Raw genomic sequence first — 72089 nt, forward strand, 5'->3', positions numbered from 1 at the left:
CTCGTGTTTATTAATTCGCATTAGGTACAGATCTGAATCAGCTACTTTCACAAAAAATTCTACTACTGGGCAATTTGAGAGCATTGATCCTGTTAAACACAATTACCTATTCATTCTATTTGAAATTTAGACTTGTATTAGGTGAGGCATTTACTGAAACCATTACAATGCCATTACTTAAATTATCCTAGCAAATTGGGTGAAATAACACTGCGGTTAGGGGAAGGTTCGGATTTCTTTTCTTGTATAGCAAAGCCGATCGTAAAAAATTCGTAACCGTAACTGACGATCAATAAACAACCTCTTTAGCATAGAGTGAATGAATGAGTAGGGTAAGTAAAAAGAAATGTGGTAGGTGTCTACTTACGATATGTTAGGCCATCACATACGTCCACGCTTTACTTCCATTTCGAGCACAAAAAATAGACACACGTGTCCCTAACGCGGAAATAAAGGGACGCCCTTTAGAGATTATCCTAAATATATTAATAAGAAACAATCACTACATTCTAAAATAAAAATGCAACCCCTAATGGGTATACGTTTGCGCACATGCGCGCCCCATTCGACACCGAGCAAAAGGAATAAATAAGCGAAGATTCTGTAATAACGTAATAATTATTCGCATTCGTATATACCGGGCGTTCATGTCATTATTACATTTTGTAAGTCGTCCTAGGTCCCAGAAAATAACGTCTGAAGACTTGGGGTTGGAATATGGCCTTAAACATGGAAAGATTTCAGTTCCCTGACATCTGTCTCATTTTCGAATTTTCAGAGAATACGTGCAAAAGTTCATTTTTCCATCCTCACCGGATGAAACTACGGCAGCTTAAAGGAAAGGAATTTGATTTAAAAAAAATTCAAAATTGTAACGAGTATACCTAGACGCATAGGAAAATCCGTTAGTACCATTCTTATGTATTGCGGTTGTTGTTAATCTTTGGGGGATGTTTGGATCTTCTTGAAAACTAAAAAAGACTTTGGATAGTAGGTCCCAATTTGGGTCTTCACGTCAACTACTCGCACAATCGAAGTCTTCGTTTTTATCGATTCTCCTTTCCTAGCTTTTCTGGTAGCTTCTTTCCTCAACAAAGTGATCTTCCAACCGTCTTAACTCCTTTTTTGTTATGTCTTCCATTATTTTTAACGCCTTTTTATCCTTGGAAGTTCGCAAGTTATCTTTACCTCAAAATCTTCTTTGATTCACTATCTCATTTAAGCGTCTTAAATTTTCTGTTTCTTCTTCCATTTTTCCAACATGGAAATTTTTTTCTGTTTGCATCAATTCATTAGTTTCCATCATTTTTCCACACGCTATCAACCCAAGAGGGGTCTCGGCTATGATGGGAGACTCCTGTGATTCGGTGGGGGTGGAGGTATTAAATACCCCCTCTTAAAAACACAGGGACCAGGGGGTCCTACCCCGCTAATTTTCCAAAATTAAGTTGAAGGTTTAGAGCGTTTTGATACGAGAATTTCACTTCTTGAGAACTTGGGGAAAAATTACAAAATACCCCTTTTTTTCTGACATAAATAATAAACAATTTTTAACATTTTGCTGTAGTAGGCGTTGACAAAATGTCAAAATAATGCATTTATGACTTAGATCATATGATTGATGGTTTCTTTAAATGACATAGGTGATAAAGAATCATATTATGTTGATAGTTTCTCAAAAACGCCAATTGTACAGGGTGGCCAACTAAGAATGGGAGGTACTGTATCTGAGAATCTATCCATCGTAGAGGCTTTCGGTAAAAAAATTTATTACTAAAACGGCCACGCGCAGAACTTGGAAAATATTTTTAAGTTTCTGAAATGGCCGCTAGGGGGCGTAACTGCAATCTGGAATCTAAAAAAGTGATTTTTCTGTGAATTCCGCTATATTAACCTAACAAAAAAAATGTCCGGTCTTTGAAGTTGACGATAATCTGAACAATTTTTGTTTGACAATTTTCAAAAATGTTCACATATCACCGCTTGAGGGCTTTTTTCGACATTCCGACAGAAATGGTTAATTTTCCCAAAAAAATTAAATGCATTGGTATGATTTTTTTTCCATGAAAAAGTAGCTAAATGATGCCTAAACAAACTCGTGAAAACAGCATCTCGATATCTTGAGATATATATTTTTATACCGTGATGGCCAGCATTTCGAGCATTTACGGCGGCATTAAAAGCTTTCTTTTTTAAATCGATCCACCTTAGGGCCACAAATTATATAATAAAAATAATTCCGGAAAAATTATCTTAAAAAAATAAAATTTTGAGGGTATAAAATTTTCTTTGACCTAAATTTTAGGTTAGGAACAAGATATCGAGATGCGGTTTTCGCGAGCTTGTTTAGGCATTATTCAGCTACTTTTTCATAAAAAAAATCGAACCAACGCATTTAATTTTTTTGAAATTAATCATTTCTGTCCGAATGTCGAAAAAAGCCCTCAAGCGGCGATATGTGAAACTAACAAAACTTCAAATAGTATAATATTTGTAGCCGAAGAATAACTCTTTTCAATTAACTCGAGTTTGTTAAAATCGGCTCAGTCGTTTCCAAGATACAGGGTGTTCTTTACGGAAACCTTTGAATACCCCCCACCACTTCATTTTTAGAGATACAGGAAAAATTGTCAAACAAAAAAGGTTCAGATTATCGTCGTCTTCAAAGACCGGACATTTTTTTGTTAGGTTAATATAGCGGAATTCACAGAAAAATCACTTTTTTAGATTTCATATTGCAGTTACCCCCCTAGCAGCCATTTCAGAAACTTAAAAATATTTTCCAGGTTTTTCTCGTGGCCGTTTTAGTAATAAATTTTTTTACCGCAAGCCTCTACGATGGACAGGTTCCCTCCCAGATACAGTACCTAGCATTCTTATTTGGCCACCCTGTACAGCTTAAAAAGTTCCTATGAGGATGTATTATTTGTTTTTTGATATCTTTTCAAACAGGGTTCAGAACAAAATAAAAACTAATATGATTAATTTCGGTTTTTAGGGAAATTTTTCAAAAGAAAAAAAAATCCTCCTATGTATTGGTTTTGTCCGTCTGTCTGTTCCTCATCTAATTCGAGAACGAAAACAGACAGCGATGTCAAATCTTCGCCAATCGATTTCAATTCGAGCCGTTCTTAGGGTGTAGCGAGTGAAGCGGCAGCTCGAGGCTTCGCGCTATGTCATTCTTGCATGCTCCCCTCCCTTTCGCCGCATCATTCAAAATGCTGAAAATGACGACTTTGCAAGTATAATTTTGCATACATTTTCAGGGGAGGACCCTCGGACCCCTCTCCCCCGGGGGTTTTTCCTCCCCCCCCCGGCACCATTGTTAAAAAAGGCCCTGCAAAAATGTTTCGCTCCAGGCCTCGAATTTGCTAAGGAAGGTCCAGGACGAGTCATTGTCATACTGGCATAAAGGGTTGAGGGTCTCAAGCGCATATGGTCCAGGACGAAATTGTTATCTTGCCTCTTCGCCCCTTTCTTTAACACGAGCTTGTTGCAGTTGCAGTTTCTCAAAAACTGCTCATAGTGTTAGCCAACGGGTGAAAAAAGTTTAACTGCACCCCAGGTTTGATCACTCTGTAGGTATATAGGGTACTTTAAGCCTTATCAAAAACCATCAATGACATTGTAATTGTGAATTGAGTTTACTAATACAATATCGAATTCAGCGGTGCACATATTCATCAAATTAATTATTTTTGAATTGTAAATGGGCTCTAGAAATGTATGTTTTAAAATTTTTAAATCTTCTAAATCTAAAACATATTTTCAAACGTATTTGGAGGGCTTTCGGGCGTCTTTTTGGTCCCTTCCAGAGTTTCCGGGTTTTTTTTTTAAACCTATAAGGCGCGGGCGAAAGTACTGATCCGCCATCTGTTGGTGCTTTAGTTTCACTGTGGTAATTTTTAGGTTGGCAACAAAACGACAGTTTGGCCAACACCAAGCCACAAAAATTCAAGTGAAACGTCAAATTTACATTCCCAAATCATCTCGAATTGACGTCGTTGATTGACTGAAAAATATGATTAAGAAGAAATTGATTATGCTTTTAATGTGCCAAAATTGTTAAGCTTTTTTAAAAACGTGCAAAGTGCGTAAAGTGATAAAAAAACATCATGGGACTTTTCAGTGCCGCATCGCCATTTGATAGTGACGTCGGTGAGTCACTTTTTTGTTCTAATTAAATTTGTTTATTACGCTATCAGTTTTAAATTCAATTGAAGTATTCACATGACTTTTAATGAGCGTGATTCACTGGAGGAGTATTAACCTTTTGCTCATTAGAAAAGGCGACAAGTGAAAACAACACTTCAGAGCAGTGGGGTCTCATTCTGGACGTCTGCGATAGGGCGAGTAAAACTTCGGAGGATTCGAGAAATTGCTTGCGGTCGATAATAAGGAGACTAAACAACGTCGATCCACACATTGCGGTCCAGGCGGCAACGGTAGCTACCACTCGGAATTCTCTTTTGTGATTGTTTACCTTTTGCAGTTGCTCGACGCCTGTGTTAGTAACTGCGGTAAAACCTTTCACATAGAAATCGCATCCAGAGAGTTCGAAAATGAATACGTCAAACTGATTAAGAAGGCCCATCCGAAAGTTCAACAGAAATTGAAGGAGTCACTAAAGAAATGGGCGGAAGGCGAATTTAAATCTGACCCTCAGCTGAACTTGATACCGTCACTTTTATTCAAATTGAAAAGCTCCGGTATAGACTTTACCGTCGAAACGGTACGTATTAATTCGCACGAACGGGCCTCGATGGTAACGTTTTAGCCCGCGAAGAAAACCATGACACTTAGCAAAGACCCGAATGTCGTCCAAACCCAAGACGAGGAAGATCAAATCGCGAAGGCGATCGAATTGTCACTGAAGGAAACTTCGGGTTCGCCCAGAAGTTCGTCTTTAGGCGGAACCTCTCTGTATCCGACCAATTTAAATCTTGCGTCGAGTGTTATCGCGACGACACCTGTGAAGGAACCGCGGAAAGTGAGGGCGCTTTACGATTTTGAGGCCGCCGAGGATAACGAGTTGACATTTACAGCCGGCGAAATAAGTAAGTTAAAAACAATTGTTTTTGAAACCCTAATCAAAATTCTGATTTGTCCGACGTATTTTGTAGTTGTAGTAAGTGACGATTCGGACACGAATTGGTGGAAAGGTAGTAACCACCGCGGCGAGGGTTTGTTTCCTGCAAACTTCGTGACCGCCGATCTGTCAGCCGAGCCGGAGCAGTTGCGTAAGTCTCTCAAGCTTTTGAAGCGTGTTACTTTTAACGTCGTTGTAGTTAGTGACAAATTAAAAAAAGTGCAATTCAAGGAGAGCGCGGCCGAAGTATTAGAGGATAAAGAGCCGGAAGATGTCGAGATAAACGAGGAGAAAATCGATCGATTGCTTCATTTACTGCACGAAGCGGATCCTACGAATCCCTCGCAGGACAGTGACGAGATGCTCAAGCTGGAACGTAAAATTTGTCGATTTGGTAATTTTTTCGAGCGTAATTTGATTGTTTCAGGCGAGGTGAACGGTATGGGTCCCTTAATCGACGCAGAATTGGAAACTGTAGATAGAAAACACGCCCAGTTAACAAAACTAAGTTCCGACTTAGTGGAGGCGTTAAGTTTGTATCATATGCTAATGCGTGAACCTCAAATGCCTCCCGTTAACAAAATGCACTACGATTATCAACCTACCGGGGCTCATCCATCTGTGGTAAGCCTTTACCTATCGTTCACAGCTCACGGTAACGTGTCCATTTTAAGATATACAATGGGGCCATGCCGATAAACCGGGGACCCCCACAATATATGCCACCGTACGCAATGCCACCAAATGCCCAACCCATACACATGCCGCCACCACCCGGCATGTTGCCGCAACAGCAACAAATTCCACCCGGTATGATTCAGTCACGCATGAACTTTCCACCACAGCAACCTCAGCTTAGGTACCCCCGGACACTCTTCAGTTTGCCTTTACAGTTACGGACCTCACAGTATGCCATCGGGATATGCCCCGGCCCCTCCTCAATCGACGCAATTGCCCCATCAAGCCCCACAGAGCGGCGTCTACCCCACCTCCTCCAACTCTCACATAATGTAGTTTCTGCTTCAGAAATGCAAAAAGTTTAAATTATTTAAAGTCAACGATGAGGCTAAGTATGTGAATATTTCTATGTTAAACAATTTTAGATGTAGCTGTGCGATAATAACGAGACACTTGACTTTGTTGCATTTGCTATAGATGACACACCTGATATACAGTACCTAATGTGTGTTATTAAATTAAATATTCTAAAAATTTGCTATAAAACAGAATTGAGAGGTTTCGGTTTGTATTTTATTACTGTACAGCTTTGATTCCTATGTTTAAAAAAAAAGATCTTTGTGTAAATTTATAATAAATATTTAGTTTTTGCACGGCGTCCCTTACTTAATTAACCTTATTTGATTTGTTTCCCCTTTCGCGTTGTGGTTGATAAAAATTATCTCTTGATTAGAGTATCGTGGGTAAACACATGTGACTGGTTCATTTGTTTTTCATTGCGAAATTCGTGAGAAAATCTTAATCATGTCTATTGTTTATATGTTGTTATTCTTTTTTTTTCGTAATCTAGGTAGCTTTAGTTCAGAGATTATTGTTACAAAATAATTGTTTAATTTGCCTTCTTATATATCTTTATTTCCTTCTCTTTTTTTGTTCATGCTTCCTCTATTATCGTCTATATTTTTAAGGTTTCTTGCCTATGCGTTAATTATTAAGGAGTGAGATGCCCAAGGGGGGAGGTCAGCATTTACTCAAGCCAAGACGGCAAAATGGGAATACTAATTAATCGGCTTTTCTATTAAAAAAGGAAATGTTCTATAAGACGGAACAGGAGGTGGCTAAACTTCCTCGCAATACATAATAATAATGATTTTTTGGCAAGATAACATACTTTACAGATAAGTAATGAAAGGGGCTTAGGTACAGCATCGCCTATGTATCGCATAAGCATTACATGAGCTTTTTGACTCCAATATAACGAAAATGTTCATTTTTAAAATGGTTACAATTTTTATGTATAATCATGCTTTATAGTATAATTAATTAGTCAATTGTGACCTATTTGTTTTTTAATTGTTCGATTATTATCTGTGAATTTGTGTCTGCGCTCTAAAATATAACAAAAAAAACTAAACGTCCGTGCTATCTAGCGGTCAATCATAAAAGTAGCAATAAATAAAGTTATAAAATTCAATGGTTATAATTCAACAGCGCCCCTATAAAGAGTTAGGCAACACATCATACTTCCATGAACAATTTAAAAAAAAACACGACAACCTTGTGTGAGAGTTTTCACTTTTTCATTATCTATTTTTAGTGTTTGAGAGCCTTCAAAACGTTACGAAAAGAAGCCTTTTGAGTTTTGAGTCTTTTAGAACATTAAAAGGTCTTTATTGGTTTTAAAGTTAAAAGGTGTATAAGAGGTTTATTGATCTTTAACAATTTAAATTTTCATGAGCCTCCAAATGTTTTTTCTATCTCCTATCTATATCATTTACTTTCTAATTCTTGGCAAATTATCTTCAAGTGTTTTCAATGATTGCCATAGCCTTTTAATGGCCTTTAAGGCGCTGCAAAGTGTTTGAGAGTCCTTAAAAGATTTTGAAGAACGTTTCGTTCTTGAAACTTGAAGAGCATTTAATAATTATTTACATAATAGTCAGGAAAATTACACATTACTCGCGAGGAAATATTGAAGTAGAGCCTCGTACTGTAATTTCTGAGTTTTCAAGATATTTAGTTCGTTTTTTTTTTGCATTCGGTGGCTAATATTTTTGGCACCTCAACTAAGAAAAACCTTCACGATTAATGTGCAGTCTGCGCAATGTCAACTTACTTATTTATAGAGATATTTTTTGAAATTTTAACTTCAGATATTTGTTGTAAAGGCAAACATATCGCATATTTTAAGCATCAGGTGTGTGCATGCGCGAACGCGAAGTTTCTCATATATAAGTATGCCACAACTTATTTTCCTTTGTACAGGGTGTTTCATTAACCCTAGTTTACTGGCCACTAAAACTTTCAAGTTTCCGGGCGTGGGGTGGAACGAACCCCATTCTAACTGTCGCCACCTGCGCGCCGTATTTCCATGCATAACCTCAGAAAAAAAACTTATGGACATTGAAAGTGGCTGTGAGGTGCGATTCACCCCAGACCTGTAAATTAGGGTTAATAAGAAAAAGTGTTTTCACGAGAAATTTTGGTGTAGTCGATTTTTGGTAAAAAAGGAAGGTTATACACTGCCTTTTTTTGAGCCCCGAAAAAAAAATTGTGTCAGATCGACCCGGAAACAAAATTTTTCTTATAGAATGTGGCCTGTAGAATCCATAATTTCAAAGAGTTCCAAGATCGGACTACTAGATCAAAAGTTACAGCCCTTTGAATTTTTTGTCAAAATTGGCCCATAACTTTTGATTGAGACGTCTTATCGAAAAAGTACGAATCGATTTGGATTCTACGCACCCAAAGAAAAAGTTTTTTCCCGAGAAATTTTGGTGCAGTCGATTTTGGTAAAAAAGGAAGGTAATACACTGCCTTTTTTTTACCCAGAAAAAAAATTGTCTCAGATCGACCGGGAAAAAAACATTTTCTTATAGAATGTGGCCTGTAGAATCCATAATTTCAAACAGTTCCTAGATCGGACTACTAGATCAAAAGTTGCAGCCCTTTGAATTTTTTGTCGAAATTTGTTTTTTAAAGTCCATAACTTTTGATTGAGACGTCTAATCGAAACAGTACGAATCGTTTTGGATTCTACGCACCCAAATTAATAAGAAAAAGTTTTTTCCCGAGAAATTTTGGTGCAGTCGATTTTTGGTAAAAAAGGAAGGTAATACACTGCCTTTTTTTGGCTCGAACAAGAAATTGTCTCTGATCGACCGGAAAAAAAATATTGTCTTATAGAATGTGGCCTGTAGAATCCATAATTTCAAACAGTTCCAAGATCGGGCTACTAGATCAAAAGTTACAGCCCTTTGAATTTTTTGTCGAAATTGGTTTTTTAAAGCCCATAACTTCTGTTTGAGACTTCTAATCGAAAAAGTACGAATCGTTTTGGATTCTACGCACCCAAATTAATAAGAAAAAGTTTTTTCCCGAGAAATTTTGGTGCAGTCGATTTTGGTAAAAAAGGAAGGTAATACACTGCCTTTTTTTTTGCTCAGAAAAAAAAATTGTCTCAAATCGACCAGAAAAAATATTTTCTTATAGAATGGGGCCTGTCGAATCCATAATTTCAAACAGTTCCAAGATCGGACTACTGGATCAAAAGTTACAGCCCTTTGAATTTTTTGTCGAAATTGGTTTCTAGTCTATAACTTTTGATTGAGAAGTCTGATCGAAAAAGTACGAATTGATTTGGATTCTACGCACCCAAATTAATATAGGTTACAGGCCATATCTATGGAACCGATAATTGCACAACTTCGGGAAACAAAGTTTGTTAACAAAAGAGGCCAAGAGAAATCGCTGGAAATTATTTCCGAGTTTCTAGATTTGCCGCTAGAGGGCGTACGATTCATGGTTAACCTTTTAAAGTATACCTTAGGTTAAATAGAAAAATGACTGTTTATTATACACAACAATCATACATAAAAAAATACATGCATTGCAATCTTGTATCTATATTGCACATATTGCTCTAGCTCGTAAAATATGAGGGGTGGGGGAAGAGGAACATCTCTATAAGGAATTGAATGTAACTTCGGTTTAGGCATAATAGGTCTCGTTGGAAAGAGCTCTCTTCGTGGAATCTGATTTTACTTGAATAGAGTCTTTAGTAAATGTGATGAGTGGTAGAGGGCGCGATGTGACATTAACATGAACTTTGTAAGTTTTTTTTACCATTTCAAATGGAACGATATAATTATTTATTAATTATCAATTATACTGAAAAAATGAGAATATCAATAAAAACCACATTTTGATATCTGTTTCCTAAGCAGAGATATTGCGAAAATACGAATATTCACAAATTTTAATTGCAATATTTAGACTCATTCAAGTTGGGTTTGAAATAACAGAAACACAGTACCACGTAAAAAAACTGTCACAGTCTCTAGTATCCTTTCATTAAACATTTTCGTGCGAATTATCACCACGCCGTTTGTTATCATGGCCTGCTTCTGTTTTTGATTTCATGTTTATTTAAATTTGTGTTCATTAAAGTAAAGAGGATGTTTTTCATACTTAATGATATAACATGAATAACGAATGATAACAATTATAACCATAAAAAGATTTATCTGACAGATCTGCTAACGCTTTTATTTCAAGGCCTCCTATGACAATTATACATATAACGGTCAGCATTTTAGAAAATCTTAAAACAAAAACCATACACAGATAGGTATATGGAATATAATATTGATCGATGTTTTCCACATTCGAAAGTGCAAAAAAATAAAGCAGGTTTCATTTGAAAAAATCCTGACCATTAATTTTAAAACGCCCTATAGAATGGCGATCAAAATCTAACACATTCGCGTGTAGCATCAGTCTTGTTGATTTTGGAAGACTTTTTGAACTTCAAGTCAACGGATCCATAGGTACAGGGCGTTAAAAAAGCAGTCAAATTTTGAAAAATATTGAATAACTTGAAAACCTTAGATGCTAGGTATAGGGAAATGTGGTATAAGACGACGTAGATTTAGAAAATACAGGGCGTTCTATTTAAAATAAGATCATGATAATATTTTCTTTCGATAGATCATGAAAAATTAAATGGTATGCGTGAAACATCCTGTATCACGAGTTTGGGATAAGTGTAAAAAGGAGGCAGGTGGAAGATATGACCAAATATGATAATTTTTTTCAAACGCGAAGTTCAAGTGATAAACAACGTAAATAAATTAAACTCGTGCCAAATTTACCTCATTAAACAACAATTAGCTAAATTTACTCTATTTACACCATCTCTTTGTATTGGTGAATCAACACAATACGATTTAATAATGCGGTATATTTATGTTTAATTCTACAATAAGTTAATCTATATCTAATTTTTTGAAAGATCCTTGAATATCGTAAGAATTGTAACTATTTTTATCCTTCACCCTCGACCTGTCGTTGGTGTTGGCAAGATCCTCCAAAAACCAATCTCTATAACCTTCAATTATTATTTTCCAATTACCTGAAAATCGGCAATTGTTCGCACGCTCACCTTAAAACACTCGATCTATTTACCTATAATATCATCGATAGATTCGTCGTTTCCGCCATATTCAGTTGGAAAGTATCTCCTGGGAATAACTGAAAACACCTCTTCGAAGTTTTCTCCATAGAAACTTGTCTGAAACTGTCCTGTCAGCGTTTCCAAAAAAAAATGGAGAAGATTAACCTACCCTTGATCCTAACTTCTTACTTATAAAGGGCTTGGCTAAGCCGAATAGCGTCTGTACATATCCCGGACAGTTGACAAAGTAGAGGGCCTTAATTCTACAAGGATAAGAAAGGAAGATATTGTAAAATATTTTCTTCAAAGTAAACGGGGTTAGTTGCTTCAGTAGGCTCAGCGAGAAACCCTTAAAATCGACTATCACATAATGTCCGATTACCATGCAGGTATCGTTCTCGTTCATGAACACGTCCATGACCATCATCGCAACCTTCATCACGTCATAAAAGTCTACCTTGTCAAACTCGAAAACGTCCCATTTCACTATGACGCACTCCTTGTCGGGGGTGCCAAACGGAATAATCGCGCTGAAAGCTCAATTTGGGGCGATTTTCTTACGGCGGAACGTGCGCACTTACCCCTTTCGCAATATCTCCTGTATTTCCGGTAGAAGTGGATCTCGATTGGAGAACATTTCAGGCGCTGCCGTTTCCAGCTTTACGAAGTTGGTAAATTTCTTCTTTACAGTTTGATTGCAAAATTTGCACCCCCTTACGTAGTTCAGTAGCCAAAGACCTTCTGCATGGTTTTCCGTTGGTATGACGAGAGATTAGTTTGTTTGGAACTTACCCGGCCGACATTGCACCCGGTACTCCGTTTGTATCCATTCTCGAAAATTCCGAAGAAACTCTTCCCGGTGACCGGGCGTTTCGTTCAGCTCGTCTCTCGCTTTCTTCTCAATTTCTTTTGTGAAAGGACGCGCGTACATATCGTAGGTACCTACAAGTTGACTGAGTGTGTTTTACTATGAAAGCCTAATCTTTGACTGTTATCGATGCTTACGTTCCAAATTGACCTCAGTGGTACACAAAGAAACACACACGCTAAACAAATACAAATAATTAATAGGTACTGGTCAGCGCAAAATTGCGCATAATTTTCTTGCCTTCTACTTCAAAGATGTAAAAGATTAGGGAAATACCTACATACTGTGTTTTGATGACGAAACGACCGATACAACAAATCCCCTTATCTGTTGCTACCAGAAACTTTGACCCGCACGACAAAGTCATATGTAGTGAGTACGTAATTTCCAGTGGCTTTGTTTAGTACCTACTAAGTGCCTACTTAAAACTAAATTTAGTAATTATACGAGTGTATTTATCCTGCAAATGGCTGGAAAATCCTACCGCATAATCGTTTGACATGGATTTAATTTTATAACTAAGTATAGTAGATAGGATCAGGGGCGTTGTGTAGACTCGCGTCCCTAAATTTAGGGGGCCTCTTGAGCTGATTCTAAAAAACTGTCCGTCTGTCTATACAATGATAAAACTTAAAACTGCATGCTATATATTATTGAATTTTATTCCCGAGTCCTTGACGATGCACAACAGTTATGAAATTGTGCACAAAAATAAAAACAAAAATACATAAATATTTTTTATTAATTTTTACTAATTAGCGAGAATGGTCTTTTGGAGGCCACAAAAGAAATACTTACATAAAAGTATGCAGATAAACTTTCCAACGATTTTCCTTTATAATATAAGAGATGGCTACATGCCTCGGTGAAAGGTTCGCCCGCAAAAGCGAAAACCCGGCCGTCAGAAGACGCGTTGGAACCAAAGAGCGTTGGCAATCAAACGTGTAAATTTTCCGAAAAAAAAACTGTCGATGTGCACGGCTGAATTTTTCAAATATTTCCTAATTTTTAAAATTCGTTATACTTAATCCGATTTTTCTCATATTTTTAATTATTAGTTGTACTGACTTTTGTGATTTTCAATTTGTGCTTATTTATTTTAAAATTTAATGTGCATCAGATTTTTCTAAATCTAAATTTTTTAAATGTGAATTTTTTTGAATATTTAATTTTATTTTTTTTTATTATAGGCATATTCGACCTCTCCAAGTTTTCAAATCAGTTTTTTAGAAATACTCATTATTTTATGAATTTTTTTAATTACCTAAATTCTCAAACCTCCGAATTTTGCTAATTCTTAGAATTTCGCTAACTTCTTGCTGAAATTTTTTTCTGATTGCTTTAAATTCTCCCAATTGAAAGTTCTGGTTCTTAAATTTTTTCATTTTTTGGATTTTTTTTAGCTCTTAAAGTATGTCTTAGTGTCCCGAAATGTATAGATTTATTTAGTTTTTTTCATTTTCTTCTGTTTTAAGTCTTTATGAAGACTGTTTTAATTTTTTATAAATATTCCGAATGTCTTAATGTCCCGAAAATGGTTTTATTTTACCAATTTATGCCGAATGTTTTTATTGTCTTCGGATTTTTGTAATGCTTTAAATCATTTTCATTTCTTTAATTTTTCGAATTTTTCTGAAATCTTCCTCATTTTTTTGTGCAATTGTTGCAATATTATCCTATTGGCACGTAAATTTAATTACGTCCTTTGTTTATTTACAAATTAACAATAAATTTATAGCAGTTTTGAAATGAATATAACAGTAAAATATTATGTACACTCACGAATAATACTGAAAATTCGTTTTGCTTATATAACAAGCGCCAGAACGTTCCCGAACAAACACGTCATATTTCTCGGAAAGATTACGTCACATCCGTTCTTTATCGCCGATGACTAATCTTTCATGGCGCCTCGATATCTATCGAGAGTTCGAGAATATTCGCTACACTGTCCCTCTCTTAAAACTGTTGCGTCTCGCAACACGGACGACGGTTGTTGGGGAGACCCAGTTCTACACACAATTCTCGTGGGATACTCTCCATTTTCATTGTCCGGCAAGGCATCACAGTGGATTTTTTTTTATTTTCAAAAATTTTTTCAAAATATGACATTTAGCGAAGGTCAATCAAAAGTTTTATTTTTTCGATAATGTACCTAAAAAAATGATGTGATTGTGGAAGAGGTTTAACTGTGCCTCAGTCCAAAACTTAGCCCCCTGCGCGATTTAGTTTCTCTCGACAAAAAAATTCGAAAAACTGTCAAATTTTGAGGGGTGTAACAGCGAAATCGTTAAAGTTAGGGGTATATCATGTTACATAAAAAATAAGTACCTACTTTTCAAGTATGTACTCTTCAAATCAATAATAAAATATGAGGTGTTCTATTTAAAAAAATGCAAGTTTGATACGCCACTGGAATACAGCACGCCTCTGGTGATCAAAAATATTTTAGAAACATGCCGGCGGTAATTGTGTACAAAAGACTTTGTTCTGTATTTTTTATGGTAACGGAGTTATAATCCGAGGGATCTTAGATGCTACACCCTGTACATTTTTTGGACAGTTCTTGTGTATGAGGAATGGATAATGCATTAAATGGCAAATAATTGAAAAATCGTTCCGTTTAATCCCATCGGGCATGGTGTCTAATAAAACTGAAATGGGCTCATTGAAGCACCCATATGTACAGGGTGGTTTAAAATCGTGGTTCTCCATTGGGATCTCCGCAACGGTGAGAGATACAGTGTAGCTCCTTTTTCTGACTCTGAAAATAACTGAGATACCTATCACCGAAAAACTGAAAATGTTCTCATTTTCTCTGAATCTGTCATAAGATTTCTGATGGGCGCTTATATGATTTTTACGGAATAAAATAGAGGACAAAAAGAAAAATTATTACGTGTCACATTATACTTTTACATAAATTTACAACAAAATTTCTAATTCAAATATTTTACATACAAATACAAAACATCCATGGATAATCAACCTGGCTATGATGGCGATGCATTCATTAATGTCAATGAATAATTAATGTCTTTCTTTGTTCTCTATCTCATTCCGTAAAATCCAATATGGCGTCCGTAAGAAGTATGAAGGGAAATTCTGATAACAGATTCATATTTTCTGAAAAAAAAGTCCTAACGGGAACCGTCCATTTCCTACGGTTTAAGCTAGGAAAAATGGAAACGAAATTTGACATTTTCAATTTTTTGGTAATATCTTAGTTATTTTCGAAGATTTTTCAAAATTTTCAAATGCGTTTTTTTAGTCACAAAAAGGGGCATCTTTCCTCCGTTTAACCTACACTGTATCTCTCAGTGTTACGGAGATTTCAATAGTGAGCCACGAATTTGAACACCCTGTACTGATTTTCAAAAATTTATTCGCATAATATGCCAGATTGAGCTCGGTGAACACCTTGTATACCGTATTTGCCCTATAAATACAGGGTGTAACGATATTAAGTATGTCAACAAAAAATGAGAAGGAACTAGAACAAGCATATTTTTTCCAAATGAACCGAAGGGAAACAATGGAGTTAGGCCCTCAGAAGTCGGATGCATTTTTTAGATTTTTTACGCTTCACTAGTCAGCTTCTTCAGAATCCCACGATAGTATCCCATTACTTCCCCCTTACAATGCCCTTATCCATTTATGCACATGATTTTTAAGCACGGCCGATCTTGGGGTATTTGGTATCTCCATAACGGCGCACCCCGCTTAGCAGCGCCCCCTAGGTTTGTTCCATACAGGTTTCTCCTTGTCCATCGCGCGATCCTAACTATGCCCGGGCTTCAAGAATACTAAGCTCGATTTCTCGGTGCAATGCTTCGAACATGATCTTTGTTCGAACTGTCAGTTGTTTTACTTTGACCCTATCAGGCTAGGGCACCACGAGGCTAAATGCGGTCCTGATCACCCCGCCTGACTAGCAATGATGATTGATACAAGTGAAGAATATAGCAAGGCAACAAGGGCGATCACAAGCGCATTTTTGGAAAAAATACACTTTCTATCCCACTCCCTATGGAGAGTACTCCAGAACCTAACGGATAATCGCGCTCGAGACCTAACTATCCTTTACCGCGCCTGGGCTCTCTCTCCACTAACCAGGTCCTACGATCCTGACAGCTATATTTTCAAATAATAGTATGATTCGAAAAATTGAATGTTGCAATTAAGAATAAGATGCGAGTACGTTATTGCCTAACGTGCAGTGGTGTACGGTAAGTTGCCTAACACGCGGCGCACAGTAGTCCATTATTTGCTTTGGATCCGTACGTTGAAAAGCACAATCCCTAATGGTTACCATACATGATCATGTTTCCCGTCAAGTTTACAGAGGGCTTGAAACGGGGTCCAGTAAACTGCATGATAAGCTACTTCCATTTCCATCCATTCCATCCATTTTAAATCGAGCCGTAAGAAAATGATTTTTAATTTTCAGTCTCTCATAATTTTTTAATGCATTTTTTAAGAATTAAAAAAATTGATTTATTCATTGGTTATATCGTGTGCTCCTCATACAGTGTGTCCCAGGTAGAACGCACCATAGGGCGAACGGCAATGTATTTTTTCGCGAAGGATCCACGACGCATTAGAAATTAGCGTTCAGCCAATCTCTTTTTAGCATGAAGCAAGCGCAATAACGTACGTTGAACGCTAACTTCAAATACATATCAAAGGCCTCGTGGATCCTTCGCGAAAAAATACATTAATTCTGTTTTCCTATGGTGCATTCAATATGGGACACCCGGTATATGAAAAAATTAATTGATATTGAGTAAATTGTAACATCGGTGTTTACACGTTTTTATCCCGTGTAGGGGCGGGAAAGAATACCCCTACTGCAGAGGGCACTGCATGTCGTAAGAGGCGACTAATCAAAGGCGGACCGTCTGCCATCAGGACGATTAATAAAGTCATTTCGACGTTATTGTGGTTTTTTACGATTTCTTAGACCCTAGAGCAGGTTTTGTCCGGCCCACTAACATAATTCATAGTTAATACTTCATATCATACGGTCCACTCCACCAAGTTACATTAAAAATTCGAATTAATTAATATGATTAATGATTATTAAAGTCACTAGATATAGAAAGTACCGCAATCATCCGCCATTTTTGGGCAAATTTGCTGCCAACTTAAAAAAATTGACAAATCAAATTTGAATAGCTGCCATTTTTTATAACCTAACTTCATAGTACTGTCATGTTTTATAAAAATATATACAGATATCTCCAAACAGGTGGAACAATCCCTAACATTAAAGTTACTAGAATCTGGTAACTTCCGCCATTTTTGGGCAAAAATCATGCGTTCTCTCTCTACACACGAGCCCAAGGGATTGCGGTACTTTCTATATTTAGTGACTTTAATGATTATGTTACATGTGCGGCATCTAGCGGACGCGATCCGAAGCTTCCAAGACGTCTGAAATCCTCTTTGAAGATGTATTTCTTGTTTCAGAGATATAGACGGGTATTTGCCAGAATTTATTATATGTACAGGGTGGGACAATAAAACGACACGTGTTTTGGGATTAAGTAACAGTTTTAGGCCATATATTGCAACAAATCAATGAAAATTTGGATACAAGCTGAATATATCCATGTCAATTTTTGAAAATAGGTGGGGCGGGGGGGGGGGGTGAACACACGTTCTACCCTTCATGGTACTTTAATGAAAGGTCTCAACGAGAGGAATTAATTTCTACCAACCATAGCCTCCTACGCGACTCCTTATAGTGATCGGATATAAATAATTCCTTTTATCTCAAGAACAGATTGTCGAAGGATGGTATTCACAAAGGGTGATTGGGACGTCTGGAAGAAATATATCTATTGGCGAATATCTCGAAAACGCTTTGTCGGCGGAAAATGTGTTTTATCTGCACAAGAGTTGTGCATAATTTATACTGGTTAAAATAAGATGTTTTACTATTCTAATTTCTAATGGACGTTGTTGTTTTAAGAAAATCGGTACTAAACTTCATTAGGGACTTAAATAGTTATTAATTAGAACTCGACAATTCCCATTTGTCAACGTCGTGCAAAGTAAACACAATTCTTGGAGTAATTCAATATTAATTAGGCCCGTTCGGTTGACTAATTCTAAGCAAGTGCTCTCTTTATACGTTGGCACGTTTAAACTTGACGTTGATATGTTTTTTGTTGACTTTCCGCGCCTTTCCTTTCAAACAGAAATAATTTCCGTGGGTACCGAAACCATTCATTTCGGCCGTAACCTTCCCACATGTTAAAATAATAAAATCTTTCCTATCGGATTGCAAAACACTGGTTGGTGATAAGTCTGTAAGTGTACGTTGATCTTCGATGGTGTCTCGGTTACGAATAACAATTGATAACCGAATTGTACGTTGAACTTCTCACAATGTATAAACGTGCCTATACAAAGGAATTGCAAGAAAAGGCCAAAAGAAAACTTAACGAAACACCGAAGCGCAAAGAAGACGATGTGAACCACATAGTCAATTGGATTTCAAAGCAACCGCATTTCAATGCCCGAACAGGTGAGAAGAAGCGCAACTTATCATTTCCTCATTCAATTTGTAGACGAACTGTGGGTCACAAACTTTTTGCGCGGTTGCAAATTCAGCACGCAGAAGACGAAAGAGAAGTTGAAATATTTGTACAAGACGAGACCACATGCTCCCGAGTATTTCTCAAGGCGCGACCCCTTTCTACCGGAAACACAAGAAATTCTCAACCAAAAGTAAGCCCCGCTCCACCACCCACGTTCTTCATATAGTGTTTTTCTAGCGTATTTCTCCCGTACGCCTCCGCAAACGATGAGTTGATCATCGTGAAATGGGGCAACGTAAATCCTGACAAAGTATCCATAGTTGACGTATTCAGGGTGGCGTTCATGATTTTGGACATCTCCATCGCAGACAGCGACACAATTTTAATCACGGGGATCCACATCGTAATCGACCTGAAAGATATTCCAATCGCTTGCATGAAACAAATGACGCCCGCGTTCCTAAAGAAGCTCGCTTACATAATCTGCAAGGGTTACGCGTTGAGACTCAACGGAATATACTTCATCAACTGCTTCCCCTACTTCCAGACGGTGTTCGGCATTTTCAAGCCGTTCCTCGACAAGAAAATGCTATCGAAGGTTCACCATTGGCGAATTGACGAATTACTTACTCTCAGTTTTAGATGAAGTTCTACAACGAAAACGAGGAGCGACAAATTTTGAATGACATCCCGAAGGCGGCACTTCCGCGGGAGTACGGAGGCAGCGGCGAAAGCATCGTCGAAATCGGACGTAAGTGTTACTACCCCGTCTCTAAACCGATGCTGAGTATTTTCCTCGGCAGCTCGCTGGAAGTCTATTATCGAGAGCTTTAGGGATTGGTTCATCGAGGACCAAAGGTTTAAGTTCGACGGTCCGCTTCAGTTCGGCGGCTGCCTGTTCGACATGGAAGGTTCTTTCAGACAGCTCGAATTAGATTAATTCTCTCGGAGGGTCGCCCGCCAAAAATCCCCACTCCCTTGGGCTATATACTATAGTTAGAATTATATTTATAAATAGGCAAAGTCGCATTAAAATCTAATTAAAGACTACACTCGGAAAAATTAGGTGACTTACCACAAATGACCCTGTTTATGTTCGAAGTGTAAGAAGGTGAGTCAACCTTCTGTGAGTGACCGATAGCCGTTGAGAGGAAAATTTATTAAACAAAACCTTGTGGTATGAGAAATAGTTAAAGGCAGACCTTTTTAATGGAGCACCCTATATAGTGATCAATCAGTATACACTGTGTCCAAGATTAGGATGTCAATCATAGGGATCTCCGAAACCATACGATGGTCTAATTAGGGAAACTGTTTGAGCTCCAGAAGACACTGTCCAGAGATTTTCCATCCAACGTTTCGTTTCGGAGAAATCATAATCAAGTAAAACGGCACACAAAAAAATTGGGAACTGTTGGTTTCAACAGAATGGTGCACCCGCGCACAATGCCTTATCGTGCGAGAATACATATCGGACAAATACAGGGGGTTCAATAACTAACATTAAAAAATGAGGAACTTTTTTTCCATATTTTTATAATTGTCTTTTTAACCTCAAAGATTAGGATAGCATGGTATAAAGTAGTATATTGTCGAACTATAGGCTATTTAATAGTTTTTTATTGTAACAATGCTATTAAGTACGATTTGAAAAATTTGTCAGTTACCTATGGCTCGTCGTCATTTCTTTCTGGATTGTTTTTTTCGTCACCGCAGATTTCAAAAATTATTGAAAATCCGAGCTGGCACGTTCAAATTCCTCAATTGTTAACATTCTCACAAAATTTCTTATGCTTAAGATAAATAATCATAGCGAATATTTCAGAAATCCCGATAGACATCGAGGCGCCATGAAACATTACTCATCGGCGATGAAGAACGAAGGCGGATGTGACGTGATCTCAGGACCGGCGGACGCCGTTTTAAAAGGGGCGACCGCATTTCGTAACATGTAAGCTCTATTTCACCCATATAAATAATTAATAATAAACAATCCGGCAGCGTCGTCCTATCGTGAGACATCCATTACACATTTACAAAATGTACAACTCGGCATGAAACGAATACCTGAAAATGGATTATTCTGAATACGGTTGCGGATATGGAGCTTTCGTTATAGCAAGCAAGTGCTTTTCGGGCATTGCGCCGACGTACTCCATTGGGGGTAAGTACCAAATTCACGAGATTTTTACCCATTATCGTCGTGTATAATACAAAACTCAGAAATTATAGAAATCATTACAAAACTTCTGAAAATTCAACCGGTATTTAATTTAGACGTTCAAAATAGCGGGCTTAGCTTCTCGCGTCGTTTCCATGAGAACAATATTGTTTTCTGTTCTGAATTTCATTTTATATCGAGCTCCGCGTCCCATTTTTAATTTGGCGTTTGAAACATTAAACTTTTATTGGGAACCGCTGATTTTTAGTTTAATGGGGGCTATTGTCCTATTGTTTTAAATGTCGCAGTGGGAATTCCCGCTACTTAAAGACCTAATGAGAAATGTTAAATTATTGGTGAAACGATCTATATCCTCGTTGTTCATTTAGAACAGGATTTATACGCCAGCCCAAATTTAGGAACGTTAGCATAAGGTAACAAGGAAGAATTCAAGTCAAGGATACAATTAATTAAAAACAAAAATAAGGAAAACGCTGCCAAACGCGGAACAATAATCACATTAGGAAACAAACCAGCAAACGATGCAAAACAATCGTAAGCATTCTTGACTAGGTCGACGCATCAACACTTCCTATTTTATTAGAATAGTAGGTTAAGAAACAATTGCGGTGATATAAATAGCGTAGGAGCATAGTAAATAAACATTATCAAATCGTTCTTGATCTGTAGTGCATTCGCAGTTCGGAACTAAGCGGTAATCCCCAGACGAATTTACATTGTGTAAGTGTGCTGGGTGTGCCGTTACTTACCCTAACTGTACACTCGTAGTGAAGAGAAACTTGAATCGATATTTCAACAATATTGTTTTCAGTTCTGAACTTCATTTTATATCGCACTCCGCGTCCCATTTTTAATAATAATTGAATGTACAATGATTCACTTTGTCTACCCTTGTCGTTAAAGTAATCACTTTATCTACCCCTACGATTAAAGAAACACTCATTCGAACCTATAAAATAAAATTCGTTATTTTAAAACCAAATAAGTTTTTAAAAATGTTTTCGCGAGAAACAGTGGATCCTCTCCCCAGGCGGGCGCACAGGAAGCTATATAAAGCGCCCTTGAATACTTGCGAAAATTTTAGAAAGATTTTTGTTTGCTATATAAGCAAATGGAGAGAGTTCCAACTTCGACACGCGTGTTATGTTATAAATTGTAAGTGATAAATATTAATTACTGTTATAAATTACTTGATTTTAATTAAATAAAAGCAAGTAATTAAATTTACGTTAATTTCGTGGAGGGATGTATTTCTTTTCATTTCCGTTTAGGGATGTATCACCTTGGCTTGGGGTGGGAATTGGTCTACTTGTTATGATTGCATAGAAAACTCAATATCAAATGCCCATTTTGGGACATTTAGGAACGTACCTAGCACCCAAATGGAACATTTTGAATTTTTGATTTATTTAGAAAAATTGTTTACTTTTAATTCCCAATATCATTCATTGATTCATTAATGTACAATCAGTGTCAAAAATAATGTACACAGGTGGTAACCCCAAAGGTGACGTTACCTTTTTCAGAAACCGTGTGATTTTGACTGTACATAGCAATTTAAAATACAGCATGACGTTTGAATCCCGTGGCGAGGGTGAGATTTTACCCTGGCCCGTCGTGGACGTCGTATTTTTTTTATTTTACCGACAAGTACCACAACTGGGAGACGTGCCTGTCTCACCCCCGGTACAACAAGACATTTTCCAAGAACCTGTCAACGAGAAATCAATTGTTTTTCTAACCCCCTAACGCGACGGCGGCGGAGGCGATGAATGCTCTTCACTGATATCTTCCATTGTGTACCTTTTCCTAGATCCTCACTGACAATAGTGACCCTCGTCATCGTCGGCCGTCCAAAAACAATATGTTTCGTTGCAGTATTTTTAAAGTCCTGTTCCGTGAAACGGATTGTCGAATATCGAACCGCAACGTCCTCCGCACACGTATTGAATCCTAATCGCGAAAATTAACCACAATAACACTGACCTTCGCGGAAATTGGTCAATGCCAAATGAATTCGTCTGATATTAATATGTAACGTTACACGAATTTATTTACATTCAAGTATTTAACAATATATAGTTCGCGAACGTACCTAGGTAACTTATTTAGAATCAGAACATTTATTTATATCGCGCTATAACTTAAACATCACTACTAACAATAAACATTTTTCGAATATTTCGTTTCCTGTTCCGCGCGACACGATGACGCCATTTTGTTCCAATATATGGGTAAATCCGTCGTCACATTTTTTTTTGGCTCAGATGTCGATGTAAATATGTTGTTGTCGGCTCGATTTGTATCAAATAAAGAAATGTCTGAGAATTTACGAATGGTCGGATTTTAAGAAAGTGAAGAATCTATCGAACCCGTAGAAGAGAAAGAAACTGAAGAAAAATTTCGAGGAGGAATCGGAAGAAATTGTAGAGAATCCTCAAGATCCCGAAGAATGTGAATTGTCGGAAGAACTCAAAAAAACGAAGAAATCGAAGAATCGAACAAATCTTGAAGAATCTCAAAAGAAGAATTCGAAAAAAAACGATAAGATTCGAAAATTGAAGACATTGTCAAATCCGAAGAATTCTAGGAAAGAAACAATCCGAAGAATTTCAAACCATTTGAAGATTCAAAAGAGACGAATTGAAAGAATTTAAAGAAAGATCGGAAAAGTCTTAAAAATCGAAGAATCTGACGAATCTACAGATCTGGAAACTAAAGAAGCTGAGAAATCTCAAACGTAGAATGCGATCGAGCCGAATAACTGAAGAAATTGATGAATTGGACGAATTCAAAGAAATTGGGAATTACGTAGAGCTTTTAATAAAATGGATCTGTGTTTTAATAATTCGAAGAGCGGAATCCAAAAAACATTTTGAAGAATTTGAAAAGAAATTAATTGTTGGAGGCGCATGAAAATTTATGAAAGAAGAGACGGCAAAATTCGGGGAATTTTAAGAATTTAAAAAACCTTGTGAATCTGACAAATTTAAACAATTTCAAGATCGGAAGGTTCGAATAACTGGGGAAATCATGGGGAACCTGAGGAATTTGAAAAATGCAAAAAGTTCTAAGAAATGGGAGAATTTAAAGAATGAAGAATTTGAATAAATTCAAGGAAACCAAAGGGTATGAAGAATTTAAAAAAAAACAGAACAATCCGAAAGATACATCGAATCCAAGTATTCCCTAAAATTTGAAAAATCTCAAAACTTCGGAGCACACGAAGGTAGCGGAAGAATTGAAAAAATCGAGACAAAAGAAAAGTGCCACGAATTCGCATTATTCGAGGCGTATGAAGAGTTAAAAAAGAAGAAATGGTATAGTTACCGAAGAATTTAAACAATTTGAATCGGGGGAATCTGCTAGAATTGATAGAATTGATATAATTTATTTATATGCAACGTTAAAAGCAGCGATTTAATCCGAAGAAAAGAAATATTTTGGAAAATTTGAGTACACCGAAAAATCGGATAAATTCGAAGCAGGAAAGGGTCTAATAATTATCTAAGGGATCTTAGGGAAAATTCGAAGAAATGTGAACAATTTCAAAAGAATGGCGCATCTAAGAACGATTAAAAAATGGACCAATCACGACAATCCTAAATGTTCAAGGAAACGTAAACAAAAGGATTAAAAAAAATTCTTCTTTTCTTTCAATTGGTCCAACGAAATTTACAGTTTGTCAAAAACAGGTACGAATGAAAATTTTCATTTGTTTTATATTAAAAAATTCCACTGGAAAAGTTGAAGGCCCTTTGGCATTTAATTGGGATTCTGTGCATAATTGGGGCCCTAATTAGGGCATACGGTGCTGTGCGCATTTTGAAATGGCAACGGCATCGTACCTACTACCGTTTTGGTACTTCAAAACGACCGCTCGTCATCAAATTACTAGGAAGTAAACGTCAAGGACCTTAATCTAAATCGATACATTTACATGACTTTATTATTGCGACGCAATTTAATTTAATATAGAAAGACGTAAACGACCTACGGGCAACCAGTCAAGTTTTGGCGGGAAAGCATTTCTTTAATCGTCCACAACCTTTTTACTACTCGACGCGTTTTGTCAATATTTAGAGAGAGATGAATATAATGCAGTTGTTCAATTCATCATCGCGACTCGCCCCGTCCTCCTTCCGCCAGCGTCGCGCGTCTATTTCCCTCTCCGTCGCGTTACTACTACCTGCTGCAGTACAGTACTCCGGGAAGGAACGCGACGCGATTGGCCGACCGGTTCAAAACAAACGACGCTACACCCAAACCGAAACTGTTTTAGTTCGGCTTTTAAGCGCGTTAGAAGCGTACGTTTTACGCCTTGCACGTGTGATCGAGGCGTTTTTTTTAATAGATTGACACATTTCCGAGTGAATTACTTAAACGAAGTGGAGAATTTGGTTGGTGATTGTGAGGGATTTTAGTGAAAATTGTGAAAGTGCGTTTCGAGTAGAAGGACGCAGGCAGACAGGCCCGTTGGGAATGAGATGAGCAGTTTTCGTTTGGACGCTTGTTGTTGTTATTGAGTAAGTAGGGAAAATTATTGTCAACTTTTAACCTTCCACATTTTTCCAAAGATAAGTCGATTGACGCACTTTGTTTTTTTTTTAATTCATTCAACTGTTTTTACCACAGCACTCTGGGCGAAATTCGATAAGGTTGGTTCACAACGTTCTTTATTTACAAACGCACGCAGTTCTCGCAGAAATTTGTGCGTGTCGCAAGGGGCGAAAGGGGGGGAGGGTGAGATAAAATAGCTTGCACGAGAGATAGTTAATGAAATTCCACCACGGCCGCATGCAAACTGTTGCCAATTTTCGGTCGCGTGCGTCGCGAACATCTGATGTATCTAAATAAAGGCATTTTGACTCCTCGTGATCGATACTGAGAGTATGACCCGATCACCAGCCAGAACAACGCGTTTTTGCGTTCTTTCTCAAAATATAAACAACGAGGGAACGACTTGATCTTTAGTTTCTTCCTTGCACGGTCGCGTACCTGTTTATCTTGTGCTCTATTGTTACACCCCCTCCTTTCTAAAATAAACTTTATTCTGATGAACAGCTGCATTTCGGCGTTGTCGACTTTTAGGGTAAATATTCCACTTACCCTAATCAATGGGACTAATTACATTGAAAAATGTACAGTATACGTTTTTTAACCCCGCTGTCTCACTATTGTATATACCTATATACGTAAAAATCAAATTTAAAGTGAATCGTTAATGACTCAAATGCAATTTTCGTAATGATAATACTCCATTTTTGGGGCACTTCCCATAGCTCGAGTTTTTATTGGCGACACAAGAGACCGGGATGCTCTAAGAAACTGTTGGGAGTCCGAAGTCGATTACCCCTCGGCGACGTGCGTTTTGCAAGTTCGACCCTAAGAAAAAAAAATAAAACACTCGGACCAAAAACTATAGAAGAAAAAAAAATCACCACGTTAGTATAACACGCTCGGGGATGGCGCCCAGATGTCGCCGATCCCACATCATGCAATCTCGTCCCTATAGTTGTTAATTACACGGCCCCGGTAGGTTAGTAGAGGATACACTCCTCGTCTTTCTACAAGCGTTCTTCTACGGGCTCTCATTTGCTGCCTGCCAGCCGGCCCTTGCAGTCTTGGACACAGTCACAAACACCTTAGGAGAGATTCCTATAAGTTTTATAGTCTCTTGGAGATTTTTGGAAGCGTTTGCAAACAGTTAACTCGAAACGCTCGTAAGTGTCTTAAAGGCTCTTCGAGATCGGGGAACAAACTTAGTTTGCGTGTTTTCACAACTGCAGGAGGAATAAAGAAAAAATAAAAAAATTCGTGAAACTTTATACCCCCCTGTAGTTTTAGTTTTAAACTAATCTAAAGCATTACCCCCTTCCGAATCTACATCATATTTAGGAACACCCTGTATATTTTATAGGATATCTCCGCCATTGTAATATAAAAAAGTAAGATAGGCATTATTTGCTCTTTTGAGGTTAAACTTAAAAACGGTAAAATGTGGGCATTTTCGTTCGCTTAAGAGACACGGGGGACATTAAAAAAATTCTCAAATTCAGAATCACCCTATATTTTCTCATTTAAAAAAGATACAGAAACAGTATTTAAATCGAGATTTAAATTCTCTTTTCAAGAATATAACACAGCAGGGACGATATTCAAAAAGATTAAAAAAATGATTCAAATTTAAAAAAAATTCTTCAAAATCTTTTTTGAATCTTTTTGATTATTGTATTTTTTATTGCAAAATAGTATAGAACAACTCGAAACCTACTGCAGGAGCACCTCTAAAAAGCATTATGCGGGTCTCTCTGGACGCAAGCTTGTTGAGGGCCTGGAACAAGAAAGGGATAATAAATAAATAAATAAATCTACAACTAATTAATAACGGATAATTATGATTTAAATTGATTTATTTGTATTAATTATTATGTATCCCATCCTTGTACATAATTAATAACATGTAAATTTTTCGCATACGAGCGCGAACTTCACTAATAATCGCTTCGGCTTCGATGTTGGTTCGCACTCTCGCATTTCCCAGACATTTAAAAAATGCCTACCTATTTTGCAGAAATTTTCAATGTTTATAAAACGTGAGGTGAAAAATTTTCAACATTTTGTAACCATTCTGTGAAGCACTTTATAGAGATTGTTGAATAATCTGGCGTTTTCAAAATAAATATGGAGCCAGGAAAAAAGTTATGAGACCTAACCTCATTTTAAATAGAAATGTCAAAAAAACAGCAGTTAAATTCCCTTTTTAACAATGGAAAACAGCAGGGATGATTCAAATTTTTCTTTCAAAAAAATTCTTTAAAATCTGTTTGAATCTTTTTGATTATACCTCATCTTTTTAAATAGAAATTTCAAAAAACAGCATTTACATTCTCTTTTCAACAATATGTTATATTTCAATATTATATTCAAAAAGATTAAAAAATGATACATCGTCCTATCTTATGGTTTCGGAAATCTCCATCATATACATCCTTATCTTGCCTAGAATTTTTAGGTCGTCGCTACGATTTTTTGACCAATAAAACCATAAAATAGAGCCTCCCCAAAGAAAGTCCCAGAAGCCTTTACTTTAGATGTTTTGTATTTTTCTTCCAAATATACAGGGTGGCCTTATTGGTCATGCACACAGTATTAGGATCTCGAAATCCTTTAGAGTTACAAAGAAAATGTGTCGAATTGCTGTTACTCCACCGCCTACTGCGTATCGATCCAAAATTGACGTTTTTCGTCAAAAGGTGATAGTCTTCGTTAATATGAGAGATGAAAATAATGCAAAGGCAACAGTTTTTTGCATTTTCACATAACAGTGGCGTAGAAATAATATTTTTTTTATAGAAATCGTTGGCACAACGTTTTTTTTGGAAATAACGCCGTTTTTTCATGTTCACTTGTTTTTATGTCATACATGGTTTACCAAAATAGGAGCATTTAACCGACTTGTATGTTACTTCCGAGATAGGGGGATAGCCTCACTTCTGCCTTTTTGACCCGAGGTTTCCATAGATAATTTAATGTCAAGAAATGGCGTTGCTAACTGTCGCAATTGTTAATTAAAGTTATCCGCATGACACACGATTCACCAAGGGCATCTAATAATTACCAAGAGAGCCTCGAAGAAAGTCAATAAAAGTGGGCCAAGCTTTGGTCCCTGTGACCCTCCTCTAGAGATGGCTAGGGTGTCAACAAAGTAATTATTCACGTCGTCAATTACGTGTTTTTTTCTCGGAATTATCCGTCTACGTGTGATTATCCTAATTTACAAGCAAACTGAGCATACGTAGCGCACACGTGCGTTAGTAGTAAGGAAACCGAGGGGACAAGTCATTGATCTACAATTTACTATAATTAAAGCACCTGTAAGTAAAGTTTACGGCGACGGCGGAAAAAACAAAAACAGCGTTTTCGTAAATAATAATTTTCGAGTAGTATACTACGCAATGACCTGAATTCGAGCTATTTGGGCCAACGGTTTGTGCATTACGTTCTTTGTCGCGCATGCGCGTGCTCAACGTTGCCTTGTAATACAAAACAGTTCGGTCACGAGGTGCTGGAAATGCCTACGACGCAATCGTTTTATAACAAAAATACTCGTCCACTAAATTTGTTGTACGCGCACTTACTAGAAGGAAACGTATCCTGTTTGGGAATGATTAAACTGTATCGAATGTAATAGGATGCGGTCCTCTTCGTTTATTAAAATTATTTATAATAAAACCGATTTGCATAAACAGTAAAACGACATTCCAATCGTGCTCGACTTTTGTTTTAGTAAAAAAAAAACAAACAAAACATAAGCTACAAAGATCCGGGAGCCGAAATATCAATTTCACTTTCACTTGCAAATTCCAATCGGGCCATTTTCACCTTAAAGTTTAGACGATTGGACAGCGAATTATGGTCAAAAGGAAATGATCAAAATATTTACATTCAAAACATTTCAGCCACAGCGGTTTCATAACAAAATTGCATCGAGGTTTCCATAAAGCTCTTTGACAATTTTGAATGTCATGACATTCGGACTATTTTGCCAAAATTTGCAGTAATTTTTTTCCAAGCATACCGTGTGCTGTCAGGATGCGCGGTGTAAGTAAATCGACAAAACTGAAGAATACTGTTCTTTTTGTAGATCCTTTAATTAGAATACCATAAAAGATAACATTCCCCCCCCCCCCCCTCAGAAAGTAGTCGCGGGTGGAAGTTATAGGTTTGTACAAACACCCTGTAGATTTTAATATAGAAAGACACTTCGATGATTATTTTTTTAACTTTCCGTTCATTTGTTTATGTAAGCGAATTGCATTGTGTTCTAACATCGATGCCGAAGTGATTGTTAGAGAAGTATAAAGTGTGTACAGGTTGGTTCAAATTTGTGGCTCTACCCTCGGGCTCACCATTGGGATGTGAGATAGTTTTGTGATTGATTTGCAATTTTTGAAAACTTTTGAAAGTATCTGAAAATCAAATTTCGTTTTTTTTAACTAGCTCAAGCGGTCGGAGAATCTGAATCTGTTACCAAAATCTCCATGGCACGCTAGATATAGAAGCAGGGTTCTACTTTCTTATTTTTTTTGGACGCCGTATTGGAAGAGATAGAGGACAAAAAAGAAATTCATTTTAATCCATCGTCACCATAGCCATGTTGATTCAGCAAAATCTAGTTACCGGTGAATGTTTTGTTGAAAAATGAATGTAAAACATTTGGTTTTGTTGTAAATTTTTGTAAAAGTATAGAGTGTGACACGCCATTATTATTGTTTTTTTGTCATCTATCTCATTCCGTAAAAATCCAATATGGTGCCCATAGGAAATAAGGAACTAGTAACAGTATGAATTTGAATTGAACCACCCTGTACAAGTGAGAGATAATTGATAATTAACTGTTATAAATCACGCAATTAAATTTACATCGCAATATTAAATTCTCTTTTCGAAACATTAACATTAAGAAATTCAGAATTTTTTATTGAAAAGTTTTGAATCTTTTTTAAAGATTTTTAATATTTTTGAATATCATCCCTAGTGTGTTATATTGAAAACAGAATCTAATATGCTATTTTTTACATCAAAATATACTTACATGGTGTTCTATTTAAAAAAAAAATGATGTTAGGGTTTAGGTTTTACCCGATCCCGTGTACCTACTTATTTTGATTATTCACGAACCATTATAAAGAAACATTTTTCTGCATTCATAATTCAAAATTGATCATTTTTTTTATTGTCCCCCATATCTGTCATTTGACCATTTTTGAGTTTGACTTAAACCTGTTTTTTAAAAATAAGTATAATACGTGGCCGGGTTCTCAAACCATCATTCTTTTAATGGAACACCCTGTATATCTTATTCTAAAAACATAGGATTCGGTGTTTTTTTAGTCATAAAATACATTTTATTTAGGAACATCCTGTATTTAAAAATAGATCCTACTATCTTTTTAAGGAGAGATTTTTTTAGTCGGCTCATCTGAACACTCTTACTCGAAACGCGCAATCTAATTGGTGCTTCGTGCTTTAATCCGACTCTAACGCACTTCGAGAGTCACAAACAGAAGTTTCTTCAGACCGTAGAGCACTTAAAAACCGTTAATAGTTATTAAGAGATTTAACAGCTTTATCTTTCTTTAAAAAATCTCATGGATGGTTTTTTCTCCACTGGAGACCTAGTAATGATCTCCGAATCTTGAAGAACATTTAAGACACTTACGAGCGTTGAGAGTTATCTGCTTGTAAATGCTTCTAAAAATCTTCAAGAGTCTTCGAAAGAATTTTCGTGAGTCTCCGAAGTGTCCAAGTAACTACGAGAGACAGTGGAAACCTTTAAAAATCGTCTCAGAAGCTTTTGGAGTCGTTAATCTTTCGCTATTTGAGAGTCGAGTCGTTAAGTGCGTTTGGATTAGATTTTTTAAATTAAACAAACTGCGTTTTGTCCGTACCCACTTTTGCGGTTAGCCCTTGAAGGTGTTCTGAGCGGCATTTAAATTTTACCGTGTTAATGGTCTGCTTTGATTCACCTAACTTAGTTGACTATTTCATAGAAGAAGCCGTAGAAATCATTATAAAACTTTTAAAAATTCTGTAGGTATTTAATTTAGACGTCCAAAATAGGAAGTTTAGGTTCTCCCGTCATGGAAACAATATTGTATTCTGTTCGGAACTTCATTTTATATCGTGCCCCGCGTCCTATTTTTAATAAAAATGACACGTTATTGGAATACATAATCATTTGTTTCACTGTATCTACCCTTACGGTTAAAGAGACACTCAGCCTACTCATTCGAACCTATTACAATTCCAATTTATCGTCTGCTATAAAATTAATACTTTTTTTATTTTTAAGTCTCATTTTAACCACAAGAGTAGATAAAATGAAACAGATGATTGTGCATTCTAATGACATCTGTCATTCTTACTTCAAATGGGACACGAAGCACGAAATAAAATGAAGTTCAGAACGTAAAACAATGCTGTTTCTATGGAAACGACCGCGACGGCATTGTCCATTTTTTTGTAATATTTTGGAAAAAGGATGGATGGAGCAAAAAACCCTCAGCCTCTCCTAAACTGTTTTTCTTCGCTTCACTGTCTCTATGATATTATTTAATGTTTCAGTTCATCCATTGTGGGGGTATCAGATAAGTTTCGCGGTCAGGTGAATAACAAAATAATGTATGCCGCTTATACAGGACAATATCCTTGTGACCACATGAAATGAGCCTTCTTTTGTGGATTTTTTGTAGATTGAAAGGTTGTAAGATCTGGAGGCGCGTGAGAGGTTTGTCTAGAATTCCTGGAGGTTGGATGAGCATGTGGTCATCTCCATCAAAGACTGTCCTTCATGAACGAAAGATGACCAGAGGGTAACTTTTACTATTTTACCAATTTTTTATTATTTCGGATGGATTTCTTTTTGCGTGTGAAACGTGACAGTTTCGAATGAGTTCACGAGAGCAAAAGGAAGCGATTCGTCGTCGATAAGGCGACTTTATCGACTCTTTACTACAAAATAAACAATGGATAAACGAGTCGTTTCGCATTTGATTTGTAAATAATGCTCGTGTTTTCTGTCTCGGTCTCGGGGGCAACGGACACTTTGCGTAGACGTGCGCTGGAAGGTGCACAAATAATTACCCATCCATGGGAATTACGAACGGGTGAGTAAGCAGTGTCATTAGTTTTGTTTGTTTGGTTCGCCGACTTCCGCTGATTATTCCCAAACGCGATTTTGCAATGGCTTCTGTTTACTGCGCGAAAAAAAGGAGACAATTAAGCGATTGTGATGAACGTGGGTTTGGTATACTCGGGAAAATTGTGCGTAGTTATAAGTCAACATTCCTAACCTTCTGAATTGAGGAATGTCATGACGAAGTTTGTCTGGTATTTTAAAATTAGTAACGTCGATTTTTTTTCTAATTGCTCTAATCAACCTATTTTTAGCTACGTACGGGTTTTCGGTACCTACAAATAAACAAGTTCGCTCGCGCTCAATTCCTTTTCATTTTGCAAGACACACACAAATCGTCATCGATTCGTTGAAATGACCCCGCACGAAAGGGTACTACGCAGTAATACACACCTCGCACGCACGATTATTTTTAGCACCTTATATGGTTGCCCCAAAACGCCCCCCTATCTGCTAAAAAGTGTGACAATTTTCATAACAGCTTACTGTCTCGTCTGAAGTTAGCAATAAATATGCGCATGAATAACTAAATTCTATGTGCAATTTTAATACCAATTGCGCGTTCGTAAATTAGCACGATTTTGCCCCCGAAAGGGGTACAAAATTATAAACATACATATCACGAGAAAATCACTCGGTGCCCCTGCGGAAGGTCTTAAGTTGTTTTATACTACCTTAAGAATTAGGAAAACCCAATTCGGAGTAGGCGGCAGAATGCTCGAAACTGATCTGAACACGGATGAAAAATTTACCTCAACCCAGGTTCGAACACCCGACCTTCGGATTTATAGCCCAATGCTCTACCATGGAGCTACAAAGTCATATCATGTTTCTAATTTTATTCGAGAGATAGGCACATAAGCACAACCAGAATAATGTTTGGAGGATCCTGCGTCCCATGTCTTGCTGGAAAACAAGTTGATAAACAAATTCATATTTTTTCTCATGGATAATTCTGAATTCTTCACGCCAAGGTCTACTAACAGGATTTAAGTGTTTACCGAATGTATTAGATTTATCAGGAAATCTACACTACAGGATCTATCACCCTGTATTGAATAATGAGTAAATGAGAGAAAAATTTCACACCTACAATCGGAAAGTTTGACATTACGTAGGTAGTTCGCGGTGTGAATTTCGTCACTCGGTCGACAATCTCTCTCTCGCCCACCAAAACAATCAAACAAACAAAAAACAACCCGAATCACGTGACCAAGGCCTTCTTGGAAAAGAACGTGCGTAAGCGAAATCCGCACGACAGGTCAGGTATTAATTTTTCCGCGGTTTCTTTACCGTGAGAAACCGTTTGATAAGAATCGTATCCTGCGAACGAACGTATAAATAATTATATTTATTTTGCGGTTTTATTACTGACCTTTCTGTGTGCCGCCTAACTTTACTTTCACTAAACAAAACATGAGAAATCGGGATAAGATTACGTGCGCTTTTGCTTCACTCACGCGTTAAGAAAAAGGATATCCGAGTGATAAAAAATGAAAACATTACGAACGACCGACACGTCCTGTTTTGATTCTGAAAATTTTGGTCCTTTTTTTTGTAAATTCGTGATTAATACGCACGAGATTCCTTCTACGTGTGCGGCGGCTGGTTGCGAAAGGTACGAAGGATGTTTGTTTGTTGCATGGCTGCATTCCGTCGTTGCAATCAAGGGCATCGTCCGTAAGTCTTTACACCTACTGAATGAACTGTGATGAATTGCCGCTTTGTTTTCTAAACTCGATCTTAATACAAAAAAAACCATTTTAACAAATTACTAGAAGGAGGGTCTAATCTTATCATTATCAAATGTCACCCTGTCATGACGTTATTTATTTAAAATAAAGAAACTTTTCAATGACCCCACTCAACTTGGCTTGTGTGACAATGATTCTGAGTAAATGCCTATTCACTCTGAAGAAATTTCTAAGATCCAGATAATATCTCCGCAACCATAGAAGATACAACGTTTCGTTTCGGAGAAATCATCATTGACTTTATTTTTTTATGCCCCGTAAAAAAAGAACACACTGTATTGAGTTGCATTTTTCACTACGAATACAACGATATATGACACACCAAAAAAAAGTTGGGAACTGTTGGTTTCAACAAGATGGTAGACCCGCGCACAACCCATTCTCTGACAATTTTGACATGTGTCGTTCAGACGTTCCACTTCGCTTCGACTTTACCAATAGATATGTCTCATCCAGACTACAGACGATTCATTTTGACTTTGTAAGTATTCTCCTCCCACAAACCGTTTTCGAGATATTCGTTTTGAAAGTTTTGACATCACCTAAGGATATATTTCTTCCAGACGTCTGAATCTTTCTTCTCCTTCGGCGATCCGCTCTTGAGATATAAGAAACCATAATCGATCACGATAAGGGGCCGAGGAGGACTACGGTTCGTAGAAATTAATTCTTTTCATTGAGACCTTTCATTAGAGTACCATGAAGGATCAGCCCCCTCCCCCACCCCCCCACCAAGGAGTCATGCAGGAAAATACTTAGTGTATAGAAACAAATCCATTTAGGTGAGCCCTTTCCGTGTGTTCACTCCCCCCCTCCCCCCCCCCCTTTAATTCTTACAAAATGCGCTAAAAATAAATTCTACGTAGATTTTTTTTTACATTAAATAAAGAATTAAAATCGCTTTCAAACTAAAACCACGCAACTTTGTCTAATTTAAAGTTTGGGAGGAGTGCTATCATTCAAAAATGGTGTTATAGGGGAGGGGTAATTTTTTCATATTGTAAATTGTCAGATTAGCAATAAAAATCCACCTGGTGGTTTCAGGTTTTTCCTCGGGTTTTTACCAATAGTACAGGGTGTCCCATTTTCGACATTTTTATAGCGTAACTTCGTAATTGTTAGTACTCTCAGAAAAGTAATATAGGCGTTATGTGCCCTTTTTGGGTCAATCTTAAAATAGTAAAATCAAAATTTGAAAATACTCGCGTAATAGATCAAAGCAGATCTTATTCAATAGAGATACCTACGGAAATATGTTTATTACAAGAGTTTCTTTATAAAGGTCGGTAACTAATCTGCTGTTTTCAAAACAAACATACAGGGTTATGGGACCTAACCTCATTTTTTTATGGAATACCTTGTATATTTTATTTTACAAATTACATCAAGTAATATTGAATTGTTTAAAAGTTTTTTTGGTTTATTTTTGAACATAGAATTGAATATGCTATGTTTTTAGAAAGTATACCGGGTGTTCCATAAAAAAATGATGTTAGGTCCAATAACTTTTTTAGCTGACCCCATATATTTATTTTGAAACCGGCAGATTATTTACTCATCATTATAAAGAAACTTTTCTAATATACATTTTTCCGGATCTAACGTCATTTTTTAAATGGAACACGAAACGCATTTAATCGAAAAAATGGCTATTTAAAAAAACACCATAGGGATATTTATAAAAATAATTTTGAATTTTTAACTTTATGTACAGGGTGGCCAAATAAGAATGCGAGGTACTGTATCTGGGAACCTGTCCATTGTAGAGGCTTGCGGTAAAAAAATTTATTACTAAAACGGCCACGAAAAAAACCTGGAAAATATTTTTAAGTTTCTGCAATGGCCGCTAGGGGGCGTAACTGCAATCTGGAATCTAAAAAAGTGATTTTTCTGTGAATTCCGCTATATTAACCTAACAAAAAAATGTCCGGTCTTTGAAGTTGACGATAATCTGAACAATTTTTGTTTGACAATTTTTCCTGTATCTCTAAAAATGAAGTGGTGGGGGGTATTTAAAGGTTTCCGTAAAGAACACTCTGTATCTTCGAAACGGCTGATCCGATTTAAACAAACTTGGGTTAGTTCAAAAGAGCTATTCTTCAGCTACAACTATTATACTATTTGAAGTTTTGTTAGTTTCACATATCACCGCTTGAGGGCTTTTTTCGACATTCCGACAGAAATGGTTCATTTTCTCAAAATAATTAAATGCATTGGTTCGATTTTTTTTTCATGAAAAAGTAGCTAAATGATGCCTAAACAAGTTCGCGAAAATCGTGATGGCCAGCATTTCGAGCATTTACGGCGGCATTAAAAGCTTCCTTTTTTAAATCGATCCACCTTAGAGCAACAAATTATATAAGAAAAATAATTCCGGAAAAAGTAGCTTAAAAAAATAAAATTTTGAGGGTATAAAATTTTTTTTGGCCTAAATTTTAGGTTAGGAACAAGATATCGAGATGCGCTTTTCGCGAGCTTGTTTAGGCATCATTTAGCTCCTTTTTCATGAAAAAAAAAATCAAACCAACGCATTTAATTTTTTTGAGAAAATTAGCCATTTCTGTCGGAATGTCGAAAAACGCCCTCAAGCGGCGATATGTGAAACTAACAAAACTTCAAATATAATATTTGTAGCTGAAGAATAACTCTTTTCAATTAACCCGAGTTTGTTAAAATCGGCTCAGTCGTTTCGAAGATACAGGGTGTTCTTTACGGAAACCTTTGAATACCCCCCCACCACTTCATTTTTAGAGATACAGCTAAACTTGTTCAGATTATCATCAACTTCAAAGACCGGACATTTTTTTGTTAGGTTAATATAGCGGAATTCACAGAAACATCACTTTTTTAGATTCCAGATTGCAGTTACGCCCCCTAGCGGCCATTGCAGAAACTTAACAATATTTTCCAGGTTTTTCTCGTGGCCGTTTTAGTAATAAATTTTTTTACCGCAAGCCTCTACGATGGACAGGTTCTCAGATACAGTATCTCGCATTCTTATTTGGCCACCCTGTACATATATCTTTTTTAAGCCAATATTGAATTTTAAAAAAAATTTTAATATATTTTAGAGAATAGAATTTAAAATGCTATATTTTTAGAATAAAATGTACGGGCTCTTCCATTTCAAAAATTATTATTCTGTATTAAACATTTTTCTGTATCTCTTTTAACTTGGAAAATGTATAGTCATTCTGAAAGTAACAAATTAATACTGTTTAAGAACATTTTTGGAAAGACAGACTTTTTTAAAGGGCTTTTAAAGAAAATTTCCTAAATTTGCTTAACATGGTTCAGTTTATTTAGTAAAATTGCTAGGAAGATTTACAAAACTTGTTTCATGATCTTTCAAAAATTTCTATGAAAATCTCTTAAATTTCACAGAGGTTTTCAGATATGTTGCCTGGAATTATTTTCAAAAACTTCTTTTAAATTTGCTGCGAAATTTTGTCGGAAATTTCCAAACAGGTCTCCTTTTCTGAAAACGTTTTTGAGAAGATTTTCTTAAAAACACCTAGGAAACTACAAAGAATATTTAAGAAAGGGCTTATGCGACTCAAAAATTAAAAAAAGAATGATAAAAGCGGATTTCATGGTACATAGAAGGTTATCTATTGGATAAGTTTAACTGGGACATAAATAATCGATCTTAAGGGGGTGACTAATATCGAAGTAAATATTTTTAGGACAGTTTTGCAAATACATATTTCCAAAAGGTATCCAAGAATGTTTCTAAAAATATTCCTTAGAATCCGAAGATTTCTTAGGTGGATATCTCGAGGATTCCTAAAACGTGCTTTAAGACAGTTCCCCGAGGGATATTCCTAAAATGTCGAAAAATACTTCTGGGAAAGGAAAACCTTCAGAAGGTTAGTAGGACACTATACTACACTTTTCATAAGTTTTTTTCGGAAGGATTTCTGAAATTCAAAAAAAAAGTAAGAACTTATAGATGTTGATCAATTGGTCCCACCCATATAACGATTAATCAAAATTTCATAAAAATATTTAAAACCATTTTCGAAATATCACCTTGGGACACTTTAAAATACTCACCCTGTATAAAAGAATTCAAAATTGGTGGGTATAAAGATGCCCAAATTTGCAAGTTGTTTGAAAATCCGACGACGGACGGACATTTTCATTTTTGATTGTTTTTAAGAATCCATAGAAGCGGGGACTAAAAATGTATTTTTTGTTTACTGTTATGTAGGTATATACTAATTAAAAACTATTTTAATTGATCCACGTGCAAGGTCTATACCGAGTGTAATAGACACACATGACACTTTTAAATAATTTTTAAAATGGTTTGAAATTTAAAAAGAGATTTAGGTTAATTTTCTAATGATCTTCTGTGTGCAATTCCGGGAAGGTCTCATCACTTCGGATTTGGGACATCCGAATAATAGCAGTGATTTGTGGCGGGGCTCGTAAATTAAGGTCGTGTAAAAAGTGTCAGAACTAAAATTAAAAGTAGGTGAAATATATTTTCGGCGTCGTCTTCTTTCAAAACGGCGCACCTGGAGTAAGCGGCGCGGGCCGTCGCGTCGTTTTTCCGCAACGCAATTGAAACCTTCAGACTTGTTTAGATAAATTTATTTATTGATTCGATTAATTAATAAATTGAACATACTAAGTACGTACGTCAGTATTACGAGGAGAATTTACGCAGTGCGTCATTTGCTTAGGACCAAAGTGCGCCTTTTCTAAAGCTTCGATCTGACCTTTTCATCTTAATTGGTGAAAATCGGAGGTGTCGCTAATTGGAACAAGATTTTAACGAGTGCGTAGGTGAATTTCCAACGTGCGAAAAAAGATTTCGATACGCTTGCTTTGTTTTATTGCGTTTATAAATTGTATAATTGGTACGTTGAACTCGCTCATCAATTAGTAAATTAACTTTACAAAAACAATGAAATCAATTTCGTGCCAAAATTGCTAACGTGAAAATGATCGATTGATCTCGGTTTTAAGTGGGATGCGAGCGATAAGAAAAAAAATGTTGCCCAGACGAAAATATGATGTCATCTGGATTCGAACGCAGGTGCGTGCCTACCTCGATTACAATTGTCATCAACCTCGAGGCGCCTCTTTTCCTCAAGAGTTCAAATATTCACGTCCTAAGGTCAATACATAATCCGTTTTTATGATGCGATTGCGTGGAAAAGTGACGTCGCTTTCTGTTATCGTTTTTGCACAATCCTTTTTGTTCGAGAATGTTTATTGACTTTCTCATTTATTCATTTGGGTTTGACGAATAATTTTCGAAGGGTTTAGGTCCACTGCTCTGCTGTCAAAACTCAATTGTTCAATTGTAATGGTGGGGGAGATTGTTTTCTGCTTTATACCACAAGAAAATTTGCACAAAACATACTCCTAATTTTGTGGACCAGAGTCTGAAGTCGAAAATTGAGGAAGCAGAGAGGGCATTCCAGGGAGTCCAAAGGTGCAGTATTACAAGGTGAATTCGATTACAGAAATTAATTCGATCTTATGCTCATTGCGCCAGAATTTAATTTGTAAATGAGAGCAAATTCGAGAAAGTAGACATTCTCATCTCATTTTAGAACTTTTAGGATGCCAATACGATTTGATCAGAATGAGCACGAGATTGGCAAATCAAAGTAAGTTTTCCAAATCTACATGAAAATCTACGTCGTTTGATACCACATTTCCCTATACCTAGCATCAAAGGTTTTCAAGTTATTCAAAATTTTTCAATTGTTTGACTGCTTTTCTTTAGGGCCCTTTACCTATGACAAAGCCTCCTAAGAAAATTATGCATAACGGTCACAATCTTAGAAAATCTAAAATAAAACGAAAAGCGTAACAGTATAGGGAATGTAATAATTAACCGATGTAGAATTTTTTCGATATTTAAAAATCCAAAAAAATAAAACACGTTGAAAAAATCAACTTTTTAAAAATTGACCATTAGTTTTAAAACACCTTGTATAAGGGCGATCAAAATTTAAATCATCTTCATGTAGCATCCACTCATCCAGTAAGTATTGTCGATTTTGTAGGACTTTTTGAAATTCAAGTCAACAGAGTCATAGGTACAAGGCCTTAAAGAAAAGCGGTGAAACGTCAAAAATTTTGAAAAATCTTGAATAACTCGAAAACCTTTGGTGCTGGGTATAGGGAAATGTGGTATCAAACAACGTAGATTTTGATGTAGATTTCGAAAACGCAATAAAATACAGGGTGTTCTATTTAAAATAAGAAAGTTGCTATCGACATCCGGTAAAACCGGAAGTGACACGATCATCATAATATTTTCTTTCGATAAATCATAAAAAAATTATATTGATATGCAAATTTTCAGATTTAAATCATTAGGTTTTAGGCGAGGTTTTAGGTAACGGTTTGCGTAAAACAGCCTGTATACAGGGTGGTGACTTGCATAACGCATCATAGGGATTTCAATGTAAAATTCATAACATGCGATTATTGGCTCCCCAAATTATTTTAAAGCAAAAATGTATTGAGGTTTTTTGTAGAAAAAATTTGTTTACGTCAATCAACCGTATTAGTTTTCAATTTTTTACATTGAAATCCCTATGATGCGTTACGCAAGTCACCACCCTGTATACATTTCATGTATAATGTAATACCTACATGGAAAGTATATACCGTGTTCCTAAATATGTTCATACAGAACTTAGTTTATGCTATGTTCATAGATTTTAATAAATAATAATAAAATAAGTCCGCAAACGCTTCGTTACTAAACTACAGGGTGTTTTATCGCGATTTTTAAAGTTTTTTCTTAATCTCCTGCAGTTTTGTAGACATTTAGCTCAAATTCGGAATATAAGTGAGGCTGAAGAGCTTACTTCATTGATTAGGTTAATCGAGTCAGAATCTACTCCTGAATTTTTTTCCGGTGGGTACCTAGCGGGTAGATTAAAATAAGACATTGGTTTGTTTACAAACTTTTTGGTCTTTTTAGCCTCATTTTCCAACCAGGTGTTTACAAATCAAAAATTTAAAATTCGTGAAAAACATCCTGTATAGATCGGTAACGAAGCGTTTGCGGACTTATGTTTACATGAACTTTTAAGCATAAAATAAGCCAAAAATTCGCCCCTTCCGTATATATATGTCATATTTAGGAACATCCTGTATAGATTTTACGTGAAATGTACAGGGTGGCCAAATAAGAATGCGGGGTACTGTACCTGAGAACATATCCATCCTAGAAGGTTTGCGGTAAAAAAAGTTATTACTAAAACGGCCACGAGAAAAACCTGGAAAATATTTTTAAGTTTCTGAAATGGTCGCTAGGGGGCGTAACTGCAATCTGGAATCTACAAAAGTGATGTTTCTGTGAATTCCGCTATTACCCTAACAAAAAATGCTCGGTCTTTGAAGTCGACGATAATCTGAACCTTTTTTGTTTGACAATTTTTGCTGTATCTCTAAAAATGAAGTGGTGGGGGGTATTCAAAGGTTTGCCGTAAAGAACACCCTGTATTTTCCAAACGGCTAAGCCGATTTAAACAAACTCGGGTTAGTTCAAAAGAGCTATTCTTCAGCTACAAATATTATAGTATTTGAAGTTTTGTTAGTTTCACATATCGCCGCTTGAGGGCTTTTTTCGACATTCCGAGAGAAATGATTAATTTTCTCAAAAAAATTAGATGCGATATCGAGATGCAGTTTTCGCGAGCTTGTTTAGGCATCATTTAGCTACTTTTTCATGAAAAAAATCATCGAGAAATAATTGCCGTAAAATGTCCCCCCCCCCCCCTCCCCTCGCATATAGGTTATAGGTTTCATGAAAATTGTAGATATTATCGGTGGATGGTTTTAGATGCATTAACCTGTATGGAAGTGTATTCTTTATGAGACGATACTGTCTGTTCGTCCATCCGTCGGTCCGAGATGCAGCAATATAAACAAAAAATGTTGGTGACCTTTCGGCAGCGTCAATCTATTCGCGGATCGCGGGGGTATTTTTGTTCTTGTTGCTTTAATTATAGGCGCAACTAAAATTAGCCATCGCGAGACATTTATTGACACATTTGGTCACGTGTCATTTTGGAATGCGCGTACATAATAATAGCGCATTATTTTTTTGGATTTTGTTTTCGCACGCTTTCCCAAAAGCAGCCTTGAAACGGTTTATATCTGTTTGAGAATGGCTTAATAGTTGGCACACTTGCTCCAACCAGGAAATGGCGCAGTTACGAAGGTAGTCTTTAATCCGCCAATTAACTGAAGAGTCGATGGACATTCTGTTATTTAAACGGCGTAATTATCCGCCTAATTAGAGCGACGGTGTTTTTTAATTGTGCCCTTTTCGACAATGTAGTCCAAGGCGACAAACAAGCACCACCTACAATTTCTTCGAGTAAAACAATCCGCGATTCCGCCTGCATACTTTTATAACAATCTGCTAAATGTCAATCATGCAACCTGCTTGCCTTCGTAGCCGTTACTTTAATGTTAATAGCTCTAATTAAATCCGCCGCATACATTAAGCGAGCGAGTCGAAATTACCCCCGATTAATGTCCGACGTCAGTTTTCATTATAAACGACGGGAAGACTGAGGATCGAATCGCGTGGGCGATTAAATAACGGGAGAGAGGAGTTTTTGAAAAAACAAACAAACGCATTATGATTTATTTATAGAGGTATGCGAGTGTAAACACTTCGTGTATATCGTACGTTTGCTGATGTGCGTTGAGGTGTAAATGCCAACTTTTTTTCGGTCGCGTAACCGAATTCGATCGAAACGTTGGGGCCGAATGCGTGGGGGTTTTTAAAATTTGACAAAAGACCTTGCCAAAAACTCTTGTTCGCACGCGTGAAACCGACGGCGATTACATTTCGATTTTGCATATTCGGTGTGAAGTTAGCGATAAATATGCAAACCATATTCTAATAGGTAGATGGGTGTTTAATTTATTATCTTCACACTCGAAACGTATTTTGTTATTAAAATCTTGAGGATTACTAAATTCTGTTCATCTGTCGGTCGTTACCTCGTCTCCAGTCTTACACCAGGTACAAGCCAGAAGCGTGACTGAACACTTCTACAAATTTTCAATTTTGATTATCGATTCAGAAAAAAAGTATGTGTAAAACTTGAGAAAGGAAGAAAAGCAGGATGAGACCTTTTATTAGAATACCATGAAGGATAGAACGTGCCCCCCCCCCCTCTCAATTTGCAAAAGTTTTACCACTAAAGGCATGCGTATACAAAATCTAGGACCAATTATTGCTTGCGCATGTAATAAGCTATGCACGTTTCACTTTCAAACTCAGCAACTCAGGAAATACATAGGAGCCCCCCCCCCCCCCCGCCTCCCGGCAACAAAATGCGATAGCCTTCAAGATATAGGGTACCTATTGCAAAAAAATGCCAGCCCTCTAGGACTCAAAAAAGTTCAAAGCCGTAGAAGTGGGTCTAGACGGACGGACAAAATACAAAAAGCGCTAAAAATAAGAAATTCGTAATTTTTGAAAACTGATGAAATCTTGCGTTCCGTGTGCCGTCAGGATGCGCGGTGTCTGCTGTCGTACACAAACTTAATTGCTCTTTTCAAATATCCTAAAAAACGTAGGCATTGCATTTGAAAGGCGAAAGTTGAACCGATTTCCGTAGGCGTTATCTTAAACATAAAAAAATAATGACGCGACACCCTGTATATAAGAAACATTTTCAATTTTAGTAAAGTAAACCGGGGGATATTTACGAATAAACTCAGAATTGGTTCGTTTTATTTGAATTTGTGTCTCGGTGAATTGTAATTGCGTATTGTTTGTTTAATTGTAAAACGTGAAATTGCGTGTTGAAACGTAGGGTTGTTTGCGATAAGAGGTTTTGTTATCGGACGCGTTCCGGTGCCGATAACAAGAGACGCAGTTAGTTAACGATGTGCGTATTATTTTCGGCGTAAGTGGGGACCCTCGCAGCCGGCTTGTGATTGGCGCATTATTTGCAAATATCGGAGGAGGGAGATTATTCTATGTTGCAAGTGGTGCTCCCGTAAATACTTGAGACAACGGCAAAACGGGGCTGCTGCAGTTAGTTCGCGACGGTGAAAAGAGCGTGTACATTTGTTTACGCTTAGTTACGGGCGTTTGGTCCTTTTACTTTTTGTTTCAAACACAGTTCCTCAGTTTCTAAATAATGTGTGTAACAGCTACTTTTTCATGAAAAAAAATCGAACCAATGCATTTAATTTTTTTGAGAAAATTAACCGGAATGTCGAAAAAAACCCTCAAGCGGTGATATGTGAAACTAACAAAACTTCAAATATTATAATATTTGTAGCTGAAGAATAGCTCTTTTGAACTGACCCGAGTTTGTTTAAATCGATTCAGCCGTTTCGAAGATACAGGGTGTTCTTTACGGAAATTTTTGAATACCCCCCCACCACTTTATTTTTAGAGATACAGCAAAAATTGTTAAACGAAAAAGGTTCAAATTATCGTCGACTTCAAAGACCGGACATTTTTTTGTTAGGTTAATATAGCGGAATTCACAGAAACATCTGTTTTTTAGATTTCAGTAAAGTCACTAAATATAGAAAGTACCGCAATCCATTGGGCTCGTGTGTTAGAGAGAGAACGCATGATTTTTGCCCAAAAATTGCGGAAGTTACCAGATTTTAGTAACTTTAATGTTAGGGATTGTTCCACCTGTTTGGAGATATCTGTATATACAGTGGCACCACGCTCAGAAAGTCCCTGACAGGGCGTGTCCGAGGGCGCTAGAAATTTAAACCGTACATTCTGATGCCAAATTTAAAAACACTTTAAGAGAATTACATACCTTATCAGATCGTAGATCCAAGCTATATGCGTCTTGAAAAAGAAGAGTGTATAAAACTGGAGACGGAAAACGTAAATTAAAGCAAATACAAGAAGCAAAGTGTAAACTAAAATAACGTGAAGCGTCAACTGTCAAAACGGAATAATTAATAATTATGGCGCGGAATGTATCGCGTCGTTTTGCAGACCTTCTATTGGCCAGCCTGAATTATTTTAAAATTAGTTCGCATATTTTCCGGGGTTTTTCTGAGCATGGTGGCACTGTATTTTTATAAAACATGACAGTACTATGAAGTTAGGTTATAAAAAATTACAGCTATTCAGATTTTATCTGTCAATTTTTTTAAGTTGGCAGCAAATTTGCCCAAAAATGGCGGATGACTTTAGATTCCAGATTGAAGTTACGCCCCCTAGCGGCCATTTCAGAAACTTAAAAGTATTTTCCAGGTTTTTCTCATGGCCGTTTTAGTAATAACTTTTTTACCGAAAGCCTCTACGATAGGTTCCCAGATACAGTACCTCGCATTCTTATTTGGCCACCCTGTACAAATTAAATAAGGTTGGTTCAAGTGGACATCCTTGTCTCAGTCGTCAGAACACTTCAGACTCTTTCCCTCCTATTCTTACCCTCATTCTTATGTTCCATATAATTCCTTGATTCTGTCCTTTCTATTTTCTCCTCTTCCATCTTTTTCCATACTGTTTTCCTTTCTAGTGTACCCAACGCTTCCTTTTGATTTGTGTTCCTTCCATCATCTTCTTCTATTTCTGTTGCTTATCTTTCATTCAACACCATCGCATACGTATATTCTCTCCGCCGTCGTGTTTATCGTGATTCCCCTATAATTTTCCATACAGTCTTCATCACATCTAATCGGCACTATAACTTTTTCCTTCCATTCTTCCGGCAGTCCCCTTCCTTTTCATATCTTGTTCATTAGTTTTCTCAGCTTCTCTTGAAACTATCTGTGGCGAAAATCCAAGCCTCATTTCTTATTTCATCCCTGTCTGCCACTTTCCCTTTTTTTAGTCTCTAATTACTGCCCAGTCATTTCTCTTGATATCTCGTCTCCTTCCTCCTCTTTTCCTACCGTCTTTTAACACCAGCTTTCTTCGATTTTTCGTAGTAAAGTCCTGCTTCCAGTCCTCTATTTGTATTTCTCTCCCACGTGTCCTCTTTTTCTGATTTTCTCTATTAATCATCTTCCAAAAGTCCTCTATTTTTATTTCCGTTATTTTTATTCTTTCCGTCTCTCCTTACATTTTCTGTTGTACATTTTTTCTGGTCTCTCAACTCTATCCCTTTTCTTTCGTTGTCCAGCATTATTCTGTATCTGTTTCACTTTTCTTTGTCCCACCACTCCTTTCTATTGTCCATCCCCTTTCCTTCAATTACCTTATATTTTCAATATCCTGCTTCATATTTTTCCACTTCTCTGTACTCTCCTATTTCTTCTTTTTATTCATATAGTCTCCACAGTCTCTTGTCCATAACTGTGTGTTTTTGATCTTTTTATCTTCTTTTTCAAACTGATTTCCATCGGTTCGTGATCCGATTCCATCCTTGTACCTGATTTAAATCTTTTTATTTCTCGCTCGTTCGTCCGTCCGTCCGTCGCTCGCTCTCTCTCGATGGCTTGATGTTCAACAATTTAAAAGAGAACGAATGGACCGATTATAATGAAATTTTTTAGGTGGTGGATTCTTTATCAAATTTGTAGATCGGAGTGAATAGGGAAGGTCTTTCCTCTTTAATCCCTCCCCCCCCCCTCCATTTTCGTATCCCTTTTTTACCGCTGTTAGTATGCCTTATCCCACTTCACAAATTGGTATCCTGTTCCTATCCCAGTTCTTTTCTTCTGTTCATGGTTCTACCATCACCACAACATCATATCCTCTTACAAACTCCCAGAATTTAACGTCTTTGTCTGCTACCCTCGCCACTTTCCAGAACATCATTTTCATATTTCTCAGCGTCATTTTTATTTTCTATTGCTCTTTTCTTCTGCTGTTCGTTGTCTCTTTCCCTCCCAGGGGAGCTTAAAAATGGCGGTTTATATTCTCTGTACGTTTGTAACGTATAGGTACTACTTTGTGAAATTAGCTAGAAAAGCTTTATACAAAGTTACCCTCATTTTTTGTACACAGTTGTTCTAGGCCCTAGGGGATTTCCATTTAAAAAACTTAGTTTTAACGATTTTGTTCCATTCGATTTTTGATGTTAGTTTTTTAACACCCTGTACTTGGTTATAATCAAAATATGGTAACGAATTTTCTAGACGGTATGAAGGCGCCATCAAGTCGCCACCGACGATAATAAGCAATGAAGGTGGATGAGACTAATTCTTTCCATTAAATATTGTATGCTGATTCGAGATTTTTCTAGAAGTTTTTTGTGTGCTATATAAGCAAATTGAATTGTAATTTGGTAACTTGAAGTCAATTGTGCTCGAAATGGGGAATTAGTTTAAATTAAAATGATTAAAAAGTAATTTTATATACTCTCTTCAATTCTTTAATTTCATCTTTTAGATTACACCTGATTATGACGTAAGTCGACCCCCCCCCCCTTTACACTCAATTATAAATTGCATGGGAACGGTTTTGAGTCTATTTGTTTCTTTAACTTCATAAATTGAATTGTGTTTAGTATAAATTCAACAATAATTAATTTTATATTTATATAAATCACGTAAGTAATTAAATTTCCTCTTGTAAAAGGAGGCCAACTCAATTAAATAATAACACCTCTCTTATCAAAAACCAGGTGTCAAATTGACAGAACAGCTTCCTAGCTCAAACTGGATTTTGACAGTATGGTCCCCTTTTCCTCTGAATCGTCTTCCAAAAGTCCTCTGTTTTTAGTTCTTTATTGTTTGTTTTCCTTCTGTTTTTCCATCTTTTTTCTTTGGATTTATTTATTTATTCAACGGTAATATCATTTTTATAAAAGTAAAAGACATAATTACAAGCTACGATAAAATGCAGTAACACAAGAAGCCAGAAGGTGTGTTTGAAATCTTTAAATGTCAATTAAAAATTCATTTGTTTAAAATTTGAGACATGCAGACTGTGCAAGAAAAATTTTTTCGGGCAAAAAGTCCACATTTGCTTCCTACAGCCCAAAATTACAGACACGATCGGGTCCTTGTATCCTCAGGATTCGTGACCGTTAAGGTTCGCGTGTCGAGCCCAAAAGACATACTTGATATTTCGAGTGAAATGGGGACCAACAACAAAAAACTCTTTGTTTTGAAAATATTGGTATAATCAGACTATTAATTGCCCTTGATTTCAGTTAGGTTCAGTGGCTTCTGAAGTGATTTTGGAACGTCATCCGTTTCTACTCAGGTGTCGGCTGCATTTAATAATTTGCAATTACGTAAATTAAAAATTACTCTTAATCGACTGTTGGTGTTTCAGCAAGCTGTCAGTCGATGAGTACATGAAAGGAGGTAATACGAATCATGCTAATTACGAAATTATTCTCCGCGTTTTATTTCTGCTAGCATGCATTTTAACATTATCTCTCTGATTAATCAAAAATTGAATGAGATTTTCTAATTTGTGTTTTTGTTGCAGTTCCAACAGCGCGTTTCATCGAGATACAAAAAAGCAGGTGAGTGTTTCGCACCAAATTGATAGAAACATAATAGACCCTAAGATGGATCCTTGAGGAACTCCATCGCCAAATGTGTAATTAAATTTAAATTACGACGTTCTAAATTGCACTTATTTCGAGACCTGAACTCACATTCCAGATACGGCACATTTTTATTATTGGCGGAATTGGTTTGATCAAAACACATGTCGTGACAAGTGTAAAACGGTGCACGTGTTTTCTACGTATGTACGTGTTACACTGATCAGTAATCGGCAAGGTTTCGTTTACAGGTTGATATTGATTGCTACTACCAAAGACTATCCAATAGTCTTTGCTACTACCTAACTAATCAGCGCACAAAACTGCAAAGGATTTCGGATTTAATTTAATCATCTTCATCTTAAACAGTAGGACAAGAAAATATTATTATTATTATTATTCTTGGGGGGTTAGCTAAACGAAACATGTTTGAAATGTAACACCCTGTACGTTTTTTTTCATATACAGGGTGTTGAGAAATAGTAAATCAACATATATTCACTCGTTCGTTGGTGGCTCATGTGGTAAGCATTCGTTCTAACATTGTACGCGGATGAAATTTAGCGTATCGCTTATCTTTTATTGTGCGCCGGAGTGATATAATTCAGCACAAAGTGGCGCCTAAAAGAGCGTATTTATTGCGTCAATTACCGCCATACACCGTGCGTCATTTAAAGCCAACCATTAACGACACGCGCTCTCCGTATTAAGCCGACTTTCAACCTTCACGTATCTAAGAATAGTAAACAAAAACATAAATAAAAAATCCTTTTGATATAACATTTACATAATGTCGACTATTTTTTTTTTCTATAAAGATACCGTTTTAGTATCTAATAAAAACACCGAGATTACGCTCGGAAAATAAATACGTCGTCCCCGTATCTTACGCGATCGCGATGTGACGTGGATTTAAATGAAAATTGGACACTATTTTTTGATTTAGCAAAAAAAAAGTTCAACCGTTCATGCCATTGTATCACATCCGAAAATAATTGAGCCAGCCGTGGTGGAACTAACAAAATTCGTAATTTCGTCCAAGGACCAAGAAAGTGCAAGTGAAAGTGCAGAAACCAAAAGTGAAAATTAAAAAAAAAACAGGCTAGTTCCCTGTACATTCTGTGGTTATAGTTTCGTCTTTGTTGTTCACCTTCATTTCTTTACCTTAAAATACAAAAATGATAGGAACAAGTCATTTTTGGGAATCACTCGGTATGTACCTACCAACTTTCGGGACTGTACACCATCTTTTCCTTGTTCTATTTGTACTATTTGTGTACTTTTCTTAATTCATAGCACGAGGTATAAATTCCGTTGAAGATTAAGTGCGTTTTCGGAAACAACCTAAGGCCCTTTGTGTAAGAGAATCGGTGTGTTTAAATTAATCACTTGATTAATTCTATTTACACTTATTTAACAATAAGTGTATAGTCTTGAAATGAATTGATTTATAACAGCGCGAATTATTTATTACTTCGATGTTGAAATTGGAACTGCCCTGAAACCCAATTTAATTTGCTTATATAGCAAACGCCTCTCTTTCTGGAAAGTTGTCGAACCCTTCCGAGTATTCTAGAATGTTCTCGAACAAAACACGTCATATTTCCCGGAAAGATTGCGTCACATCTGTTCACAATTTCAAATTTTAGAATTCTGCCAATCTTATTTCTTCAGATTTTTGGGATTTTTAGACTCTCAATATTCTTTAGTCCCTAAACTAAAATCCTGGATTACTAATAATAATAATAATTTCTGGTGTGGCAACCCCATCAATCAGCTTTTGATGATACAATCAGTTCTACAGGGCGGCGTGCGGTGTGCTGTTGTAAGATCCCTGATAGTTCATTCCAGTACTCTCACGTATGGCTTTCTTTATTCGGTTAACACGTACAGGGCGTCCCATGACGAATGCCAGTGGTCAATATCTCGAATACTTTGAGTATTGTCATTAAGAGGAATTCATCTAAAATATTTTATACCGGAAGTTGTGGCCATCGTGCTGGTTTTAAATTGAACATCCTATACCTATATTACTTCATTTGTAGATTCTACTTAAAATTTTACACGGGTAATGTATACTTAAATTTAGCCATTTTTGACATTTTAATTTTTATGTCAAAAGTGACATTTGCATCCCAAATGATAATTGTCAATTTTTTCTATACGAGAGAATTTATTTTTTAATTAGGGCTGGCTTCCTTTTAGAAGAGATTTCGCTGTAATGGCTTTTATTGATATTGTATCGTAAATTTAATTTCTTAGGTGATTTATTTATATAAAATTAACTAGTGATGAATTTATAACACGGATAGGGATTTCACTACTTACGATAACACGGAGACCAAAACTAGACCAAAATTACCAAAATATAGCACACAGAAAGCTTCTAGAAAAATCTCGAATCAGCATACAATATTTCATGGAAAGAATGAGTCACATTCGCTTTCACTCATTTATCGACTTATGGCGTCTTCATATCGTTCTAGAAAATTCGCTACAATATTTTGATTATAAATATATGTAGGGTGTGGCGGGGGTAGCAAGCAAAGGCGTTAAATTCTGAGAGTATGGTCGAATCGTAGATAGAAGAAAAAAACTGGGAAGTAATATGGAAGAACTAATTTGCGAAGTGGGATAAGCAAAAGGAGGCATACTAACACAATTTAAAAAAAAATAAGGTAATGCGAGGAGGGGGAGGAAATGAAAGAGGAGGAAGGCATACAGGTGGAAGTGGAGGGGAAAAAATGAGAGTGATAGGTAGTAACAAAATTATTGTGCACACGGACAGACAGCAATACAAAATTATAAACGATCTGATAAATATGGTAGATGAAAAGGAAGAGGAGGGTTCATATTGAAGGGGGGAGGGAGAAGGTGATTTAAACGCTAGAAAGGGAATAAAGAAAATGGGTAAAGATAGGAAGAGGAAGTTAAGAGTTAAAGAGTGCAACAAAGAGTTACTGGAATTATCAGAAAAGAGAGGATGGGGAATATTGAAGGGAAATGTAGATTGAAACAGGGAGGGGCAATACACATAGATGGGGAGAACTCGATAAATAAGTACATCGTAGTAAATGAGAAAATCCTGGAAGAAATAAAAGAATTTAAGGTAGGAGCAAGGATAGAATCGAATCATTAACCGATGGAAATGAGTCTAAAAGGGAAGATAAAAGGATCGAGAAATGGAAAGATGTAAGGGCGAAGGGAGATACAATTATGGAAATATGGACAAGAGACACTGAGACTAGAGGAACAAGAAGAAGAGATGTGAGAGTACAAATGAGTTGAAAATTATAAAGGAGAGTTTTAAAAAGGCAACAGGTAATTGAAGGGGAAGAGAGAGACAATAGAAAGGCGTGGTCTAACAGAGTGTACAGAAGAAAGACATATACATAATGATGATGTGGAAAGAAAGAAAGAAAAGGAGAAATAGAGGAGGAGTTGAGAGAAGCAGCAGTCTATTTTAAGATCAAGCAAGAGAAAGAGGAGGTGGAAGAATCAAGAGAAGAATCGCAATTAAGGAAATTGAAAAAAGGGGGGCAGGTAATGAAGAAATAAGGCTACAGATAGTTGCAAGGAGAAGCTGAAGAAACTAATAAACAAGATAGGAAAAGGAGGGGGACTACCGTAGGACGGAAGGAAGGAGTAATAGTGGTAAAAGAGGTTGCTACTCACTATATGGAGAATTATAGGGAAATCACGATAAACACAATGGCGTAGAGAATATACCTATGCGATGGTGTTGAATGAAAGGTTAGAAAGAGAAGTAAAAGAGAAGAGTGGGGGAGGTGAACGATCGACTATACACACAACTGGTGGCAAAAGCATTTGAAAAAATGGCGTTGGGTAGAATGGAGAGGTATTTTGAAAGAAAGAGATGATATTGGGGAAAGAGATGTAACATTGTAACAGGTGGTCGTTTTTTTGGGGTCCGTTAACTTGGCCCCCCCCCCCCCACAGAGAGATTTCATAGTCGTATTATTTTGAAATGAATGCGCTCGTTATGCGCTCATATGCGCCACCGATAATAACTCTTGCGCCATTATCGTTTTTTAGAAATCCGAAAAAACATTTGGGGGGGCCAAGTGAACGTAGCCCCCCCCCAGTACGTATTTTGTCCCTTGTAACTAGGTCACCTGATACATTTGGTTATGCGCTCAATTGCGCCACTTGAATTAAAGCTAGCGCCATTACGGTTAAGCCGTGACAAATTTTCAAAAAGTGGGGGGGCCAACTTAACGTTTTTAAAAGTTACTTTTTTTTAACATCTTTTCATACGAAATTGTACTCTCAGGTATGCGCTGAAATGCGCCGTAAAAAGATATCTTTGCGCCATTATTGTTTTTTGGATATCCTTAAATATATTTGGGGGGGGGGGGCCAAGTGAACGGAATCCCCCATAACGCATTTTGCTACCGGTATTTGTGCCACTTGATACATCTGGTATATTTGGGGGGGGGGGCAAGTGAACGGTATCCCCCATAACGCATTTTGCTACCGGTATTTGTGCCACTTGATACATCTGGTTATGAGCTCAATTGCGCCACTTGAATTAAAGCTAGCGCCATTACGGTTAAGCCATAAAAAATTTTAAAAAAATGGAGGGTCTAACTTAGCGTTTTCAAAAGTTATTTCCGGAAGTGCGTCCATTTTGAAAATATTTTACATCGATTCGGCCTTCGGAGTAACTCCTAAATACAAAATTTTTAAAAACCTACCTATTTTACTTTCCCAGAATCGTTTAACTAAAGCTCCCAAAAAACACCCTGTATAGTGTTTCTGAAACACTATAATGGCGCCAAGATTTTTGTTTACGGCGCATTTTAGCGCATGATGAAAGGTACGATGTAGTAGAAAAAACATGTTAAAAAACGTAACTTTTGAAAACGTTAAGTTAGCCCACCCCACTTTTTAAAATTTTTTTATGGCTTAACCGCAATGGCTCTAGCTTTCAAGTGGCGCAATTGAGCGCATAACCAAATGGATCAGGTGACCTAGTTACAAGGGACAAAATACGTAGTGGGGGGGGCTACGTTCACTTGCCCCCCCCAATGTTTTCTAATGTTTCTAAAAAACGATAATGGCGCAAGAGTTATTATCGGTGGCGCATATGAGCGCATAACGATTGCATTCATTTCAAAATAATACGACTATCAAATCTCTCAGTGGGGGGGGCCAAGTTAACGGACCCGTTTTTTTGTTAAATTTACAAAATTGCCGTTAACAATTTTTATACGTGTGCCGCTTCATAAGAAAAGAGAACAGAACTAAGAACAAGTGCTTAATCAGATAAAAGTCGAAACGTTTACGTTTCGATTTTTTCATTCGGTGCATTAGAGAAAATTGGGTGGGAGATAGGCATTCGTCGCCGCCAAACCACACGAGTCGGGCGCGCCATTTTTACAGCGCATTCCATTTATTTTCAACTGAAAGTCAAGACGAGTTCGAAGAATACGGTATCATACGTGATAGTTTAGTGCGAAAGTTGAAGCTAATTACGGGAATACATCGAAAAAACTGTGCTACCATTTCGCCGAAATTATTGTCGGAGGTGCTTTTTTTAAAATTCGCCATTCCAAGTAAGCTAATAATTAATCAATCTATGCAAAAAGAGGAACTTGATTGTGTAGCGGAGTCGGCCAGTCGACTGATATAATTTTCAACCGTGAATAATTTGTTTCGTTGTATTAGCGGACAGTTTATCACTCAAATTTCTGCACCTATTTTGTTTATACGAGGTGCCAATACGATTTTGAATGAAGTTGTAACCGGTAAAAAGGTTAAAGACAATTATTTCGTGCCTTTGTTGGCTGTTAAAACGCAGAGAAGAAGAAAAAAGAAGATATTGGGTACGTCTTGTGGGTATATAAAGAAGTAGAAAGAACAAAATATGGGGGGGGGGGGGGGGGGGGGGGGGAAGGTGAAGATGATACTCGAAAAAGGAAAGAAACACATACATTATGAGATACATATATGTCAAGCAATCGATTTCTACGAGTTCAAGGATCAGCGGCCATTGAATATGAGCCGGATCAAAAGTCGTGTTTTAGAATGCGAGGCGAGTATCTAAAGTTTCCCATACTAAAAAGCATTCTTCGTATCTTGTCCGCTCGCGTCTCGAGTTTGGGGAGGCTGGAGTGCTTCGGCTTGAGGGTGCTTTCACTCTCCGTGTTGGACCAGTTCGTGTTCCCCCTCCATTTGACAGAGCGCGTTTTATTTTTTAAGCTCAATAATCGATTAGATTTTGGTAACCTAATTTGCAATTCGAAAGGACGAAGGATCCTCTCTCGCATTTCCGGATTTCCACTCTACCAGTGAGAACGTCTTTCCGTCTAACGGAGAAACGAACGACCTTGATATTACGGAAGTGCAACTTTCCACTTTTTGCTTGCCCCGTAGACGCAAAACATCGCTTTGATATTATAATAACGGCTTTTCGCAAACGGTCCATTCACAAATTACTCGTAGTTCGAGACGTGACCCCAAAGCGCTTGGGAGTTCATTCATTCCGACTCGATTCGGGTCAACTGCGTAGTACGTTGAACATTTTTTTCTAATTACACACCTCTCTCTCACTTACGGAATTGTTTTTAAAGTAACGCCCGATTAGAATGTGTAATTTTCTCTCCTTCTCCATCTTTGAACAATGATAACAAGCGCCGTGTACCACAATTCGTGGGCAAAAACTGGGCCATCGGCGGCGGCGTTTTGCAATTGGAAGCGTGACGTCATACGAAAGTAAAATGGATCGTGATCGGAATGCGCACTTTGGATTGTAGGTACATTCGCTTCCTTAATGATTCAAACGTTTGATGGAATTTTTATTTGGGACCAGTTCTCTCTAATTCGATGCTTAATTGCGTTTTTAAATGAGACCGCCGAAGGAATTTTAGAAACCGGACGACCGTGTGAATCCTTGTTGCAAATCTGGTGACCTTTTTATCTAGCTAGACCTATCCCAAGTCGCTTATGATTGGCAACGGTTTTGTGTAAGTTATGATTTATTGCACTTGACTGTATATAATTAAGTACCATCGGTAAGTCTATTATTCCAATTACTTTCATAATCGTAACGGTTTTGGGAACCGCTCACCGTAAATTATTTTTCGCAGTTAGTCATTTCGCTAGTAGGTAGGTATGTTGTAAGTGTAACGGTAACCCATATACCAGATATAAATGTTGTGTGACGTAAGCTCAAGATGGGTTGAGTAGGAATCGGTCTCTGACAAACAGAGGGTGTCGGTCCTAATGTAACTTACGTGAAACCATTCGTCATCGTAAGTCGTAACAATAATTTTTGTCTCATATTGTACATTTTCATTAAACCATTCGCAATAGTTAGCAGAAACATGTGATGGTATTGTAGCGAATATCCAGAGAAACATTGAGGCGCCATCAAGTCGATAAAAGGTTAGTCACCGGCGATGAAATATGACATACCGTCTAGACTATTTGACAATGTACCGTGGTTTTGCTCGAAACTTTTTGCTTGCTATACACGGTGTCCATTTTTCGAGTGCCACTATGGGGATCTCGCTTACTTTAAGAGGTAGAAAGTTGGTTAAATGGGGGCAAAGTTGCGAATTTCCCTGCTGAATAACCATCTGAAAAGAAATTTAAAATATCATCAATAGTTCTGAAAATATCGCAAAAAAACGAAACTTTCTGATTTTCGTTTTTAATTAACATACAGTACATTTTTTTTACACCAATGCCGAGCGAGCCGAAGGCGAGTTCGGCATAGCTAGGGCTCTCCCTTAGATTCGTCTCTCTACGTCCACGGTGGCAAACGACATTTACCAACGGCCAAATACACAGTACATGTTTTTTATACCAATGCCGAGCGAGCCGAAGGGTTCTCCGCGAGGTTCTCCGGTAGACTCGCTCCTCAACCTCGATTATTTTTTTAATTTCTTTTGTACTACACACTCATACAAAAATTCTTAATGAAGCTAAACAGAGTGTGACACCAAGCAGCTTCGGACTAGGTTATTTGCAGGTTTAAGAAATTTTTTTAAATTTTTTTAATTTAAAACACAAATTCAAACAAAAATGAACCTAAACAGAACATCACACCAAGCAGCGTTGTACATTACAGTACAACCTCGTTAATCCGAATAGATTCGGATCACCGACCTTTCGGATTATCAAATTTTCGGATTATCGCGAAACTAGTGAAAATAATAAATTTGGACACGAGCATTAAGAAATAAACTTTATTCTTTTCAACGTCTTCAGGGGTGTCATCGTTGTTATGAGGAACGAAATTATTTCGGACTATCGTGATTTCGGATTAGCGTGTATTCGGATTATCGAGGTTGTACTGTACGTTATTTGTACGTTTGAGAATTTTTTTTTAACTTTTTGGAAATACAAATTTAAACAAACATTCTTAATAACCCTTCCCCCTAACGAAGTAAAATAATCTAGGAATTTCGATTCTTAACACGCGCGCCTCGTATACCAATGCCGATCGAGCCGAAGGCGAGTTCGGCATAAACCAACCCCCGTCCCCAAATGTCGGGGTCGATAAACAGTTTCGGTCACAAAATGCGAAGTGCATACCAATGCCGAGCGAGCCGAAAGCGAGCTCGCCCTTCTCGCGACGAAAAACTGCTCGCATTTTTCCTACACCAATGCCGAGCGAGCCGACGGCGAGTTCGGCATAGCTAGGGCTCTCCCGTAGACCCGTCTCTCCCCATTCGCGGCGGCAAACGACGTTTACCTACGACCCAACACGCGCCCCGCTTTTCCTGTCCTACGCCTAAACCTAATAAAAAACGGCGATTTTTGCGAAAACGTAAAACTATACACAATAGTGATTCGCTACCATTATATTCAACCCGAAATACTTGTAAAGAGAAAAAAAAACTAAAGTTGCCACGTGTTTCTCCGTTATCTTGAAAGTTATTAAAAACGGGATGCCATATTCAAAATCTCTATTAAAAAGTGTCTGAATAATGTGTTAATTAGAAATGTCTAGTACAATTAGTTTACCATGAAAAAGTTAAAAATGAAAATCAGAAATTTTCGATTTTTTGCCATATTTTCAAAATTATTGAAGATATTATAAATTTACTTTTAGATTATTATTCAGCACGAAAATTCGCAACATTGCCCTAATTTAACCAAGTTTCTATCTCTTAAGATAGGCACTCGAAAAATGGACACCGTGTATAAGCAAAATGAATTGGGCTTAAAGGCAGTTCCAATATCGATGCCGGGAAATATGACTTGTTCTGTTCTAGAATATTCGAGAGGACTCGGGAACACTCGTCTTTCCTATGTAAGCAAATCGAATTACGCTTTAGGACAGTTCCAATTTCGACGCCGAAGTAATAAATAATAACGTAAAGTTACATTAACAGTTATACGTCAAAGAAACCGATTTAGAATAGAAAGGGCTATAACTTTTGATGTAGTGGTCAAATCTTGAAAATTCTGGATTCTACAAATTTATGAATTTTGAATCGAAACTTACCCTTTCTCATCGAAATCAAAACTTTGAATTAATGTCAATGGTTTCTTTTTCGATATAATTTTCCCTAATTTGATCAATCCTTTTTAGCGCATTTTCTGACAAGTTTCGTCCATCCATATGTACTCCAAAATTCGCTCAAAATAACTTTTGCTTTCTTATTTATAGAGATGTCACTATCGGTGCCTCAAATTAAAACAGCCCTGGGGCTCATGCCGAAAAGGCAGTGGGTGCATGTACGAAAAGCGATTCTGCCCTTTTGTATATGTAGGAATAGGTGTACTATTTAGTTCCAATCAATTGAGCCGTTTAGCCGGAAATGAGAGTACGGACAAACCGACAGACATTATTGAAATTTTTTTTTAATCGGATTTCTGGTGCTTCAAAACATGTATTTCCGTTCACGATAAAGGGGTCGAGGAGCAGAGCTATGGTTGGTAGAAAACGGTTCCTTTCGTTGAGACCTTTAATGAGAATACCATGACTCCCTCCACCCTCCACCGGCCCCCTCATTCACTGATCTCGAGTCACGCGGGAAAATTGTACTTTGTACAAATCAATTTATTTCGATTAGACCTTCCATTAGAATACCATACCATGCCAAGGGTAGGACGTGCCCCCCCCCCTCCAAATTGTCAAAAAGCTTTACTTGGCACCACTAAAGGCATGCGTATCAAAATCTGAGCCCAACTGGTTGTCGTATGTAAAAGTTATGCTCGTTTTACTTTAAAATAATTCACGCCCCCCCCCCCCTCCTCCCCTAAAACACCCACATTTGATGGCCACCTTCAAGGTTAATATTGGCTACCTATGCGCAAAAAATTAACAGAACTCTAGGACTATATTCCTCTAAAATAGTTCATATCATCCCGGACGGAACGACAGACGAACAAAACCAGCAAATTACTATTTTTAATTTTATAATAATCAAGTAACCCTCAAGGAGAGAGGAGAGAGAGAATTTTGAGACCCCTTTTCTTCGATAAACTAATTGTCATCGATATTTTTCCCACCCAGCTCCCCCCAACTCCCACCAAATAATCAACGCCTTAGAATTCTGCGTGTGTGGGATATCTCCAAGAGAAACGAAAATTTATGACATTAGCACACGGTAGGGGCGGGGTATCCGGCCCAAAAAGAATTGATTTGATGGCCCTCTACATCGGACAAACTACTCCATGTTTATTTCCTCCTATGTTGGGGGGTGGGGGGATTCCATACCCGCAGAATACACCCGGCTGGTACTTTTCTTGTGGAATTCTCCCAGAAAATCGAACATTTATGCACTCCCGGAACTAAATTTAAACCATTCTTGGGAACAATTTAATACCGGTTGATCTGGGGGACATTCCTAGCGAACAAAAAGAGAATTTTCAGGATAATTTTTCTTCCTCTTGCTGTGATATTATATTCCATACACAAACGAGAGTTGAGTTGAATGATTTGGGGGAGAATGTAATACTGGGGGTAAGATCAAGAAATATTTCACACACGTGGGTGTTGACGCGTATCGCAACTGTAAATGATGAGTAACGGGCACATACAGACCGTAGCAGCTATCAATTACACAAAACCCGAAGTCTCTAGGTGTCCCAGGGGCCGAGTTCTCATTGGAACAGACGGACATACAGATAGACAGACGACAGAAAATCGAGTACATAAGCGTTACTTCAACTTCGTTGTGTTACGTTGATAGAACTATCACATGGCAGTTAATTAACATCCCCTCCAGACCCCCCGCTGCTAAATTGCCCCCAAAATGATTAGACCAATCAGCATGTTTGATTATTTTGTTGGGAGTGTTTTCAAATACACGAGAGTTGTAAGTTGATTGTTTTGGCGGAGAAGGTCACTCTAATACCCCCGAACACAGGAGGAAAAGATCATGGAGAGTTAGTTTCAAGAGAGGGTCATAAATTCTCTCCCTGGGGGGTATTCAATACTCCCTAGACTCTTCGGTGCTAAATGGTCTCCCAAAATCTTAAGGACAATTCGGTATATTTATGATTTTGTTGCTAATATAATGACGTGGGGTGGAAAGGTGGTATACGGTTGGTCGAGAGATTTTCAATACAACGTTTCGTTTCAGAGACATCATCATCAACTTTATTTTTTGATATGACCCGTAAAAAATTACATACTGTATTGAGTAGCATTTTTTATTAAAAATCCAATGATATACGTCACACAAAAAAGTAATAGTTGGAAACTGTTGGTTTCAACAGGATGGTGCACCCGCACAGAACGCTGCAGTTGTGCAGATTAGGTCTGTCACTAGTCCCACTCGTCCCTCGATCACAGTATAATATAGTCCAATAGTCTATTCCGGTTAAATCGGAAGTCGCAAAAACAATAGAACTAGCTCTCATACACAGTTGCCAAATTTCATGCAATTTGCGAAAACTGTAAACGCTACAGCTTGCGTAGTATTTTAAATTACACTCTGTATATAGTACACTCCAATATTCGATTGAGCCATCGATTTGAAGAAATTTGCAACGGTAAATTTTGATAATTTAATAATTGTTTAAATGTTTGTTATTGCATAAATTGATTTGCTGAAAAACCATATTGGCGCATTCACGGCCAGCTGGGTAAAAAAATAATTTAAAAAAATTAATTTTTCGAGCAACCCCGCATATAAATTATAGAAAACATCTATCATGTTTAAAATGGTTTGCAGAATCCCAAAATGTAAAAATATACAGGGTGTACGATTTCGAAATGAAGTTTTTACTCTAAATTTTAAAGTTAATTCAATTTAGCAATTGTTCATAGAGTTGGTTGGACACCAGAAAGTAATTTTAGGTTTTCTCTTCCTAGAGAGTAGTCTATTTTCTGAGCTTTGAATGCGTGAGGAATATTGTACGGTTTATTTCCGTCTAGTTCTGACCGAATTTCACGCAACAACCACACAAATCGCCGTCGGGAACTGGGAGAGTGGAATTTTGAATATTGTTTGTAAAGTCCATAATAAATTCACTCATTTAGCAACGGCAAAGTTCGAGTTAAAGTTTAATATTGATATTGCTCGTGGAGGATGTGGCCTTTGTCTTTCGGCATGGAAGTTTGTATTTGCTCGGACGTCCACTTTTGGCGATTCAAAATGCGATTTTTTTTGTTACGCCCTCCCACGGGCGTAAATGTTTATAGGGAAAGTGATTCAATCGCGGGCATTGTCTTTGATTTATCGTCGACATTTACAAATATAAAATTTTGTCGAAACGCCAGTTCGGAGTTGTAAATTTGGCGAAATGGCTTCTTGGCTTCGGTAGAAAAATCGCATTAAAACAGGTACGAAATTTATTTCTAAAATTACTTTCTTAAAATATGCGAATGTCGTATGTAAACAAACGTCGGATGCCCGAAAAGTAATTTTGACGCCGCCGCCGCGAAAAAGTGAGCGAGATAATGACATTTAGACAAATTGCGGATTTCTCTAATTTCTTCTAAATGCATTAGTCTAACGTCCAAAAAATGATGATAGGACATTACGCGAATTTTGATCTAATTTCGTTGGGGGAACCGTCGAAACGCACTGATTAAATGGACCAGAATGTTTTTTAATGCAGAAAACTACGAAGTTTGGACACGTTGGGCGTTTCCATTCAACTGTCGAGCAAATCCATTTTCTTGTGCAATCCATGTTTACCGATTTGTCCTAAGGCCTAATGTGGGCAAAGCCCCGATTTTATGAATGACTTAACGAGCGATAGTAGCGATAGAGTTTAATGAATTTATTCACGTCATTAGTTACCTATTAATATAAAAAATATCATGCGGTAATTTAAGTATTTTTCTTGCTTTTCCCTAGGGCGACCGCCGCTCGTACTTTCATCTCTGGCGGAGGGAAATATAACTGAGAAAAGGCTAGGCTGCCCCCTTAGTTTTTGGGTGAATTGGTGTGGTGAAGTTTTGGTGCAGGTGAATGATTTTGTACTATTTTAATGGCTAGTTTGATACATCTATCTGCTCATATTTAAGTGTGTTTTGACCATTCCTTATCGGGAGGAATTCATTTTAAATTACGCCCGATTGTGGATTTTTTGTTTGCGTTTTGCGTAGCTGGTTTTGGTTTTTTACCTTGAGGTAAGGGACCGATTGCGTTCGGATAGATTCGCTATCTGCACACTCTTCATTTCGCCTTGGCACGTTTCTGATTAGATTGTCTACGTTTTTATCACGTCACGAGCGCGTTTTGCGATTAAACATCGCTACCTCTTGCGTAGAATGTTCTTGGATTAGATTCCTAGAGTGTCCATTAACAATCATAAAGATTTCAAGTGTTCGCGTATCGGTGGCTGCGCCTCCTCATCTCTCTCTGCAGCTACAGAAGGCGACGCCTCTTAATAATAAAGTTTAAGTTAAATTTTGGAATCAAAAGTTCGGTTATAAATAAACTTCATTGCTCTATTTTAGAACATTGTATCTATATGTATATACAGGGTGAGTATTTAAAGGGTTACAAGGTAATATCTCGAAAATGAATTTGTTTATGATCTTTATGATTATTTTCGTTTTTATTCTTAATTTTTATGGGTGGGGGCGACTGACATTGTAAATGAAATGATGATTATTAAAAATATTAAGTTTTGACCCCCCCTCCCCCCGAACATTTTATAAAAATATTTAAAACTATTTTCGAAATATTGCCTTGTAACATTTTAAAAAGCACCCTGTATAATGAAATTCGTTGATTAGAATATACAGACATCTAATAAAACTGAGCCAAACCCACTGAAGGTCGTCGTGGTTATTGTCTAAACTAAAATCGGTAGGGCTTTTTCCTCAATTTTCGGTCCAGTAGGCCTTGATTGTATTTGGATAATCTATTTTTCTATTAATTTTGACAGTTTGCATTGTATCTTGTGTTGGAATAAATGATACTATAACACCCTGTATATATCCAAAGTATGTGCCCGGTAAACGAAAAGTCGAAAACTGTGGGCACTTCGACCATGTCCATCACGTGTTGGTTTACTACGAAAAGCATAGTCTGAACCTAAACGCACGTAAATGAATAATGTGCACATAACCAATTACGTGCTCGTTTAGTACGTGCTCTTGACGTACAATGGTACCGGATATGCGTCTGCTCACGAAAGTGCCAACAGTTAATTACAAATCTTTAACAATTTCGATTGTGCACGTGCCGTAAAGATTTTTAATTGCATTCATTACTCTTATCTCACAACGTACTTTTAACCACTCATGCAATCATTACCGAGTACCTATACAGGATGTTTTTTTACTGACAATTGACTAAACAAACTATTATCATTTCATATTGTCATTTACAAGGGCGAAATCTCGCGATTTAAATAACCGACCTGAGTACGTGACATCCTACACGTTTTAAAGTTGTGTATGTGTAACAGTCCCGAGAAATAATTGGTAAAATCATTAAAGTCTTCAGATAAATCGACGTAGAACGCATAGAAGTCTCCATTTACTCGTATTTTGGTGTTCCACCAGCTCAATGAAATCATCAAGAATGCAATTTTTTTATAAATTCTAGGGCTGAAAGTTCAATAGTAATTAATGTTTGGAATAATTAGTGTGTAATTCCTTGAAATGACTTTTTTGAATTGAAAATTTGCTGTCGTCAGGAGGTACAAAGTCCCCGTCTATCGTACAAAATAGACTTAATTCATACTAATAAGCGCGGCGCCTTGAATTCATGGCTGCAGCTATTTCCATTGAATACCTATTTGATATGATTGCCAGGAATCATCCGCTACTCTTGCGTGTCATAAAAGAAAGAAGTAATAATTTTTTTAAAGATTTGGCGCAAAGTAGCATCCAAAAACGTAAATAGGAATGGCCCTATGTTTACTGCCTTGAGGTACACCATTCGAATATTGCTAAAAATTTTGCGGTAGCATACTACTTATGGTGAATTTAGATTGAGTTCAAATTCCCGATTAGTGGAAAGAATTTTTTAGATACACAAAAAAAGGTACTTTTTCAAAATCAATTCAAATAGAACGCTAAAAAACAATACAATGGGGGAATTACCAAGTACTGATTTTGCACGTGAAAAAATTTACGCAACGAGTTATTTATTTTTCAGTACGAGGAAAAATGTTGTGTAAATAGTGTGGCCGTAAATAAAGGAAAGGAGGAGGTAATTATGCCATATATTATCATTTTTACACTTACGCTCGCTGTTTTTATGTTATTTGCGATGACATGGAAAGCAAAAACAACGCGGGCGTTTGTCGTGAAATCAAAAGTGGGAAAAATTCACACGCGATTGGAAGTTCCCATTTAGATGCATGAGTAGTCGCGGTCGGACTATGATGGCACAGTTTTCAATTTGCGCGACTATCGTTTATGTACAGGGTGGCCTATTATTACTAACTTTTTTTTAAATTACGTTTTCGTCCATTTTAAACACGCAAATGCCTAAACGAAAACGAGCATTCGCTTCTAATTAGACAAATTGTTAATGCAAATTAGTGTGGGAAAATTGTACTAAAAGTGAAGGTATAACTTTGCAAAAATACGCGTGTTTTGTGCCATTTTACAATGGATTGCGTTGAGGAAACAATTTGCGAAAAGGTAACCCGCGCTATTAATTATTAAAAAAATGTGAAATATTTTCTTGAAAAATAAGTAGAAAATCTTCAGAATTCCGGACAATGTAAGTAAGAAAGTTTGGAAGTACGGAGACAATTTTTAGACCATGAAGAAAGTTGTTTTCTGTGTCTCTAAGGCCGCCCACACAACAATTTGAAATGCCAAAGTAGTTTGAGAACACAGTTTTTCGCAATTCAAACCAAGTTTCAAACTTAAATTAGTTTTTAAGTTGAATGTTAGTTGTAAGAACTTGAAAAATGAGAAGAATCTGAAGTATACAGGGTCTTTCTTTTAAAGGGAATAGTGGCAGTCCGGTTACACCGGACGTACGGACCAACTTTCTTATTTTAAATGACAACCTCCATTTTTTATTCCACGTTTAGATTCCTTTTTGAAAATTAAGGTCAGTTTATTAAACAATATCTTTGGCCATCTTTACTGTTTTGGAGATATTTGTATTTTAAGAGAAAAATTGACCTTTACGGCGGGTACTTTGACGCTTTAGCACTGACGTTTTCAGGTACCTATAAAAAATTTTGATAATTCGAATAGTCAAATTGTGAAAATAATGTTGTTTCAGATTTTTCAAAAAACCTCTGATTTTTCAGATATTAATTCTTAAAATCTCAAAAATTTGAAAAATTAATAATAAAAATTGCCTTTAATTACAAAGAAATAAACAATATACATAAAACTGGGGCGAGATTCAGTTGAGAGGTGGAAAACCCTCCTCCTGCTCTTTCATCTAAACCCCAACAAAAAAGAAGAAGTCTCTAAAACAAAAAAGATCTCTTTTTTGATTTTCTAATCGGATTCTTTTTTAATTTTTCCTTGGGGAGCGTCATGTTATGGTAGAAATTTTGCAAAATTAGTAAGAGTGCATCTGAAATCCTATCATAACCCATCCATTCTTCAAGAACCAACGTTTGTGGTTTTCCCAACCGAAACTTATATTTGAATGTTTTTGTTCCGGTGCCCTATACCAATTTTTGTAGTTTATGGGAAGGGTAATTACCTCATTACGTCCCTGCGTAAAGAACAATAATTGGCGTCCCGCTCAGATTTTTCTAGTTCGTAACAGTTTTTGTGTATTGTTTATTATATACAGGGTGATTCAACGATTGCGCGGAATGCTATTATAGCCCTAAGGAAAGATTCGGCGAGAATTGTGCGATTGTAACTTTCTCACATCATCCGAGGTCCGCCTAAAAATGTTTAAAATCTAAAAATATATAGGGTGCTTTATTTAAAAATTCAAAATCGGAGTCCAACAGTTTTTGGAAAATTTTGATTTTGTTGGATTTTTCTATATACATAGTAATTTAACAAAGCAAGATACCTGTAAAATAAACAAGACATAGAGATTTCCTTCATTGCCTAAAAATTACCACCATTTCCCTTAATTTCCCCAACATTTTTAGTATTGTCTTAAACTTCTCTTTAGAACTTTTTATTTCCTTAAAATTTCATCTACATTTTCTTACAATTTTCTCGGAACTTCCTCCTATTTCCCTCAACATTTCCCAATATTTGCTCAAATTTCGTCCATTCCCTGCATATTTCCTCGAAATTTCCTGTACGAGGGACAAGAATTTGCCTCTCGTGATCAACCACTCAGGGTTGGTCACCACTCATTTTTTCATTGTCTAAAAATTGACCATTTCACTTAAATTCCCCTACATTTCTAGCAGTGTTTGAAAATATTCGCTCGCTTAATAGATACGGGGGAAACCGAGGGGGAAACATTGGCAATTTCAGAATGACTTTCTATTTTCTTAATTAAAAGAGGTACAAGAAACATGTTTATCGTAAAAGTTTCTTTATAATGATATTATTATTTCGATTTATTAATTATGATAATTTGCCGTTTTCAAAATACGAGGTCAGGCAAAAAAGTTATGAACCTAACCTAATTTTTTTAAATTGAACATCCTGTATATTTTAATCTGCAGACATTATATTAAATTATCTTTTCTAAAATATAACACTAACAAATTAAGAAATTAAATATTGATTCAAAAAATCATTAAACAAATCAAAAAAATTAAAAATCTGTTTTTTTAAAATTCGTTTAAATCGCATGATTCTTTTTTGGTGATATTTATTGTGATAATTTTCCCTCGAATTAATTCCCTATAAAAGATACCTTTTATTTCCTCTAGATTTTCTCAGAATTTCCTCAGAATTAAAATATATTATAGACATATTTTATGTGCTGGGTGCCTCCATAGTTTTTAGTGCTATCAAAAAAGTAATGTAGGCGTCACGTGCTCTTTTTGGGTCAAATTTAAAATGGTAAAATCAAAAACATTGGCAATTTCAGAATGACTCTCTATTTTCTTAATTAAAAGAGGTACAAGAAACATGTTTATCGTAAAAGTTTCTTTATAATGATATTATTATTTCGATTTATTAATTATGATAATTTTCCGTTTTCAAAATACGAGGTCAGGCAAAAAAGTTATGAACCTAACCTCATTTTTTTAAATGGAACATCCTGTATATTTTAATCTGCAGACATTATATTAAATTATTTTTTCTAAAATATAACACTAACAAATTAAGAAATTAAATATTGATTCAAAAATCATTAAACAAATCAAAAAAATTAAAAATCTGTTTTTTTTTATTTGTTTAAATCGCATGATTCTTTTTTGGTGATTTTTATTGTAATAATTTTCCCTCGAATTTTGAGTTTTCAAAATAAGTACCTATACGGGGTGATGTAAAAAAGTTAAGAACCTAACTTAATTTTTTTAATGAAACACCGTGTATATTTTAATCTGCACAGAGAGTACATTAAATTAGCTTTTCTAAAATATAACACTAACAAATTAAAAAATTCAATATTGATTCAAAAAAACATTTAAAAAAAATTTTTTTTTTAATTTGGTTATATTTATTGTAATAATTTTCCGTTTTCAAAATAAGTACCTATACGGGGTGAGGTAAAAAAAGTTATAGACCTAACCTCATTTTTTTATTTAAACACTATACTTTAACTACACAGACAGTATATTAAATTCTTTTTTCGAAAATATAACACTAAGAAATTCAAAAAACTTTAATATGGATAGATCAAAATATTTTTGACCCAAAAATGGCACATCCTGCATGCCTATTTTGGAAATAGTCGAGGAAGTAGTGTTCTATTGCAAAAAAAAAAGAATTCTGCAACAACAAGCTCAATATTTTATTTCCCTGGCTTTAGCAAATTGTCGTGTGCTAGTTTGACAGTAGCTAGTGTTAGGTATATTCCATTAACTGCATAATTTTCTCACCTGAAAATACTATTTCCGCAACAATTGAAGGTATAGTCTAGAATATTTTGACGAATCCAAAAGGTGAATATATAGGGTGTTGTATGTAAAATAAGAAGGTTGGGGTCACTGTTACATGATGACTGACACGATTTATTTTAGGGGATTTCACTTAATTTTTCCAACATTTTTAGCACTAATATCCCAAAAATTTACATAAAATATCCCCGAATTAACGTGAAATGAGTAACGTTAAGCACTTCCTTAAAATTTGCTCTAGGTTTCCTCAGAATTTCCTCTTATTTCCTTACATTTTCCTACAATTTCTTCATTATTTTGAAATTTCCTCCTAGTTCCCCAAAATCTCTTAATATTTTCCCAGAATTTCTTCTAATTTCGTCAATTTACTACATACCTCCCAGTTATTTCTTCGAAATTTCCTAAACGAGGGACCAGACTTTCCCTCTACATTTTCTCAAACTTTCCTAATATTTGCCTAGAACATGTCCCCCGTTCCTTTAAAATTGCTTCCTATTTCTCCAAAATTTTCTAACATTTCTCCAGAATTTCCTCTAATTTCGTCCTAATATTTCCTCGACATTTCCTAAACGAGGGACAAGACTTGCCCTTTAAATTTTTCTCTAGATTTTCTCGGAATTTCCTCGGAAATTTTTCTCATTTCCCCAAAATTTCCTAATATTTCCTTGGAATGTCCTCATTCATTTGAAATTTCCTGGAAATTTTCTGTGTGAGGGACAAGAATTTTCCTCGTTCCCCTCGTTCGAAACGATGCGCCATATTCTACTTCCAGCAAACTGATTTTCTCTGTTAGGTAATTGCTCAATATCGGTCCGTTCGTCCGACCATGGGTTTGAGATCTCAGCACTCAGACCTTACAGATTAGGTGGTAATACGTAGGGTGGACCAAAGTTCCACAATTCTTTTTAAACTCTTTTAAATATCCACTCTACTGTTTACAGTTAGCAATGACCAACTAATGGTATGAGGTACGGGCGTACTGACGGACAGACATTACAATCTGACAAAGTCAACGTTTTTGTAGAAAGAAACCTTGGCCAATTTCATTGACTTTGTCGACGAAAAGTGGAGAGGTTGCGGAATAATAAACAAGGCGTCGCGTGCTGTTTATAGGTAAACCTTATTAATAATAAAAACAATAAAGTAATCGGTCATTGTTAAGGGCGTTAGGAGCGTTATCGGTTCGTGACGCGTCAGACGGAGGTGTAAATAATTGCGACGTCTTCGAAAGTCCTCCTTGTGCGCACACCTTGAAGCTGAAGCTTAGTTACCTGCTCGGGAGAGGCGAGAGGAAGAGAGCCTTGAAATGGGGTACATCTGCTACACGGGTGAGAGCCCCCTATAATGGGCCCTTCGGGGGCAACGCACCACGCTCTCTCTAATAATATAACAAACGTAACTGAGGGTTCAATGTCACCTCTCTATGAGCAGATGTGCAGGCAGAAAAAAATACCATTTTGATAGTGCAGTTGATTGAACGCGACTTTAAAGTAGAGTGAACCTCCTTTTTCTTCCCCATCCCCGTGACGACGGTCAGCTGCGCTAGCTTTTTTTCTTTCGACATGGAGAGAGGTCATCGACAGGTGGATCAAGCTTCACCTTATATTAACAGAACTACGGACGCGCAACATTCCATCCGGTGCAAATCATCATCATAGAGAGAAAAACGTTTAAATTTAGATGACCAAAAATAAGGAGCTCTCGCTGCCGCGCCGCCGTTCCGACAAAAGGCGTTTTTGTTTTTCGCCGAACGAAGGAAATTGCGAATTTATTGTGTTGACCTTTCGAATTTTTATGGCGACGTTAGCCTTGAGGTTTTGTCCAAGTGAATTAAACAAACAAAAAGAGAGGAACGTCGATATCTCTTAATGAACGAAAATTGTCAGTCGTCATCTCCTCATTTGCAAACTCGCACGCGTGTTTAGACGTTTGGTCGACTGATTAATTACCTTTAAACACCCCCTCTTCACCCCTCGCACTCGTAGAAACCAAAAGTGAACGAACAAAATTATACCCTGCGCCTAATTTTTATGGGTTTGTCACAAAGTAGAGTTGAACTTTGGACGGGCCTAACACAAAAGAACGTAACTAATTTGTTTACAACTAGAATTGGCACCTAATTACCTTTATGTGCAAACAATTTTCGCATATTCATTTTGCTTTTATTGAGTGGGTTCGGTTTAATTATGTTGATCCCACCCGAATTAAAGCGTTTTTAACAACTTCCCAGGAATACATCAATAAATTTATTCGGCATCAATGAGATGAAATTGTTCAATTTGAAAATGCACACTCATGTCCTTTTAGAGGAAGTAAACAAGTATAAATTGTGCACAACGCTTTTGATTTGACATCAACAATATTCCTTGCGGACGTCTCAATCGCCCTTTGTGAGTACCCTCTTCCGACAATTCGTTTTTGAGATATAAGGGAATACAGGGTGTTTTTTTGGGAGCTTTAGTTAAACGTTTCTGGGAAAGTAAAATAGGTAGGTTTTTGAAAATTTGTACTTAGGAGTTACTCTGAAGACCGAATCGATGTAAAATATTTTCAAAATGGCCACACTACCGGAAGTAGATAGTAAACTTCGTTATATTAAATGGCAACCTCTATTTTTTATTGCATTTTTGGATTCTACGTAAAATTTCAGTTCTTTTGATACCCACATGCCCATATCTGCCATTTATGGTTTTTAAGTTATTTTGACTTTATGAAAAAGAATGGCGGATGCAGATGGTACTTGATAATTGATTACTTGAAAACGGTTATAGTCAAGGCAACCCATTTTTATCAGTGCATAGAGAATGAATAGGGCTTTCTTTTAGTGTACTTAAAAAAAATTAAGTTGCGTACAACTGCACCTATGGAGATCCAAATTTAAGAAACTTCAAAGTCGAAAAACTCAGTTTTTTTTAAATGGAATGACCATGTTCTTAATATTGCATGAGATAGAGAATCGAAATTGGAATATTTTGATATTACATGTTCCTATAGCTATCTTTAACATTTTCTGATTTATTCCCATTCCATTGAATTGATGCCATTTTTTTTGCATTTTCATTTTAGTAGTTGGCCATGATTTTATAACAATCGAATTTTAAACAAATCAAGAAAAGGATTCTTTAATCATTGATTCTAGTCTAAATAATCATTAATAAATAAGTCATCTATTAAGGATATAGGACGGAAAATTTTTGAGAAATCTAGACAGAGTCGTTCAACTGAATTTCTGAAGTCTAAAAATTCAGAGAGGTAATGCGATATCTGCTCTAGCAACAAATTCCATACAAAAAATGTTTCAACGAAGTTTTTTATATTTTACATTGAATCTATTTTGTTAATCTTGCATTTGCAATTTAATTCATTTTCTTAAATATTCTCTTGTAGAGCTTTGTATCACTTGTGCTTCAACGGTTTGTAGTGCATTTGGGGGTACAACATTTCCAAAATTCATACAATTTCGTTCCAGTGTTCGAGGACGTGCCGCGATTCTGTCCATTTCACCATAAATAACAATTAAATTCAAAAATAGGTGAAACCACTGCGAGTCATTTTTCGATTTTTGAAAAACTTATGTCAACCTATAACAGTAGGTGACGGATTTAGTGTCACTAGAATTGTTTAAAATTCAATTGTTATAAAATCATGGCCGACCATACTAAAAAGAAAATTCGTTAAAAATAGTGGCAATTCAATAAAATGGGAATAAGTCAGAAACTGTTAAAGATAGCTATAGGAACATGTATTGTCAAAATATGCCCATTTCGATTCTTTATCTCATGCAATATTAAGAACATGGTCATTCCATTTAAAAAAACTGAGTTTTTAGTCTTTGAAGTTTCATAAATTTGGATCTCCATAGGGGCGGTCTTACGCAACTTAACTTTTTTTTAAGTACACTAAAAGAAAGCTGTATTCATTCTATATGCACTGATAAAAATAGGTTGCCATGACTACAACCGTTTTCAAGTAATCAATTATCAAGGTACCATCTGCATCCGCCATTTTTTTTCTTAAAGT

The 72089-nt window shown here is 36.6% G+C and overlaps 4 protein-coding genes across 11 annotated transcripts in view; 2 read left to right on the top strand and 2 right to left on the bottom strand.

Annotated features, from left to right (window-relative positions):
• LOC116174579 overlaps positions 1 to 538 on the bottom strand; it is a 14798-nt gene extending 14260 nt beyond the window's left edge. Inside the window, exon 1 of the mRNA XM_031493558.1 lies at positions 368 to 538. The gene's annotated coding sequence lies outside the window, so the exon portion shown is untranslated. The remainder of the gene's footprint in view (positions 1 to 367) is intronic.
• A 3396-nt stretch (positions 539 to 3934) lies between these two features.
• LOC116170287 (signal transducing adapter molecule 1) lies at positions 3935 to 6423 on the top strand. Its single transcript, XM_031486984.1, has 9 exons — positions 3935 to 4158; positions 4285 to 4445; positions 4493 to 4732; positions 4778 to 5057; positions 5124 to 5240; positions 5289 to 5465; positions 5517 to 5713; positions 5764 to 5948; positions 5983 to 6423. The coding sequence occupies exons 1-9, from the start codon at positions 4116 to 4118 to the stop codon at positions 6101 to 6103; spliced, it is 1521 nt and encodes a 506-aa protein (XP_031342844.1). The 5' UTR covers positions 3935 to 4115; the 3' UTR covers positions 6104 to 6423.
• A 4566-nt stretch (positions 6424 to 10989) lies between these two features.
• Positions 10990 to 12495, bottom strand: LOC116171046 (retinol-binding protein pinta-like). 6 transcript variants are annotated; one of them, XM_031491036.1, is made up of 7 exons: positions 12371 to 12495; positions 12228 to 12268; positions 12015 to 12164; positions 11804 to 11963; positions 11392 to 11752; positions 11234 to 11339; positions 10990 to 11180 (listed from the first exon to the last, which is right to left on the bottom strand). In XM_031491036.1, the coding sequence occupies exons 3-7, from the start codon at positions 12151 to 12153 to the stop codon at positions 11035 to 11037; spliced, it is 912 nt and encodes a 303-aa protein (XP_031346896.1). In that variant the 5' UTR covers positions 12154 to 12164; positions 12228 to 12268; positions 12371 to 12495; the 3' UTR covers positions 10990 to 11034. The 6 variants fall into 6 exon arrangements, with proteins under 6 accessions (XP_031346896.1, XP_031346146.1, XP_031343934.1 ...); XM_031490286.1 differs by having other exon boundaries at positions 12015 to 12175; XM_031488074.1 differs by having other exon boundaries at positions 12375 to 12491.
• A 37-nt stretch (positions 12496 to 12532) lies between these two features.
• LOC116175937 (retinol-binding protein pinta-like) lies at positions 12533 to 51374 on the top strand. Of its 3 annotated transcripts, XR_004146637.1 has the most exons (7): positions 17850 to 18625; positions 18669 to 18828; positions 18876 to 19236; positions 19281 to 19389; positions 20464 to 20589; positions 20640 to 20802; positions 48650 to 51374. XR_004146637.1 is itself a non-coding variant. In XM_031495450.1 (6 exons), exons 2-6 carry the CDS (start codon positions 18487 to 18489, stop codon positions 19576 to 19578), a joined length of 906 nt encoding a protein of 301 aa, XP_031351310.1. In that variant the 5' UTR covers positions 12533 to 12612; positions 18405 to 18486; the 3' UTR covers positions 19579 to 20454. The 3 variants fall into 3 exon arrangements, 2 of the variants coding, with proteins under 2 accessions (XP_031351310.1, XP_031350540.1); XM_031495450.1 differs by lacking the exons at positions 20464 to 20589; positions 20640 to 20802; positions 48650 to 51374 and adding exons at positions 12533 to 12612; positions 19442 to 20454 and having other exon boundaries at positions 18405 to 18625; XM_031494680.1 differs by lacking the exons at positions 20464 to 20589; positions 20640 to 20802; positions 48650 to 51374 and adding an exon at positions 19442 to 20454.
• Positions 51375 to 72089: the final 20715 nt, after the last annotated feature.

This window comes from Photinus pyralis, unplaced genomic scaffold, assembly GCF_008802855.1.
Source record: "Photinus pyralis isolate 1611_PpyrPB1 unplaced genomic scaffold, Ppyr1.3 Ppyr1.4_LG1, whole genome shotgun sequence".
Taxonomy (NCBI): Eukaryota; Metazoa; Arthropoda; class Insecta; order Coleoptera; family Lampyridae; genus Photinus; species Photinus pyralis.

Excerpts from the sequence above, each read along its gene's own strand:
- LOC116175937 (XM_031495450.1), top strand. The coding sequence starts at position 18,487 with ATGTATAAACGTGCCTATACAAAGGAATTGCAAGAAAAGGCCAAAAGA. Across the intron at positions 18,829-18,875 it reads CAAGAAATTCTCAACCAAAA|CGTATTTCTCCCGTACGCCT; the intron begins GTAAGCCCCGCT and ends GTGTTTTTCTAG. Across the intron at positions 19,390-19,441 it reads AAGCATCGTCGAAATCGGAC|CTCGCTGGAAGTCTATTATC; the intron begins GTAAGTGTTACT and ends TTTCCTCGGCAG.
- LOC116170287 (XM_031486984.1), top strand. The coding sequence starts at position 4,116 with ATGGGACTTTTCAGTGCCGCATCGCCATTTGATAGTGACGTCG. Across the intron at positions 4,733-4,777 it reads TAGACTTTACCGTCGAAACG|CCCGCGAAGAAAACCATGAC; the intron begins GTACGTATTAAT and ends GTAACGTTTTAG. Across the intron at positions 5,241-5,288 it reads AGCCGAGCCGGAGCAGTTGC|TTAGTGACAAATTAAAAAAA; the intron begins GTAAGTCTCTCA and ends ACGTCGTTGTAG.
- LOC116171046 (XM_031488074.1), bottom strand. The coding sequence starts at position 12,457 with ATGACTTTGTCGTGCGGGTCAAAGTTTCTGGTAGCAACAGATAAGGGG. Across the intron at positions 12,165-12,227 it reads CACTGAGGTCAATTTGGAAC|GTACCTACGATATGTACGCG; the intron begins GTAAGCATCGAT and ends GTCAACTTGTAG. Across the intron at positions 11,753-11,803 it reads CAGGAGATATTGCGAAAGGG|CGCGATTATTCCGTTTGGCA; the intron begins GTAAGTGCGCAC and ends TTGAGCTTTCAG.